The sequence below is a fragment of the Triturus cristatus genome, chromosome 1_1 (assembly GCF_964204655.1).
Source record: "Triturus cristatus chromosome 1_1, aTriCri1.1, whole genome shotgun sequence".
In the NCBI taxonomy this organism is placed as follows: domain Eukaryota; kingdom Metazoa; phylum Chordata; class Amphibia; order Caudata; family Salamandridae; genus Triturus; species Triturus cristatus.
In genome coordinates this window covers 486,686,649-486,757,015 of record NC_140579.1, presented here as the reverse complement: position 1 = coordinate 486,757,015, position 70,367 = coordinate 486,686,649, and positions in this window count along the sequence as shown.

Genomic DNA, 70,367 nt, shown 5'->3' with positions numbered 1-70,367 from the left:
CCAGGAAGGGGGGTGGTTACACCCCCAATCCTTTGTCCAGCTCGCCCCAGGCCCGGGACTGGTGTGCCCCAGGACCGGTTTGAACTGGCATATGCACCGAGGCTCCTTGTGAGCCACAGGCATGTCTGGTTTCTTTCAAGCCCTACCTGACCAATACACAAAATCCTGTCTGGGGTGGTGCATGCACCTCCCCTGGCAGGAAACCCTTTGTCCACCCCTCCCAAGCTGGAAGGACTCCCAGCAGCAGGAGGGCAGACTTGTGTCTGTGGTGGCAGCATCCATTTTGTGGAGCTGAGGCTATGTCTGATTTTACCCGGGTTTCAGGTACTGTACATGTCGTGTCCCTCTAGAAGGGTGGAATGCTAACCCCGTCGCCAGAATTGGAGAGGGGTTAGTATTCCAATTCGTATGACACCTTACTCGACATGTTTTGATAAAGCCAAACCAAAGATAGCATTTAACCGCGAGGTTCATAATGCACTTAAGAGTATATGGTATGACGATATCTGGAAACAGTAGAAGGAAGTTGTTCCGACCACTGCAGACAGGCTCAGCTCATGCCAGAGCACCATCTCACATGGAACCAAGCACTCTGCCTTCAGGATTGTTAAGGCCTGCCATAGGAGTGACTTATAGGTTACCAGGTGTCCCATTTAAGGTTAGGTATAGGTATACTACACCTAAGTAACAGGTGATTACACCAACTTACCCCAGCTGAGTGATCAGCCAGTTGTGTCAGATTGTTAGGCCAAGCCTGGGGTGGCATAATACATGCTTCAGCCCCTGGCAGGCCTTGGGTACACCAATGCCCTGGGTACCTAGTGTACACTGGTACAGGGGCTGACAGGGTGATCCACTTCCAATTGGTTATGCACCTAGGGTGCATAGTTTTAATTTAGTAGAGAGAACAGCAGGCTGGGGGTCTGATTGGCAGGCCCACAGCCTCAATATGTCAAAAACCAGTGAAGCAAAAAGCAAAAATTTGGGGTGACCATAGGATAGCAGACCCTACTCTCCTACAGGTGGTGCATGCACCTCCCCTGGCAGGAAACCCTTTGTCCACACCTCCCAAGCTGGAAGGACTCCCAGCAGCAGGAGGGCAGACTTGTGTCTGTGGTGGCAGCATCCATTTTGTGGAGCTGAGGCTATGTCTGATTTTACCCGGGTTTCAGGTACTGTACATGTCGTGTCCCTCTAGAAGGGTGGAATGCTAACCCCGTCGCCAGAATTGGCGAGGGGTTAGTATTCCAATTCGTATGACACCTAACTCGACATGTTTTGATAAAGCCAAACCAAAGATAGCATTTAACCGCGAGGTTCATAATGCACTTAAGAGTATATGGTATGACGATATCTGGAAACAGTAGAAGGAAGTTGTTCCGACCACTGCAGACAGGCTCAGCTCATGCCAGAGCACCATCTCACATGGAACCAAGCACTCTGCCTTCAGGATTGTTAAGGCCTGCCATAGGAGTGACTTATAGGTTACCAGGTGTCTCATTTAAGGTTAGGTATAGGTATACTACACCTAAGTAAGAGGTGATTACACCAACTTACCCCAGCTGAGTGATCAGCCAGTTGTGTCAAATCGTTAGGCCAAGCCTGGGGTGGCATAATACATGCTTCAGCCCCTGGCAGGCCTTGGGTACACCAATGCCCTGGGTACCTAGTGTACACTGGTACAGGGGCTGACAGGGTGATCCACTTCCAATTGGTTATGCACCTAGGGTGCATAGTTTTAATTTAGTAGAGAGAACAGCAGGCTGGGGGTCTGATTGGCAGGCCCACAGCCTCAATATGTCAAAAACCAGTGAAGCAAAAAGCAAAAATTTGGGGTGACCATAGGATAGCAGACCCTACTCTCCTACACAACCCCCCCCCCCAAACGCTGGGACATTAAACTAGCCTTGACCAGTCTCGTCTTCATGTCCTAAGTGGAAGTACCTGGAGAGACCATCTGCATTCCCATGGTCAGTACCTGGCCGGTGCTCCACTGTAAAGTCCATCCCCTGTAGGGAAATGGACCACCTAAGCAGTTTGGGGTTTTCACCCTTCATCTGATTTAGCCACAAGAGGGGCTTATGGTCGGTCTGAATCTTGAAGTGAGTGCCAAACAAGTATGGCCTCAGCTTCTTCAGGGCCCACACCACAGCAAAGGCCTCCCTCTCAATAGCTGACCAATTCTACTCTCTGGGGGTCAACCTTCTGCTAATAAAAGCAATGGGTTGGTCTTGACCATCTACATTAAGTTGTGACAGCACAGCTCCCACACCCAACTCAGAAGCATCTGTTTGGACAATAAACTCTTTGGAGTAGTCAGGACTTTTCAGGATAGGTGCAGAGCACATGGCCTCCTTCAGGTCATCAAATGCCTTTTGACAGCTTACTGTCCACTGAACCTTTTTGGGCATCTTCTTGGATGTCAGATCATTAAGAGGAGTCACAATGGACCCATAGTTCTTAACAAACTTCCTGTAGTACCCAGTCAAGCCCAGGAAAGCTCGAACTTGAGTCTGGGTGGTTGGAGGAGACCAGTCCTTGATGGATTGTATCTTACTCTCCAGTGGTTGAACTTGGCCTCCACCTACAAGGTGGCCCAAATATACAACCTTACTCTGCCCTATCTGGCACTTAGTAGCCTTGATAGTGAGGCCTGCCCTTTGCAGAGCCTCAAGAGCCTTCTTCAGGTGGATCAGGTGATCCTCCCAGGTGGAGCTAAAGACAGCAATGTCATCAAGATATGCTGCGCAAAAGTCATCCAACCCAGTAAGGACTTGGTTCACCAGCCTTTGGAAGGTGGCAGGTGCATTCTTCAGACCAAAGGGTATCACCACAAACTGGTAGTGCCCACCTGGGGTTGAGAATGCTGTTTTGGCCTTAGACTCCTCAGCTAATCTGATTTTCCAATAGCCAGCTGTTAAGTCAAATGTGCTCAAAAACTTAGCAGAAGCTAGTTTGTCTATGAGCTCATCTGCCCTTGGAATAGGGTGTGCATCTGTCCTGGTGACAGCATTGAGACCCCTGTAGTGCACACAGAACCTCATCTCTCTCTTGCCATCTTTGGTGTGAGGTTTGGGGACCAGAACCACTGGGCTAGCCCAGGGGCTCTCTGAGGGTTCAATGACACCTAATTCCAGCATTTTATGTACCTCAGCCTTTATACAGTCCCTGACGTGGTCAGGTTGTCTGTAAAGCTTGTTCTTTACAGGCAGACTGTCACCAGTGTCCACCACATGGGTACACCAGTCAGTTTGACTAGGTATCAAGGAAAACATATGTGAAAATGATTGTAGAACCTGTCTACATTCAGTCTGCTGATGGGCAGTGAGGTTGCCTCCAAGGGTCACTCCTTCAACTGAGCCATCTTCAGGGTTCTGAGACAACAGGTCTGGGAGAGGGTCACTCTCTTCCTCCTGTCCCTCATCTGTAGCCATGAGCAAGCCCATGTCTGCCCTGTCAACATATGCTTTAAGCCTGTTAACATGGAGTACCCTGTGGGGACTCCTGGGAGTTCCTAGGTCTACCAAGTAGGTGACCTCTCCCTTCTTTTCCAGGATTGTATGGGGTACAGACCATTTGTCTTGGAGTGCTGCTGGGGCCACTGGCTCCAACACCCATACCTTCTGTCCTGGCTGAAACTCAACCAAGACAGCCTTTTGGTCATGCCAAGCTTTCTGTAAGGCCTGGCTTGCCTCAAGGTTTTTGGATGCTCCCATCCTTCCTTCACTAAACACAGTGGGCCTCTTACAGGGTGCCCAAACAACAATTCAAAGGGGCTGTAGCCAACCCCCTTTTGTGGGACCTCTCTGTAAGCAAACAGAAGGCAGGGTAGAAGGATGTCCCATCTTCGCCTGAGCTTTTCAGGTAATCCTTTGATCATACCCTTTAGGGTCTTGTTGAATCTCTCAACAAGCCCATTGCATTGTGGGTGATAAGGGGTGGTGAACTTGTAGTTGACACCACATTCCTTCCACATAGCTGTCAAGTATCCTGACATAAAGTTGGTACCTCTGTCAGATACTACCTCCTTAAGAAACCCCACTCTGGAGAATACTCCCAGCAGGGCCCTGGCCACAACAGGTGCTGTAGTGGTCCTAAGGGGAATTGCCTCTGGATACCTGGTGGCATGATCCACTACCACCAGTATAAATCTGTGCCCAGATGCAGTGGGAGGATCCATGGGACCCACTATATCTATTCCCACTCTTTCAAAGGGGACCCCCACCACAGGTAGTGGTATTAGGGGGGCCTTTGTTGTGCCACCTGATTTGCCACTGGCTTGGCAGGTCACACAGGAGCGACAAAACTCCTTTGTATCTTCATTCATATGAGGCCAGTGAAAGTGAGGGACAAGCCTGTCCCAAGTCTTGTTCTGGCCTAAGTGTCCTGCTAAAGGAATATCATGGGCCAAGGTAAGAAGGAAGCCTCTAAATTGCAGAGGTATAACCAACCTCCTGGTAGCACCAGGCTTGGGGTCTCTAGCCTCTGAATAAAGGAGCCCTTCATCCCAATACACTTTATGGGTACCTTGAGCATTCCCAGCAGCCTCAGCAGCAGCCAGCTGTCTGAGGGGTTCAAGAGAGGGACAGGATAACTGAGCCTGCCTCAAGTCAGCCCTTGAAGGTCCCCCTGTCCCCAGAAACTCAACCTGATCAGGTTCAAGCTCTTCAGGGACAGTTCCTTCAGGGTCCTCTAGATCAGCTTCCTGGGAAGGCTGATCATCACTCTGAGGCAGGGGGGAAGGCACAGCCTTGACCCTCCTGTTCTTCTTCTTGGTAGGTGCTTGGTCCATTGTTCCAGGATCCAAGACCTGAGGTTCAGTGAGGCACTTTTTGGCCTGTGACCTGGTCACAGCAAGGACATGTGATGATATACCTAACATCTCTGCATGAGTCCTGTACTCTACTTCTGACCATAGAGAACTCTCTAGGTCATTGCCCAACAAACATTCTACTGGGAGGTCTGCACTAACCACAACCCTTTTGAGGCCAGTTACCCCTCCCCATGAGAAGTTAACAACTGCCACACTATGTGAAGTAGTGGCATTGCTGGCATTGGTCACCAGGTAATTCTCACCTGGTATGTACTGTCCAGGGTCCACAAAGCCTGGTGTCACCATAGTGACACTGGCACATGTGTCCCTGTAGGCTTGAGCCACTTTTTCGTTAATTGAAGGAGTCTGTCTGTACTTGCCCAGGTTACTGGGGCTCACAGTCAGGGACAAATCAATGTCCCCATCACAGATCAAGACTGCCTGTGTCAGGGTTCTGTCTAAGTCAGAATCTCCTTCAGTTCCCATAGTGATTCCCACTACACCCTTTGTCTGGGGACCAACACTGCTAACAGTAGTACTGGGAGCAGGTGCCTTAGGGGCAACAGTGTTGGGGGCTCCACCCTTCTTACAATCACTGGTCCAGTGAGTTGTATTCTTGCAATAATTGCACCAGGGTTTCTTTTGACCTTCTTTCTTCTTTCCCTTGGATTGTTGTTGGGACCCACCCTCCTTAGCAGTAGTTTGGGGCCCTGTTGAAGACTTCTGGTCTTTAGATTTCTGATCTCCACCCTTTTGGTCTGTTTTCTTCTGATCACCCCCTTGGCCCTGGTTCTGGTTCTTTTGCTTAACCCTGGTTCTGACCCATTTGTCTGCCTTCTTTCCCAATTCTTGGGGAGAGGTCAGATCAGAGTCAACCAAGTGTTGATGCAGTTGCTGGTTTTGACAGTTATTTAAAATCTGTTCTCTCATCATCAAATTATACAATCCTGTAAAATCAGATACCTTACTTCCCAGCATCCAACCATCCAAAGCCTTAGTGGCACATTCAATGTATTCAGACCAGTCCTGAGTCTGTGTCTTCTGGGTGTCTCTGAACATTAACTTGTACTGTTCAGTGGTTAAGCCTAACCCATCAACTAGGACACTCTTCAGGACTCTGTAGTTTCTAACATCCTCCTCCCTAACAGTGAGGAGTCTGTCTCTGCCTCTTCCTTCAAAGGAGAGCCAGAGGATTGCTGCCCACTGGTCTTCAGGAACCTGCTGCACTTTGCAGGCTCTCTCAAGAGCAGTCATCCATTTGTGGATGTCATCCCCACTTTTGTAGGGGGGCACAACCTTAGACAGGTTCCTATTATCAAAGACCCTATCTTTGTCCTTTGGGACAATGCTGCCACCAGTGGGTATAGACCCACTCTCTTTAGGTCGCCTAGCCTTACTCAGTTTCTCTTCCATCAGAGCTACTTCTAGCTCCTGTTTCCTGATTCTCAGCTGAGATTCCTGCATTCTGGCCTCATGTTCCCTCCTCTGATTGGTGGTCATCCTTCTCCTGGAGTGAGCTTGAGAGCCTCTAGAGGCATGAGAAGCATTAGATTCACCTGAGTGATTCCTTTGCCTCCCAAGCCCCTGGTTAAGTCCACTAGGGAGATCCAATGGGGTGATCCCATTGTCAGTCCCCAGTAGCCTTAAGTTAGCTGGGCCACGTATAACACTTGGCACTGGGCTAGTTCTCCCTTCATCCTCACTACCTTCTGTATCAGTACCCTTCTCACTTTCATCCTCTGTAGTATGAATCTCATCTAAGGGGTGACTATTGGAAAGGGGTACCTCAGTAGCATTTTCAGAAGGGGGGCCTCCTGTTCCAGTCCCTAAGGGGCCTAACTGGGATGCTTTCCTGAGAGCTTTCTGATCTTCATCAGCCTGTAAAAGCTCTCTGAGTTCAGCAGAAGTAGGATTCTTGGGCTGTTTAAGGCCCCTGATATTTGCCAACTACCTGAGCTCATTTTGATTTAGGGTAGCAAAGATGGATGGTGCCCTCTGGGGGTCACTCTCAACAGAGATGGGTACATTGAACCCCTCTGCCCCAGCCATTGCTCTTAAGTGTGGGTGGATGTGTTGCAATCTACCTACACTTGGGTTTTCCTACTAAACCTATCTAGTAGTTGTAGTCAGGGTGTGCTACTCCCTTTGCTCTACAACAACTAAGTTCAGTAGAACTTAAGTATATCTATTCTTGTTTTATATGTACCTAAAGGTACCTGTATGATCTTTCAATTGGTAACAAAGAGATTACAGAGGTAAAACACAGCAAGCTCAAATCCAACCGCTGCTCACCAATGTGGGAAGTTGGCCTGGTATATGATGTTCACTAGTTAAAGTGACCACCTTGTACCATGCCAAGCAACCCTTATGGTGTGGTTGTAAGTCAACCTTTTCGGACTAGCTGCCCTAGTGGTAGCGTAGGCTAAGCAGTCTTTGAGGCTAAACTCGTGATGCGTGTTAAGCAAGCTGTTTTACCAAATGTAACCCCCCTTTATACCAATGAAAGGACACCACACAGATATATATTGAAAATATATATGTATTTATTTCTCAAAGTATCCCCTAGACTCTTTATGAGCACAGGAGCACAAATCGTTAAACAAGAATACGTTAGAATACACAGAAGTTGCACTTTATATGGATAGGCCCTGGTGGCCACTCAAACCATATACTAAAATAGTGGTATAAGTACCACAAACAGAAAAGGGAAAAGGCCTAGGGCCTCTAGAATCGCTGGGCCTACAAGGAGCTAACTTTAGTTAGTGACCAGGAGGTCCACGGGTTGCGTGTGCAGAGCAAATAGTCACACGCGAGCTCGCATAGGTTTTCAATGGGTGCGTAAAAGTTACAAAGTTACTGCAAAAAGGATCTTCCGGATGGACTATGAACTCGAGATTGGAAACACAGACACTAGAGATGATACTCTACACTTGGGCACCGGAGTGCCAGCTTTACCTCACCCACAGGAAGCGGGTGCATAGGTCTCGAAGTGCGTCGGGTTTCTTCTATATGTTCAATGGAGCCTGAAGACAAAGATGCTGCAGGCGGTCGGTCCGGAAGGTATGCGGTGGATCCAAGGGTGGATCGGAGTTGTAGAAGACCTGTAAGCAGAGGGGACAGTGTTCACAGTCACTAGCCAGTGACCAGCGTGGCACCAGGTGGGTACCAGGCGATGTCGGTTGCAAACAGGAGGAAAGGTGCAGCTTGTCTCTGCAGCCACGTGGTCCCTGAAGGTCGACGACGTCCAGGAGTCGGTTCACGAGCTGTCCCACGCAGGCTCTCGCTGTCGGCGTTGTCGGCGACTTGGTCGAAGCAAACAAGCCTTGGCAAAAGCAATTGTTGGGGAAAACGAAATAAGCTGATGGTTCTGACCAGCAAGGTCAGAGGGACTGCTCCTTTGGAGGGGAGCAAGGGCCAGTCTGGAGCAACCAGACCAGTGGTGGAGTTCTTGAAGTTCGTCGCCAGGATGGCCACTAGCCAGCGGGCCAGCAACCGGTTAGGCGCGTCGAGTGGCAAAATGCAGAAGGGCCCCACGCAGACCGTGGAGATGCTGGAGGGCTCACCTTTGGTGCAGATGCTGCTCGAGGGTTGGGCTTCTCAGATCGCAAAGCACACCTTGGAGGGAGCCTCGGTTGTTGCGTTTGCAGCTTGTCGTGGTCTTTTCAAGATGGCTGGCTCCACGTGTCTCGGTGCCTCCACGGGTTCCTTCTTTTCAGGGACTGTGGATCGGGCGGTGAGAGGTCTGGAGGTCCAGGTCTTGTCAGTCTCTGGGCTCGGGCTCCGGCGGGAGGCGGCGGCAAAGCAGACGGTGATTCGCTGGATGGTGCTTGCGTCAGCAAGGTGGTCACTCCCTGACCACAGGGGAGATTGGCTTCAGTCCTCTGTGCGGCAGAGCGTCGAAGTTCCCGTCTTCTTCTTGTAGTTAAGTTGATTCCAGGATGTCTAAAGTCTTAGGACACAGCTCCTACCTTTATTCGGATTCTAGGGGCCGGACTACCTGCTAGGTCCCTCCCTAAGGGTGGGACCAGGAAGGGGGGTGGTTACACCCCCAATCCTTTGTCCAGCTCGCCCCAGGTCCAGGGCTGGTGTGCCCCAGGACCGGTTTGAACTGGCATATGCACCGAGGCTCCTTGTGAGCCTCAGGCATGTCTGGTTTCTTTCAAGCCCTACCTGACCAATACACAAAATCCTGTCTGGGGTGGTGCACGCACCTCCCCTGGCAGGAAACCCTTTGTCCACACCTCCCAAGCTGGAAGGACTCCCAGCAGCAGGAGGGCAGACTTGTGTCTGTGGTGGCAGCATCCATTTTGTGGAGCTGAGGCTATGTCTGATTTTACCCGGGTTTCAGGTACTGTACATGTCGTGTCCCTCTAGAAGGGTAGAATGCTAACCCCGTCGCCAGAATTGGCGAGGGGTTAGTATTCCAATTCGTATGACACCTTACTCGACATGTTTTGATAAAGCCAAACCAAAGATAGCATTTAACCGCGAGGTTCATAATGCACTTAAGAGTATATGGTATGACGATATCTGGAAACAGTAGAAAGAAGTGGTTCCGACCACTGCAGACAGGCTCAGCTCATGCCAGAGCACCATCTCACATGGAACCAAGCACTCTGCCTTCAGGATTGTCAAGGCCTGCCATTGGAGTGACTTATAGGTTAACATGTGTCCCATTCAAGGTTAGGTATAGGTATACTACACCTAAGTAAGAGGTGGTTACACCAACTTACCCCAGCTGAGTGATCAGCCAGTTGTGTCAAATTTGTTAGGCCAAGCCTGGGGTGGCATAATACATGCTTCAGCCCCTGGTAGGCCTTAGATACACCAATGCCCTGGGTACCTAGTGTACACTGGTACAAGGGGCTCACAGGGTGATCTAGTTCCAATTGGTTATGCACCTAGAGTGCATAGTGTTAATTTAGTAGAGAGAACAGCAGGCTGGGGGTCTGATTGGCAGGCCCACAGCCTCAATATGTCAAAAACCAGTGAAGCAAAAAGCAAACATTTGGGGTGACCATAGGATAGCAGACCCTACTCTCCTACAACCATCTACATTAAGTTGTGACAGCACAGCTCCCACACCCAACTCAGAAGCATCTGTTTGGTCAATAAACTCTTTGGAGTAGTCAGGACTTTTCAGGATAGGTGCAGAGCACATGGCCTCCTTCAGGTCATCAAATGCCTTTTGACAGCTTACTGTCCACTGAACCTTTTTGGGCATCTTCTTGGATGTCAGATCATTAAGAGGAGTCAAAATGGACCCATAGTTCTTAACAAACTTCCTGTAGTACCCAGTCAAGCCCAAGAAAGCTCAAACTTGAGTCTGGGTGGTTGGAGGAGACCAGTCCTTGATGGATTGTATCTTACTCTCCAGTGGTTGAACTTGGCCTCCACCTACAAGGTGGCCCAAATACACAACCTTACTCTGCCCTATCTGGCACTTAGTGGCCTTGATAGTGAGGCCTGCCCTTTGCAGAGCCTCAAGAGCCTTCTTCAGGTGGATCAGGTGATCCTCCCAGGTGGAGCTAAAGACAGCAATGTCATCAAGATATGCTGCACAAAAGTCATCCAACCCAGTAAGGACTTGATTCACCAACCTTTGGAAGGTGGCAGGTGCATTCTTCAGACCAAAGGGCATCACCACAAATTGGTAGTGCCCACCTGGGGTTGAGAATGCTGTTTTGGCCTTAGACTCCTCAGCTAATCTGATTTGCCAATAGCCAGCTGTCAAGTCAAATGTGCTCAAAAACTTAGCAGAAGCCAGTTTATCTCTGAGCTCATCTGCCCTTGGAATAGGATGTGCATCTGTCCTAGTGACAGCATTGAGTCCTCTGTAATCCACACAGAACCTCATCTCTCTCTTGCCATCTTTGGTGTGAGGTTTGGGGACCAGAACCACTGGGCTAGCCCAGGGGCTCTCTGAAGGTTCAATGACACCCAATTCCAGCATTTTGTGTACCTCAGCATTTATACAGTCCCTGACGTGGTCAGGTTGTCTGTAGAGCTTGTTCTTTACAGGCAGACTGTCACCAGTGTCCACCACATGGGTACACCAGTCAGTTTGGCTAGGTATCAAGGAAAACATGTGTTGAAATGATTGTAGAACTTGTCTACATTCAGTCTGCTGATGATCAGTGAGGTTGCCTCCAAGGGTCACTCCTTCAACTGAACCATCCTCAGGGTTCTGAGACAACAGGTCTGGGAGAGGGTCACTCTCTTCCTCCTGTCCCTCATCTGTAGCCATGAGCAAGCCCATGTCTGCCCTGTCAACATATGCTTTTAACCTGTTAACATGGAGTACCCTGTGGGGACTCCTGGGAGTTCCTAGGTCCACCAAGTAGGTAACCTCTCCCTTCTTTTCCAGGATTGTATGGGGTCCAGACCATTTGTCTTGGAGTGCTGCTGGGGCCACTGGCTCCAACACCCATACCTTCTGTCCTGGCTGAAACTCAACCAAGACAGCCTTTTGGTCATGCCAAGCTTTCTGTAAGGCCTGGCTTGCCTCAAGGTTTTTGGATGCCTTCTCCATATACTCAGCCATCCTGGAGCGGAGACCAAGTACATAGTCCACTATGTCTTGCTTAGGCTTTTTGAGAGGTAACTCCCATCCTTCCTTCACCAAACACAGTGGGCCTCTTACAGGGTGCCCAAACAACAATTCAAAGGGGCTGTAGCCAACCCCCTTTTGTGGGACCTCTCTGTAAGCAAACAGAAGGCAGGGTAGAAGGATGTCCCATCTTCGCCTGAGCTTTTCAGGTAATCCTTTGATCATACCCTTTAGGGTCTTGTTGAATCTCTCAACAAGCCCATTGCATTGTGGGTGATAAGGGGTGGTGAACTTGTAGTTGACACCACATTCCTTCCACATAGCTGTCAAGTATCCTGACATGAAGTTGGTACCTCTTTCAGAAACCACCTCCTTAGGAAACCCCACTCTGGAGAATACTCCCAGCAAGGCCCGGGCCACAACAGGTGCTGTAGTGGTCCTAAGGGGAAATGCCTCTGGATACCTGGTGGCATGATCCACTACCACCAGTATAAATCTGTGCCCAGATGCAGTGGGAGGATCCATGGGACCCACTATGTCTATTCCCACTCTTTCAAAGGGGACCCCCACCACAGGTAGTGGTATTAGGGGGGCCTTTGTTGTGCCACCTGATTTGCCACTGGCTTAGCAGGTCACACAGGAGCGACAAAACTCCTTGGTATCTTCATTCATGTGAGGCCAGTGAAAGTGAGGGACAAGCCTGTCCCAAGTCTTGTTCTGGCCTAAGTGTCCTGCTAAAGGAATATCATGGGCCAAGGTAAGCAGGAAGCCCCTAAATTGCAGAGGTATAACCAACCTCCTGGTTGCACCAGGCTTGGGGTCTCTAGCCTCTGAATAAAGGAGCCCATCATCCCAATACACTTTATGGGTACCTTGAGCATTCCCAGCAGCCTCAGCAGCAGCCAGCTGTCTGAGGGCTTCAAGAGAGGGACAGGATAACTGAGCCTGCCTCAAGTCAGCCGTTGAAGGTCCCCCTGTCCCCAGAAACTCAACCTGATCAGGTTCAAGCTCTTCAGGGACAGTTCCTTCAGGGTTCTCTAGATCAGCTTCCTGGGAAGGTTGATCATCACTCTGAGGCAGGGGGGAAGGCACAGCCTTGACCCTCCTGTTCTTCTTCTTGGTAGGTGCTTGGTCCATTGTTCCAGGATCCAAGACCTGAGGTTCAGTAAGGCACTTTTTGGCCTGTGACCTGGTCACAGCAAGGACATGTGGTGATATACCTAACATCTCTGCATGTGTCCTGTACTCCACTTCAGACCATAGAGAACTCTCTAGGTCATTGCCCAACAAACATTCTACTGGGAGGTCTGCACTAACCACAACCCTTTTGAGGCCAGTTACCCCTCCCCATGAGAAGTTAACAACTGCCACACTATGTGAAGTAGTGGCATTGCTGGCATTGGTCACCAGGTAATTCTCACCTGGTATGTACTGTCCAGGGTCCACAAAGCCTGGTGTCACAATAGTGACACTGGCACATGTGTCCCTGTAGGCTTGAGCCACTTTTTCATTAATTAAAGGAGTCTGTCTGTACTTGCCCAGGTTACTGGGGCTCACAGTCAGGGACAAATCTATGTCCCCATCACAGATCAGGACTGCCTGGGTCAGGGTTCTGTCTAAGTCAGAATCTCCTTCAGTTCCCATAGTGATTCCCACTACACCCTTTGTCTGGGGACCAACACTGCTAACAGTAGTACTGGGAGCAGGTGCCTTAGGGGCAACAGTGTTGGGGGCTCCACCCTTTTTACAATCACTAGTCCAGTGAGTTGTATTCGTGCAAGAATTGCACCAGGGTTTCTTTTGACCTTCTTTCTTCTTCCCTTTAGGCTGGGACCCACCCTCTTTAGTACTAGTTTGGGGCCCTGTTGAAGACTTCTGGTCTTTAGATTTCTGATCTCCACCCTTTTGGTCTGTTTTCTTCTGATCACCCCCTTGGCCCTGGTTCTGGTTCTTTTGCTTAACCCTGGTTCTGACCCATTTGTCTGCCTTCTTTCCCAATTCTTGGGGAGAGGTCAGATCAGAGTCAACCAAGTGTTGATGCAGTTGCTGGTTTTGACAGTTATTTAAAATCTGTTCTCTCATCATCAAATTGTACAATCCTGTATAATCAGATACCTTACTTCCCAGCAACCAACCCTCCAAAGCCTTAGTGGCACATTCAATGTATTCAGACCAGTCCTGAGTCTGTCTTCTGGGTGTCTCTGAACATTAACCTGTACTGTTCAGTGGTTAAGCCTAACCCATCAACTAGGACACTCTTCAGGACTCTGTAGTTTCTGACATCCTCCTCCCTAACAGTGAGGAGTCTGTCGCTGCCTCTTCCTTCAAAGGAGAGCCAGAGGATTGCTGCTCACTGGTCTTCAGGAACCTGCTGCACTTTGCAGGCTCTCTCAAGAGCAGTCATCCATTTGTGGATGTCATCCCCACTTTTGTAGGGGGGCACAACCTTAAACAGGTTCCTATTATCAAAGACCCTATCTTTGTCCTTAGGGACAATGCTGCCACCAGTGGGTATAGACCCACTCTCTTTAGGTCGCCTAGCCTTACTCAGTTTCTCTTCCATCAGAGCTACTTCTAGCTCCTGTTTCCTGATTCTCAGCTGAGCTTCCTGCATTCTGGCCTCATGTTCCCTCCTCTGAGGGGTGGTCATCCTTCTCCTGGAGTGACCTTGAGAGCCTCTAGAGGCATGAGAAGCATTAGATTTACCTGAGTGATTCCTTTGCCTCCCAAGCCCCTGGTTAAGTCCACTAGGGAGATCTAATGGGGTGATCCCATTGTCAGTCCCCAGTAGCCTTAAGTTAGCTGGGCCACGTATAACACTTGGCACTGGGCTAGTTCTCCCTTCATCCTCACTACCTTCTGTATCCCCATCACTTTCCTCCTCTTTTGTATGATTCTCATCTAAGGGATGACTATTGGAAAGGGGTACTTCAGTAGCATTTTCAGAAGGGTGGCCTCCTGTTCCTGTCCCTAAGGGGCCTAACTGGGAGGCTTTCCTGAGAGCTTTCTGATCTTCATCAGCCTGTAAAAGCTCTCTGAGTTCAGCAGAAGTAGGATTCTTGGGCTGTTTAAGGCCCCTGATATTTGACAACTGCCTGAGCTCATTTTGATTTAGGGTAGCAAAGATGGATGGTGCCCTCTGGGGGTCACTCTCATCAGAGATGGGTACCTTGGACCCCTCTGCCCCAGCCATTGCTCTTAAGTGTGGTTGGATGTGTTGCAATCTACCTACACTTGGGTTTTCCTACTAAACCTATCTAGTAGTTGTAGTCAGGGTGTGCTACTCCCTTTGCTCTACAACAACTAAGTTCAGTAGAACTTAAGTATATCTATTCTTGTTTTATATATACCTAAAGGTACCTGTATGATCTTTCAATTGGTAACAAAGAGATTACAGAGGTAAAACACAGCAAGCTCAAATCCCACCGCTGCTCACCAATGTGAGAAGTTGGCCTGGTATATGATGTTCACTAGTTAAAGTGACCACCTTGTACCATGCCAAGCAACCCTTATGGCGTGGTTGTAAGTCAACCTTTTCGGACCAGCTGCCCTAGTGGTAGCGTAGGCTAAGCGGTCTTTGAGGCTAAACTCGTGAAGCGTGTTAAGCAGGCTGTTTTACCAAATGTAACCCCCCTTTATACCAATGAAAGGACACCACACAGATATATATTGAAAATATATATGTATTTATTTCTCAAAGTGTCCCCTAGACTCTTTATGAGCACAGGAGCACAAATCGTTAAACAAGAATACGTTAGAATACACAGAAGTTGCACTTTATATGGATAGGCCCTGGTGGCCACTCGAACCATATACTAAAATAGTGGTACAAGACCACAAACAGAAAAGGGAAAAGGCCTAGGGCCTCTAGAATCGCTGGGCCCACAAGGAGCTAACTTTAGTTAGTGACCAGGAGGTCCACGGGTTGCGTGTGCAGAGCAAATAGTCACACGCGAGCTCCCATAGGTTTTCAATGGGTGCGTAAAAGTTACAAAGTTACTGCAAAAAGGATCTTCCGGATGGACTATGAACTCAAGATTGGAAACACAGACACTAGAGATGATACTCTACACTTGGGCACCAGAGTGCCAGCTTTACCTCACCCACAGGAAGCGGGTGCATAGGTCTCGAAGTGCGTCGGGTTTCTTCTATATGTTCAATGGAGCCTGAAGACAAAGATGCTGCAGGCGGTCGGTCCGGAAGGGATGCGGTGGATCCAAGGGTGGATCGGAGTTGTAGAAGACCTGTAAGCAGAGGGGACAGTGTTCACAGTCACTAGCCAGTGACCAGCGTGGCACCAGATGGGTACCAGGCGATGTCGGGTGCAAACAGGAGGAAAGGTGCAGCTTGTCTCTGCAGCCACGTGGTCCCTGAAGGTTGACGACATCCAGGAGTCGGTTCACGAGCTGTCCCACGCAGGCTCTCGCTGTCAGCGGTGTCGGCTACTTGGTCGAAGCAAACAAGCCTTGGCAAAAGCAATTGTTGTGGAGAACGAAATAAGCTGATGGTTCTGACCAGCACGGTCAGAAGGACTGCTCCTTTGGAGGGGAGCAAGGGCCAGTCTGGAGCAACCAGACCAGTGGTGTAGTTCTTGAAGTTCGTCGCCAAGATGGCCACTAGCCAACGGGCCAGCAACCGGTTAGGCGCGTCGAGTGGCAAAATGCAGAAGGGCCCCACGCAGATCGTGGAGATGCTGGAGGGCTCACCTTTGGTGCAGATGCTGCTCGAGGGTTGGGCTTCTCAGATCCCAAAGCACAACTTGGAGGGGGCCTCGGTTGTCGCCCTTGCAGCTTGTCGTGGTCTTTTCAAGATGGCTGGCTCCACGTGTCTCGGTGCCTCCACGGGTTCCTTCTTTTCAGGGACTGTGGATCGGGCGGTGAGAGGTCTGGAGGTCCAGGTCTTGTCAGTCTCTGGGCTCGGGCTCTGGCGTGAGGCGGCGGCAAAGTAGATGTTGATTCGCTGGATGGTGCTTGCGTTAGCAAGGTGGTCACTCCCTGACCACAGGGGAGATTGGCTTCAGTCCTCTGTGCGGCAGAGCGCCGAAGTTCCCGTCTTCTTCTTGTAGTTAAGTTGATTCCAGGATGTCTAAAGTCTTAGGACACAGCTCCTACCTTTATTCGGATTCTATGGGCCGGACTACCTGCTAGGTCCCTCCCTAAGGGTGGGACCAGGAAGGGGGGTGGTTACACCCCCAATCCTTTGTCCAGCTCGCCCCAGGTCCAGGGCTGGTGTGCCCCAGGACCGGTTTGAACTGGCATATGCACCGAGGCTCCTTGTGAGCCTCAGGCATGTCTGGTTTCTTTCAAGCCCTACCTGACCAATACACAAAATCCTGTCTGGGGTGGTGCACGCACCTCCCCTGGCAGGAAACCCTTTGTCCACACCTCCCAAGCTGGAAGGACTCCCAGCAGCAGGAGGGCAGACTTGTGTCTGTGGTGGCAGCATCCATTTTGTGGAGCTGAGGCTATGTCTGATTTTACCCGGGTTTCAGGTACTGTACATGTCGTGTCCCTCTAGAAGGGTGGAATGCTAACCCCGTCGCCAGAATTGGCGAGGGGTTAGTATTCCAATTCGTATGACACCTTACTCAACATGTTTTGATAAAGCCAAACCAAAGATAGCATTTAACCGCGAGGTTCATAATGCACTTAAGAGTATATGGTATGACGATATCTGGAAACAGTAGAAGGAAGTTGTTCCGACCACTGCAGACAGGCTCAGCTCATGCCAGAGCACCATCTCACATGGAACCAAGCACTCTGCCTTCAGGATTGTTAAGGCCTGCCATAGGAGTGACTTATAGGTTAACATGTGTCCCATTTAAGGTTAGGTGTAGGTATACTACACCTAAGTAAGAGGTGGTTACACCAACTTACCCCAGCTGAAGGATCAGCCAGTTGTGTCAAATTTGTTAGGCCAGGCCAGGGGTGGCACAATACATGCTTCGGCCCCTGGTAGGCCTTAGATACACCAATGCCCTGGGTACCTAGTGTACACTGGTACAGGGGCTCACAGGGTGATCCACTTCCAATTGGTTATGCACCTAGGGTGCATAGTGTAAATTTAGTAGAGAGAACAGCAGGCTGGGGGTCCGATTGGCAGGCCCACAGCCTCAATATGTCAAAAACCAGTGAAGCAAAAATTTGGGGTGACCATAGGATAGCAGACCCTACTCTCCTACAGTGACGTGCAGCAGTGTGTGGAGTGCAGCAGTGTGAGGCGTGTAGCAGTGTGCGGCGTGCAGCAGTGTGCGGCGTGCAGCAGTATGTGCCGAGCAGCAGTGTTTCGTGTAGCATTGTGCGGCGTGTAGCAGTGTGCGGTGTGCAGCAGTGTGTAGCGTGCAGCAGTGTGTGGCATGCAGCAGTGTGCGGCGTGCAGCAGTGTGCGGCATGCAGCAGTGTGCCGCGTGCAGCAGTGTGAGGCGTGCAGCAGTGTTTCGTGTAGCAGTGTGAGGCGTGCAGCAGTGTGCAGCGTGCAGTAGTGTGTAATGCAGCAGTGTGTAATGCAGCAGTGTGTGGCGTGCGGTAGTGTGTGGCGTGCAGCAGTGTGCAGCATGCAGCAGTGTGTGGCGTGCAGCAGTGTGTGGCGTGCAGCAGTTTGTGGCATGCAGCAGTGTTTCGTGTAGCAGTGTGAGGCATGCAACACTGTGTGGTGTGCAGCTGCGTGCAGCAGTGTGTTGCGTGCAGCAGTGTGCAGCGTGCAGCAGTGTGTGCCATGCAGCAGAGTGTGGCGTGCCGCAGTGTTTTGTGTAGCATTGTGCGGCGTGCAGCAGTGTGTGGCGCGCAGCAGTGTGTGGCATGCAGCAGTGTGTGGCATGCAGCAGTGTGTGGCGTGCAGCAGTGTTTCGTGTAGCAGTGTGCGGCGTGCAGCAGGGTGCTGCGTGCAGCACTGTGTGGCATGCAGCAGTGTGTTGCATGCAGCGGCATGCAGCAGTGTGTGGCATGCAGCAGTGTGTGGCGTGCAGCAGTGTTTCGTGTAACATTGTGCGGCGTGCAGCAGTGTGTGGCGTGCAGCCGTGTGCGGCATGCAGCAGTGTGCGGCGTGCAGCAGTGCAACTCGTGCAGCAGTGTGCGGCATGCAGCAGTGTGCGGCATGCAGCAGTGTGAGGCGTGCAGCAGTGTGCGGCGTGCAGCAGTGTGAGGTGTGGAGCAGTGTGAGGCGTGCAGCAATGTTTTGTGTAGCAGTGTGAGGCATGCAGTAGTGTGCGGCGTGCAGCAGTGTGTAATGCAGCAGTGTGTAATGCAGCAGTGTGTGGCATGTGGTATTATGCGGCGTGCGGCAGTGTGAGGCATGCAGCAGTGTGTGGCGTGCAGCAGTGTGCGGCATGCAGCAGTGTTTAGTGTAGCAGTGTGAGGCATGCAGCACTGTGTGCCATGCAGCGGTGTGCAGCAGTGTGCGGCGTGCTGCAGTGTGCGGCGTGCAGCAGTGTGCGGCGTGCAGCAGTATGTGCCGAGCAGCAGTGTTTCGTGTAGCATTGTGCGGCGTGTAGCAGTGTGCGGTGTGCAGCAGTGTGTAGCGTGCAGCAGTGTGTGGCATGCAGCAGTGTGCGGCGTGCAGCAGTGTGCGGCATGCAGCAGTGTGCCGCGTGCAGCAGTGTGAGGCGTGCAGCAGTGTTTCGTGTAGCAGTGTGAGGCGTGCAGCAGTGTGCAGCGTGCAGTAGTGTGTAATGCAGCAGTGTGTAATGCAGCAGTGTGTGGCGTGTGGTAGTGTGTGGCGTGCAGCAGTGTGCAGCATGCAGCAGTGTGTGGCGTGCAGCAGTGTGTGGCGTGCAGCAGTTTGTGGCATGCAGCAGTGTTTCGTGTAGCAGTGTGAGGCATGCAACACTGTGTGGTGTGCAGCTGCGTGCAGCAGTGTGTTGCGTGCAGCAGTGTGCAGCGTGCAGCAGTGTGTGCCATGCAGCAGAGTGTGGCGTGCCGCAGTGTTTTGTGTAGCATTGTGCGGCGTGCAGCAGTGTGTGGCGCGCAGCAGTGTGTGGCATGCAGCAGTGTGTGGCATGCAGCAGTGTGTGGCGTGCAGCAGTGTTTCGTGTAGCAGTGTGCGGCGTGCAGCATGGTGCTGCGTGCAGCACTGTGTGGCATGCAGCAGTGTGTTGCATGCAGCGGCATGCAGCAGTGTGTGGCATGCAGCAGTGTGAGGCGTGCAGCAGTGTTTCGTGTAGCAGTGTGAGGCGTGCAGCAGTGTGCAGCGTGCAGTAGTGTGTAATGCAGCAGTGTGTAATGCAGCAGTGTGTGGCGTGCGGTAGTGTGTGGCGTGCAGCAGTGTGCAGCATGCAGCAGTGTGTGGCGTGCAGCAGTGTGTGGCGTGCAGCAGTTTGTGGCATGCAGCAGTGTTTCGTGTAGCAGTGTGAGGCATGCAACACTGTGTGGTGTGCAGCTGCGTGCAGCAGTGTGTTGCGTGCAGCAGTGTGCAGCGTGCAGCAGTGTGTGCCATGCAGCAGAGTGTGGCGTGCCGCAGTGTTTTGTGTAGCATTGTGTGGCGTGCAGCAGTGTGTGGCGCGCAGCAGTGTGTGGCATGCAGCAGTGTGTGGCATGCAGCAGTGTGTGGCGTGCAGCAGTGTTTCGTGTAGCAGTGTGCGGCGTGCAGCAGGGTGCTGCGTGCAGCACTGTGTGGCATGCAGCAGTGTGTTGCATGCAGCGGCATGCAGCAGTGTGTGGCATGCAGCAGTGTGTGGCGTGCAGCCGTGTGCGGCATGCAGCAGTGTGCGGCGTGCAGCAGTGCAACTCGTGCAGCAGTGTGCGGCATGCAGCAGTGTGCGGCATGCAGCAGTGTGAGGCGTGCAGCAGTGTGCGGCGTGCAGCAGTGTGAGGTGTGGAGCAGTGTGAGGCGTGCAGCAATGTTTTGTGTAGCAGTGTGAGGCATGCAGTAGTGTGCGGCGTGCAGCAGTGTGTAATGCAGCAGTGTGTAATGCAGCAGTGTGTGGCATGTGGTATTATGCGGCGTGCGGCAGTGTGAGGCATGCAGCAGTGTGTGGCGTGCAGCAGTGTGCGGCATGCAGCAGTGTTTAGTGTAGCAGTGTGAGGCATGCAGCACTGTGTGCCATGCAGCGGTGTGCAGCAGTGTGCAGCGTGCTGCAGTGTGCGGCGTGCAGCAGTGTGTGGCGTGCAGCAGTGTGCGGCGTGCAGCAGTTTGTGGCATGCAGCATTGTTTTGTGTAGCAGTGTGAGGCATGCAGCACTGTGTGGTGTGCAGTGGCATGCAGCAGTGTGTGGCATGCAGCAGTGTGCTGCGTGCAGCAGTGTCATGCAGCATGCAGCAGTGAGTAATGCAGCAGTGTGCAGCAGTGTGCGGCGTGCAGCAGTGTGTGCGGTGCAGCAGTGTGTGGTGTGCAGCAGTTTGTGGCGTGCAGCAGTGTTTCGTGTAGCAGTGTGAGGCATGCAGCACTGTGTGGTGTGCAGCTGCGTGCAGCAGTGTGTTGCGTGCAGCAGTGTGCAGCGTGCAGCAGTGTGTGCCATGCAGCAGAGTGTGGCGTGCCGCAGTGTTTTGTGTACCATTGTGCGGCGTGCAGCAGTGTGTGGCACGCAGCAGTGTGTGGCATGCAGCAGTGTGTGGCATGCAGCAGTGTGTGGCGTGCAGCAGTGTTTCGTGTAGCAGTGTGCGGCGTGCAGCAGTGTGCGGCATGCAGCAGGGTGCTGCGTGCAGCACTGTGTGGCATGCAGCAGTGTGTTGCATGCAGCGGCATGCAGCAGTGTGTGGCATGCAGCAGTGTGTGGCGTGCAGCAGTGTTTCGTGTAACATTGTGCGGCGTGCAGCATGTGTGGCGTGCAGCCGTGTGCGGCATGCAGCAGTGTGCGGCGTGCAGCAGTGCAACTCGTGCAGCAGTGTGCGGCATGCAGCAGTGTGCGGCATGCAGCAGTGTGAGGCGTGCAGCAGTGTGCGGAGTGCAGCAGTGTGAGGTGTGGAGCAGTGTGAGGCGTGCAGCAGTGTTTTGTGTAGCAGTGTGAGGCATGCAGTAGTGTGCGGCGTGCAGAAGTGTGTAATGCAGCAGTGTGTAATGCAGCAGTGTGTGGCATGTGGTATTGTGCGGCGTGCGGCAGTGTGAGGCATGCAGCAGTGTGTGGCGTGCAGCAGTGTGCGGCATGCAGCAGTGTTTAGTGTAGCAGTGTGAGGCATGCAGCACTGTGTGGCATGCAGCGGTGTGCAGCAGTGTGCGGCGTGCTGCAGTGTGCGGCGTGCAGCAGTGTGTGGCGTGCAGCAGTGTGCGGCGTGCAGCAGTTTGTGGCATGCAGCAGTGTTTTGTGTAGCAGTGTGAGGCATGCAGCACTGTGTGGTGTGCAGCGGCATGCAGCAGTGTGTGGCATGCAGCAGTGTGCTGCGTGCAGCAGTGTCATGCAGCATGCAGCAGTGAGTAATGCAGCAGTGTGCAGCAGTGTGCGGCGTGCAGCAGTGTGTGCCGTGCAGCAGTGTGTGGTGTGCAGCAGTGTGTGGCGTGCAGCAGTGTGCGGCATGCAGCAGTGTGCGGCATGCAGCAGTGTGTGGCATGCAGCAGTGTATGGCGTGCAACTGCATGCAGCAGTGTGTGGCGTGCAGAATTGTGCGGCATGCAGCAGTGTGAGCCATGCAGCAGTGTGAGGTGTGCAGCAGTGTGTGGCATGCAGCAGTGTTTCGTGTAGCAGTGTGCGGCATGCAGCAGTGTGCGGCGTGCAGCAGTGTGCGGCGTGCAGCAGTGTGTAATGCAGCAGTGTGTAATGCAGCAGTGTGTGGCGTGCGGTAGTGTGCGGCGTGCAGCAGTGTGCGGCGTGCGGTAGTGTGCGGCATGCAGCAGTGTGCGGTGTGCAGCAGTGTGCGGTGTGCAGCAGTGTGTGCCGTGCAGCAGTGTTTCGTGTAGCATTGTGCGGCGTGTAGCAGTGTGCGGTGTGCAGCAGTGTGTAGCGTGCAGCAGTGTGTGGCATGCAGCAGTGTGTGGCGTGCAGCAGTGTGCGGCATGCAGCAGTGTGCCGCGTGCAGCAGTGTGAGGCGTGCAGCAGTGTTTCGTGTAGCAGTGTGAGGCGTGCAGTAGTGTGCGGCGTGCAGTAGTGTGTAATGCAGCAGTGTGTAATGCAGCTGTCAAGAATTCCTGTCATGCGAGGGGAGGAAAACGGTAACCAGCGTAAACGGACTACATCTCCCAGGATGCTTAGCGGTTGAGAGGTTATGTAAACAGGAGAGCTGTTACATAACTCAAGGAAAACACGCCCTTATGTAAACAGGAGAGCTGTTACATAACTCAAGGGAAAACACGCCCTTATGGAAACAGGAGAGCTGTTACATAACTCAAGGGAAAACACGCCCTTATGTAAACAGGAGAGCTGTTACATAACTCAAGGAAAACACGCCCTATAAAGGGAGGAACCGGGAGGTACAAGGCTGTCGGATATTGTGTTTACACCGACGTACCTGCTTCGTGAAGAGCAGTGTTCCGGAGTGGTGCTCCAGTAAGGCAAGAACGGAGGTAGGTCGAGTCGTTACTCCCTGGGCCGTGTCTTGCCCCATCGTCACCTGTGAAGGACCCGGAAGCTCTACCGGTCAACCATTGAGCTTCGCTTTTTGACTCGGCTGAGTCAAAGCGCAGTGGCGCTTTTGCTGGTTGGAGTCGTAACTCCCAGCCCGACCAGAGATACAGGGACTGCCAGCTGTAACGCACACCAGGAGGTGTTTGCCGCGTTACAGACTCGGAAGTCCACAGGATCGATCGAGCGGCTGCTCTCGGTTCAGTCTTCTTGCTTTTGATTGGGGTATCGGTGACGCATCACCAGGAGGTGACTCCGCGTCCCGGTGCAGTCGGAGGAAGAGGTTGAGCGGCTGCTCCCTTCAGGTAGAGACCCCGGCTGGGTGTTTCCCTGACTCCTCGATTCTCCCCAACACTCGTCGTGCCCCTCACAGCCTACCGATTGGCATTGTCGGCCATTTCATTTCTGCCCTCTGTTGGCATACGCCGGGATCGGCGTATATGCAGAGGACGGTTAGGACCATCCGTGCTGTGGGCTGGTAACGTACTTAGCCTGGAGGATTCCAGTGACTATAACTTTTGTTTATTCGTTGTATTGTTTTTGCCTTCATTAAAATAACTAACCCTTCACAAGTGGTTGCGTCCTCATTATCGTGTCTGTTAAACGATCCTGAGACGTTCAGGGCGTTACAGCAGCAGTGTGTGGTGTGCGGTAGTGTGTGGTGTGCAGCAGTGTGCAGCATGCAGCAGTGTGTGGCGTGCAGCAGTGTGTGGCGTGCAGCAGTTTGTGGCGTGCAGCAGTGTTTCGTGTAGCAGTGTGAGGCATGCAGCACTGTGTGGTGTGCAGCGGCGTGCAGCAGTGTGTGGCGTGCAGCAGTGTGGGGCGTGCAGCAGTGTGTGCCATGCAGCAGAGTGTGGTGTGCAGCAGTGTTTCGTGTAGCATTGTGCGGCGTGCAGCAGTGTGTGGCGCGCAGCAGTGTGTGGCGTGCAGCAGTGTGTGGCGTGCAGCAGTGTTTTGTGTGGCAGTGTGCGGCATGCAGCAGTGTGCGGCGTGCAGCAGGGTGCTGCGTGCAGCACTGTGTGGCACACAGCAGTGTGTTGCATGCAGCAGTGTGTTGCATGCAGCGGCATGCAGCAGTGTGTGGCATGCAGCAGTGTGTGGCATGCAGCAGTGTTACGTGTAACATTGTGCGGCGTGCAGCAGTGTGTGGCGTGCAGCAGTGTGCGGCGTGCAGCAGTGCGACTCGTGCAGCAGTGTGCGTCATGCAGCAGTGTGTGGCATGCAGCAGTTTGAGGCGTGCAGCAGTGTGCAGCGTGCAGCAGTGTGAGGCGTGGAGCAGTGTGAGGCATGCAGCAGTGTTTTGTGTAGCAGTGTGAGGCATGCAGTAGTGTGCGGCATGCAGCAGTGTGTAATGCAGCAGTGTGTAATGCAGCAGTGTGTGGCGTGTGGTAGTGTGCGGCGTGCGGCAGTGTGCGGCATGCAGCAGTGTGTGGCGTGCAGCAGTGTGCGGCGTGCAGCAGTGTTTCGAGTAGCAGTGTGAGGCATGCAGCACTGTGTGGCATGCAGCGGTGTGCAGCAGTGTGCGGCGTGCTGCAGTGTGCGGCGTGCAGCAGTGTGCTGTGTGCAGCAGTGTCATGCAGCATGCAGCAGTGAGTAATGCAGCAGTGTGCAGCAGTGTGTGGCATGCAGCAGTGTGTGGCGTGCAGCAGTGTGTGCCGTGCCGCAGTGTGTGGCATGCAGCAGTGTTTCGTGTAGCATTGTGCGGCGTGCAGCAGTGTGTGGTGTGCAGCAGTATGTGGCGTGCAGCAGTGTTTCGTGTAGCAGTGTGCAGCGTGCAGCAGTGTGCGCCGTTCAACAGTGTGCTGCGTGCAGCAGTGTGTGGCGTGTAGCAGTGTGCGGCGTGCAGCAGTGTGCGGCGTGCAGCAGTGTGTGCCGTGCAGCAGTGTGTGCCGTGCAGCGGTATGCAGCAGTTTGTGGCGTGCAGCAGTGTGTGGTGTGCAGCAGTGTGTGGCGTGCAGCAGTGTGCGGCATGCAGCAGTGTGTGGCGTGCAGCAGTGTGAGGCGTGCAGCAGTGTGCGGCGTGCAGCAGTGTGTGGCGTGCAGCAGTCTTTCATGTAGCATTGTGCGGCGTGCAGCAGTGTGTGGCGTGCAGCAGTATGTGGCGTGCAGCAGTGTTTCATGTAGCAGTGTGCAGCGTGCAGCAGTGTGCGCCGTTCAGCAGTGTGCTGCATGCAGCAGTGTGTGGCGTGTAGCAGTGTGCGGCGTGCAGCAGTGTGCGGCGTGCAGCAGTGTGTGCCGTGCAGCAGTGTGTGCCGTGCAGCAGTGTTTCGTGTAGCATTGTGCGGTGTGTAGCAGTGTGTGGTATGCAGCAGTGTGTGGCGTGCAGCAGTGTGTGGCGTGCAGCAGTGTTTCGTGTAGCAGTATGTGGCGTGCAGCAGTGTGCGGCGTGCAACAGTGTGCGGTGAGCAGCAGTGTGCTGCGTGCAGCAGTGTGTGGCGTGCAGCAGTGTGTGGCGTGCAGCGGCATGCAGCACTTTGTGGCGTGCAGCAGTGTGTGGTGTGCAGCAGTGTGTGGCATGTAGCAGTGTGTGGCGTGCAGCAGTGTGTGGCGTGCAGCAATGTGTGGCGTGCAGCAGTGTGAGGTGTGCAGCAGTGTGCGGCGTGCAGCAGTGTGCTGCATGCAGCAGTGTGTGGTGTGCAGCAGTGTGTGGCGTGTAGCGGCATGCAGCAGTTTGTGGCGTGCAGCAGTGTGTGGCATGCAGCAGTGTGTAGCATGTAGCAGTGTGCGGCGTGTAGCAGTCTGCGGCGTGCAGCAGTGTGAGGCGTGCAGCAATGTGCGGTGTGCAGCAGTCTGCTGTGTGCAGCAGTGTGAGGCGTGCAGCAGTGTGAGGCGTGCAGCAGTGTGTGGCTTGCAGCAGTGTGTGGCATGCAGCAGTGTGTGGCGTGCAGCAGTGGGAGGCGTGCAGCAGTGTGAGGCGTGCAGCAGTGTTTTGTGTAGCAGTGTGAGGCATACAGCAGTGTGCTGCGTGCAGCAGTGTTCGTGTAGCAGTGTGAGGTGTGCAGCAGTGTGCGGCATGCAGCAGTGTGTGGCGTGCAGCAGTGTGTGGCGTGCAGCAGTGTTTGGCGTGCAGCAGTGTGTGGCGTGCAGCGGCATGCAGCAGTGTGCGGCGTGCAGCAGTGTGCGGCATGCAGCAGTGTGTGGCGTGCAGCAGTGTGAGGCGTGCAGCAGTGTGCAGCGTGCAGCAGTGTGTGGCGTGCAGCAGTGTGTGGCGTGCAGCAGTGTTTGGCATGCAGCAGTGTGTGGCGTGCAGCGGCATGCAGCAGTGTGTGGCGTGCAGCAGTGTGCGGCGTGCAGCAGTGTGCGGCATGAAGCAGTGTGCGGCGTGCAGCAGTGTGAGGTGTGCAGCAGTGTGCGGCGTGCAGCAGTGTGTGGCATGCAGCAGTGTTTCGTGTAGCATTGTGCGGCGTGCAGCAGTGTGTGGCGTGCAGCAGTGTGTGGCGTGCAGCAGTGTTTCGTGTAGCAGTGTGTGGAGTGCAGCAGTGTGCGGCATGCAACAGTGTGCAGTGAGCAGCAGTGTGCTGCGTGCAGCAGTGTGTGGTGTGCAGCAGTGTGTGGCGTGCAGCAGTGTGTGGCGTGCAGCGGCATGCAGCAGTGTGTGGCGTGCAGCAGTGTGTGGCATGCAGCATTGTGTGGTGTGCAGCAATGTTTCGTGTAGCAGTGTGTGGCGTGCAGCAGTGTGCGGCGTGCAGCAGTGTGCGGCATGCAGCAGTGTGTGGTGTGCAGCAATGTGTGGCTTGCAGCGGCATGCAGCAGTGTGTGGCATGCAGCAGTGTGTGGCATGCAGCAGTGTGTGGCGTGCAGCAGTGTTTGGCGTGCAGCAGTGTGTGGCGTGCAGCGGCATGCAGCAGTGTGCGGCATGCAGCAGTGTGCGGCATGCAGCAGTGTGTGGCGTGCAGCAGTGTGTGGCATGCAGCAGTGTGTGGCGTGCAGCAGTGTTTCGTGTAGCATTGTGCGGCGTTGTAGGAGAGTAGGGTCTGCTATCCTATGGTCACCCCAAATTTTTGCTTTTTGCTTCACTGGTTTTTGACATATTGAGGCTGTGGGCCTGCCAATCAGACCCCCAGCCTGCTGTTCTCTCTACTAAATTTACACTATGCACCCTAGGTGCACAACCAATTGGAAGTGGATCACCCTGTGAGCCCCTGTACCAGTGTACACTAGGTACCCAGGGCATTGGTGTATCTAAGGCCTACCAGGGGCTGAAGCATGTATTGTGCCACCCCTGGCCTGGCCTAACAAATTTGACACAACTGGCTGATCACTCAGCTGGGGTAAGTTGGTGTAACCACCTCTTACTTAGGTGTAGTATACCTATACCTAACCTTAAATGGGACACATGTTAACCTATAAGTCACTCCTATGGCAGGCCTTAACAATCCTGAAGGCAGAGTGCTTGGTTCCATGTGAGATGGTGCTCTGGCATGAGCTGAGCCTGTCTGCAGTGGTCGGAACCACTTCCTTCTACTGTTTCCAGATATCGTCATACCATATACTCTTAAGTGCATTATGAACCTCGCGGTTAAATGCTATCTTTGGTTTGGCTTTATCAAAACATGTCGAGTAAGGTGTCTCATACGAATTGGAATACTAACCCCTCGCCAATTCTGGCGACGGGGTTAGCATTCCACCCTTCTAGAGGGACACGACATGTACAGTACCTGAAACCCGGGTAAAATCAGACATAGCCTCAGCTCCACAAAATGGATGCTGCCACCACAGACACAAGTCTGCCCTCCTGCTGCTGGGAGTCCTTCCAGCTTGGGAGGTGTGGACAAAGGGTTTCCTGCCAGGGGAGGTGCGTGCACCACCCCAGACAGGATTTTGTGTATTGGTCAGGTAGGGCTTGAAAGAAACCAGACATGCCTGAGGCTCACAAGGAGCCTCGGTGCATATGCCAGTTCAAACCGGTCCTGGGGCACACCAGCCCTGGACCTGGGGCGAGCTGGACAAAGGATTGGGGGTGTAACCACCCCCCTTCCTGGTCCCACCCTTAGGGAGGGACCTAGCAGGTAGTCCGGCCCCTAGAATCCGAATAAAGGTAGGAGCTGTGTCCTAAGACTTTAGACATCCTGGAATCAACTTAACTACAAGAAGAAGACGGGAACTTCGACGCTCTGCCGCACAGAGGACTGAAGCCAATCTCCCCTGTGGTCAGGGAGTGACCACCTTGCTAACGCAAGCACCATCCAGCGAATCAACGTCTGCTTTGCCGCCGCCTCCCGCCGGAGCCCGAGCCCAGAGACTGACAAGCCCTGGACCTCCAGACCTCTCACCGCCCGATCCACAGTCCCTGAAAAGAAGGAACCCGTGGAGGCACCGAGACACGTGGAGCCAGCCATCTTGAAAAGACCACGACAAGCTGCAAGCGCAACAACCGAGGCTCCCTCCAAGTTGTGCTTTGGTCGGAACCACTTCCTTCTACTGTTTCCAGATATCGTCATACCATATACTCTTAGGTGCATTATGAACCTCGCGGTTAAATGCTATCTTTGGTTTGGCTTTATCAAAACATGTCGAGTAAGGTGTCATACGGATTGGAATACTAACCCCTCGCCAATTCTGGCGACGGGGTTAGCATTCCACCCTTCTAGAGGGACACAACATGTACAGTACCTGAAACCCGGGTAAAACCAGACATGCCTGTGGCTCACAAGGAGCCTCAGTGCATATGCCAGTTCAATCCGGTCCTGGGGCACACCAGTCCCGGGCCTGGGGCGAGCTGGACAAAGGATTGGGGGTGTAACCACCCCCCTTCCTGGTCCCACCCTTAGGGAGGGACCTAGCAGGTAGTCCGGCCCCTAGAATCCGCTTAAAGGTAGGAGCTGTGTCCTAAGACTTTAGACATCCTGGAATCAACTTGAAACTAAGAAGAAGACGGGAACTTCGACATTCTGCTGCACAGAAGACTGAAGGAAATCTCCCCTGTGGTCAGGGAGTGACCACCTTGCCAACGCAAGCACCATCCAGCAAATCAACGTCTGCTTTGCCGCCGCCTCCCGCCGGAGCCCGAGCCCAGAGACTGACAAGACCTGGACCTCCAGACCTCTCACCGCCCGATCCACAGTCCCTGAAAAAGAGAGACCCGTGGAGGCAACGAGACACGTGGAGCCAGCCATCTTGAAACGACCACGACAAGCTGCAAGTGCAACAACCGAGGCTCCCTCCAAGTTGTGCTTTGGGATCTGAGAAGCCCAACCCTCGAGCAGCATCTGCACCAAAGGTGAGCCCTCCAGCATCTCCACGATCTGCGTGGGGCCCTTCTGCATTTTGCCACTCGATGCGCCTCACCGGTTGCTGGCCCGCTGGCTAGTGGCCATCTTGGGAAAAGGCCTAGGGCCTCTAGAATCGCTGGGCCTACAAGGAGCTAACTTTAGTTAGTGACCAGGAGGTTCACGGGTTGCATGTGCAGAGTAAATAGTCACACGCGTGCTCCCATAGGTTTTCAATGGGTGCGTAAAAAGTACAAAGTTACTGCAAAAAGGATCTTCCGGGTGGACTATGAACTCAAGATCGGAAACACAGACACTAGAGATGATACTCTACACTGGGGCACCGGAGTGCCAGCTTTACCTCACCCACAGGAAGCGGGTGCGTAGGTGTCGAAGTGCGTCGGGTTTCTTCTATCTGTTCAATGGAGCCTGTGGACAAAGATGCTGCAGGCGGTCGGTCCGGAAGGGATGCGGTGGATCCAAGGGTGGATCGGAGTTGTAGAAGACCTGTAAGCAGAGGGGACAGTGTTCACAGTCACTAGCCAGTGACCAGCGTGGCACCAGGTGGGTACCAGGCGATGTCGGGTGCAAACAGGAAGAAAGGTGTAGCTTGTCTCTGCAGCCACGTAGTCCCTGAAGGTCGACGACGTCCAGGAGTCGGTTCACGAGCTGTCCCACGCAGGCTCTCGCTGTCGGCGGTGTCGGCGACTTGATCGAAGCAAACAAGCCTTGGCAAAAGCAATTGTTGTGGAAAACAAAATAAGCTGATGGTTCTGACCAGCAAGGTCAGAGGGACTGCTCCTTTGGAGGGGAGCAAGGGCCAGTCTGGGGCAACCAGACCAGCGGTGTATTTCTTGAAGTTCGTCACCAAGATGGCCACTAGCCAGCGGGCCAGCAACCGGTTAGGCGCGTCGAGTGGCAAAATGCAGAAGGGCCCCACGCAGATCGTGGAGATGCTGGAGGGCTCACCTTTGGTGCAGATGCTACTCGAGGGTTGGGCTTCTCAGATCCCAAAGCACAACTTGGAGGGAGCCTCGGTTGTTGCGCTTGCAGCTTGTCGTGGTCGTTTCAAGATGGCTGGCTCCACGTGTCTCGTTGCCTCCACGGGTCTCTCTTTTTCAGGGACTGTGGATCGGGCGGTGAGAGGTCTGGAGGTCCAAGTCTTGTCAGTCTCTGGGCTCGGGCTCCGGCGGGAGGCGGCGGCAAAGCAGACGTTGATTCGCTGGATGGTGCTTGCGTTAGCAAGGTGGTCACTCCCTGACCACAGGGGAGATTTCCTTCAGTCTTCTGTGCAGCAGAATGTCGAAGTTCCCGTCTTCTTCTTAGTTTCAAGTTGATTCCAGGATGTCTAAATTCTTAGGACACAGCTCCTACCTTTAAGCGGATTCTAGGGGCCGGACTACCTGCTAGGTCCCTCCCTAAGGGTGGGACCAGGAAGGGGGGTGGTTACACCCCCAATCCTTTGTCCAGCTCGCCCCAGGCCCGGGACTGGTGTGCCCCAGGACCGGATTGAACTGGCATATGCACCGAGGCTCCTTGTGAGCCACAGGCATGTCTGGTTTTACCCGGGTTTCAGGTACTGTACATGTCGTGTCCCTCTAGAAGGGTGGAATGCTAACCCCGTCGCCAGAATTGGCGAGGGGTTAGTATTCCAATTCGTATGACACCTTACTCGACATGTTTTGATAAAGCCAAACCAAAGATAGCATTTAACCGCGAGGTTCATAATGCACTTAAGAGTATATGGTATGACGATATCTGGAAACAGTAGAAGGAAGTGGTTCCGACCACTGCAGACAGGCTCAGCTCATGCCAGAGCACCATCTCACATGGAACCAAGCACTCTGCCTTCAGGATGGTTAAGGCCTGCCGTAGGAGTGACTTATAGGTTAACATGTGTCCCATTTAAGGTTAGGTATAGGTATACTACACCTAAGTAAGTGGTGGTTACACCAACTTACCCCAGCTGAGTGATCAGCCAGTTGTGTCAAATTTGTTAGGCCAGGCCAGGGGTGGCACAATACATGCTTCAGCCCCTGGTAGGCCTTAGATACACCAATGCCCTGGGTACCTAGTGTACACTGGTACAGGGGCTCACAGGGTGATCCACTTCCAATTGGTTATGCACCTAGGGTGCATAGTGTAAATTTAGTAGAGAGAACAGCAGGCTGGGGGTCTGATTGGCAGGCCCACAGCCTCAATATGTCAAAAACCAGTGAAGCAAAAAGCAAAAATTTGGGGTGACCATAGGACAGCAGACCCTACTCTCCTACACAACCCCCCCCCCAAACGCAGGGACATTAAACTAGCCTTGACCAGTCTCGTCTTCATGTCCTAAGTGGAAGTACCTGGAGAGACCATCTGCATTCCCATGGTCAGTACCTGGCCGGTGCTCCACTGTAAAGTCCATCCCCTGTAGTGAAATGGACCACCTAAGCAGTTTGGGGTTTTCACCCTTCATCTGATTTAGCCACAAGAGGGGCTTATGGTCGGTCTGAATCTTGAAGTGAGTGCCAAACAAGTATGGCCTCAGCTTCTTCAGGGCCCACACCACAGCAAAGTCCTCCCTCTCAATAGCTGACCAATTCTTCTCTCTGGGGGTCAACCTTCTGCTAATAAAAGCAATGGGTTGGTCTTGACCATCTACATTAAGTTGTGACAGCACAGCTCCCACACCCAACTCAGAAGCATCTGTTTGGACAATAAACTCTTTGGAGTAGTCAGGACTTTTCAGGATAGGTGCAGAGCACATGGCCTCCTTCAGGTCATCAAATGCCTTTTGACAGCTTACTGTCCACTGAACCTTTTTGGGTATCTTCTTGGATGTCAGATCATTAAGAGGAGTCACAATGGACCCATAGTTCTTAACAAACTTCCTGCAGTACCCAGTCAAGCCCAAGAAAGCTCGAACTTGAGTCTGGGTGGTTGGAGGGGACCAGTCCTTGATGGATTGTAACTTGCTCTCCAGTGGTTGAACTTGGCCTCCACCTACAAGGTGGCCCAAATACACAACCTTACTCTGCCCTATCTGGCACTTAGTAGCCTTGATAGTGAGGCCTGCCCTTTGCAGAGCCTCAAGAGCCTTCTTCAGGTGATCCTCCCAGGTGGAGCTAAAGACAGCAATGTCATCAAGATATGCTGCACAAAAGTCATCCAACCCAGTAAGGACTCGATTCACCAACCTTTGGAAGGTGGCAGGTGCATTCTTCAGACCAAAGGGCATCACCACAAATTGGTAGTGCCCACCTGGGGTTGAGAATGCTGTTTTGGCCTTAGACTCCTCAGCTAATCTGATTTGCCAATAGCCAGCTGTCAAGTCAAATGTGCTCAAAAACTTAGCAGAAGCTAGTTTGTCTATGAGCTCATCTGCCCTTGGAATAGGGTGTGCATCTGTCCTCGTGACAGCATTGAGTCCTCTGTAATCCACACAGAACCTCATCTCTCTCTTGCCATCTTTGGTGTGAGGTTTGGGGACCAGAACCACAGGGCTAGCCCAGGGGCTCTCTGAGGGTTCAATGACACCCAATTCCAGCATTTTGTGTACCTCAGCCTTTATACAGTCCCTGACGTGGTCAGGTTGTCTGTAAAGCTTGTTCTTTACAGGCAGACTGTCACCAGTGTCCACCACATGGGTACACCAGTCAGTTTGGCTAGGTATTAGGGAAAACAGATGTTGAAATGATTGTAGAACTTGTCTACATTCAGTCTGCTGATGGGCAGTGAGGTTGCCTCCAAGGGTCACTCTTTCAACTGAGCCATCTTCAGGGTTCTGAGACAACAGGTCTGGGAGAGGGTCACTCTCTTCCTCCTGTCCCTTATCTGTAGCCATGAGCAAGCCCATGTCTGCCCTGTCAACATATGCTTTTAACCTGTTAACATGGAGTACCCTGTGGGGACTCCTGGGAGTTCCTAGGTCCACCAAGTAGGTGACCACTCCCTTCTTTTCCAGGATTGTATGGGGTCCAGACCATTTGTCTTGGAGTGCTGCTGGGGCCACTGGCTCCAACACCCATACCTTCTGTCCTGGCTGAAACTCAACCAAGACAGCCTTTTGGTCATGCCAAGCTTTCTGTAAGGCCTGGCTTGCCTCAAGGTTTTTGGATGCCTTCTCCATATACTCAGCCATCCTGGAGCGGAGACCAAGTACATAGTCCACTATGTCTTGTTTAGGCTTTTTGAGAGGTAACTCCCATCCTTCCTTCAGTAAACACAGTGGGCCTCTTACAGGGTGCCCAAACAACAATTCAAAGGGGCTGTAGCCAACCCCCTTTTGTGGGACCTCTCTGTAAGCAAACAGAAGGCAGGGTAGAAGGATGTCCCATCTTTTCCCACTCTTTCAAAGGGGACCCCCACCACAGGTAGTGGCATTAGGGGGGCCTTTGTTGTGCCACCTGATTTGCCACTGGCTTGGCAGGTCACACAGGAGCGACAAAACTCCTTTGTATCTTCATTCATGTGAGGCCAGTGAAAGTGAGGGACAAGCCTGTCCCAAGTCTTGTTCTGGCCTAAGTGTCCTGCTAAAGGAATATCATGGGCCAAGGTAAGAAGGAAGCCCCTAAATTGCAGCAGTGTTTCGAGTAGCAGTGTGAGGCATGCAGCACTGTGTGGCATGCAGCGGTGTGCAGCAGTGTGCGGCGTGCTGCAGTGTGCGGCGTGCAGCAGTGTGCTGTGTGCAGCAGTGTCATGCAGCATGCAGCAGTGAGTAATGCAGCAGTGTGCAGCAGTGTGTGGCATGCAGCAGTGTGTGGCGTGCAGCAGTGTGTGCCGTGCCGCAGTGTGTGGCATGCAGCAGTGTTTCGTGTAGCATTGTGCGGCGTGCAGCAGTGTGTGGTGTGCAGCAGTATGTGGCGTGCAGCAGTGTTTCGTGTAGCAGTGTGCAGCGTGCAGCAGTGTGCGCCGTTCAACAGTGTGCTGCGTGCAGCAGTGTGTGGCGTGTAGCAGTGTGCGGCGTGCAGCAGTGTGCGGCGTGCAGCAGTGTGTGCCGTGCAGCAGTGTGTGCCGTGCAGCGGTATGCAGCAGTTTGTGGCGTGCAGCAGTGTGTGGTGTGCAGCAGTGTGTGGCGTGCAGCAGTGTGCGGCATGCAGCAGTGTGTGGCGTGCAGCAGTGTGAGGCGTGCAGCAGTGTGCGGCGTGCAGCAGTGTGTGGCGTGCAGCAGTCTTTCATGTAGCATTGTGCGGCGTGCAGCAGTGTGTGGCGTGCAGCAGTATGTGGCGTGCAGCAGTGTTTCATGTAGCAGTGTGCAGCGTGCAGCAGTGTGCGCCGTTCAGCAGTGTGCTGCATGCAGCAGTGTGTGGCGTGTAGCAGTGTGCGGCGTGCAGCAGTGTGCGGCGTGCAGCAGTGTGTGCCGTGCAGCAGTGTGTGCCGTGCAGCAGTGTTTCGTGTAGCATTGTGCGGTGTGTAGCAGTGTATGGTATGCAGCAGTGTGTGGCGTGCAGCAGTGTGTGGCGTGCAGCAGTGTTTCGTGTAGCAGTATGTGGCGTGCAGCAGTGTGCGGCGTGCAACAGTGTGCGGTGAGCAGCAGTGTGCTGCGTGCAGCAGTGTGTGGCGTGCAGCAGTGTGTGGCGTGCAGCGGCATGCAGCACTTTGTGGCGTGCAGCAGTGTGTGGTGTGCAGCAGTGTGTGGCATGTAGAAGTGTGTGGCGTGCAGCAGTGTGTGGCGTGCAGCAATGTGTGGCGTGCAGCAGTGTGAGGTGTGCAGCAGTGTGCGGCGTGCAGCAGTGTGCTGCATGCAGCAGTGTGTGGTGTGCAGCAGTGTGTGGCGTGCAGCGGCATGCAGCAGTTTGTGGCGTGCAGCAGTGTGTGGCATGCAGCAGTGTGTAGCATGTAGCAGTGTGCGGCGTGTAGCAGTCTGCGGCGTGCAGCAGTGTGAGGCGTGCAGCAATGTGCGGTGTGCAGCAGTCTGCTGTGTGCAGCAGTGTGAGGCGTGCAGCAGTGTGAGGCGTGCAGCAGTGTGTGGCTTGCAGCAGTGTGTGGCATGCAGCAGTGTGTGGCGTGCAGCAGTGGGAGGCGTGCAGCAGTGTGAGGCGTGCAGCAGTGTTTTGTGTAGCAGTGTGAGGCATACAGCAGTGTGCTGCGTGCAGCAGTGTTCGTGTAGCAGTGTGAGGTGTGCAGCAGTGTGCGGCATGCAGCAGTGTGTGGCGTGCAGCAGTGTGTGGCGTGCAGCAGTGTTTGGCGTGCAGCAGTGTGTGGCGTGCAGCGGCATGCAGCAGTGTGCGGCGTGCAGCAGTGTGCGGCATGCAGCAGTGTGTGGCGTGCAGCAGTGTGAGGCGTGCAGCAGTGTGCAGCGTGCAGCAGTGTGTGGCGTGCAGCAGTGTGTGGCGTGCAGCAGTGTTTGGCGTGCAGCAGTGTGTGGCGTGCAGCGGCATGCAGCAGTGTGTGGCGTGCAGCAGTGTGCGGCGTGCAGCAGTGTGCGGCATGAAGCAGTGTGCGGCGTGCAGCAGTGTGAGGTGTGCAGCAGTGTGCGGCGTGCAGCAGTGTGTGGCATGCAGCAGTGTTTCGTGTAGCATTGTGCGGCGTGCAGCAGTGTGTGGCGTGCAGCAGTGTGTGGCATGCAGCAGTGTTTCGTGTAGCAGTGTGTGGAGTGCAGCAGTGTGCGGCATGCAACAGTGTGCAGTGAGCAGCAGTGTGCTGCGTGCAGCAGTGTGTGGTGTGCAGCAGTGTGTGGCGTGCAGCAGTGTGTGGCGTGCAGCGGCATGCAGCAGTGTGTGGCGTGCAGCAGTGTGTGGCATGCAGCATTGTGTGGTGTGCAGCAATGTTTCGTGTAGCAGTGTGTGGCGTGCAGCAGTGTGCGGCGTGCAGCAGTGTGCGGCATGCAGCAGTGTGTGGTGTGCAGCAATGTGTGGCTTGCAGCGGCATGCAGCAGTGTGTGGCATGCAGCAGTGTGTGGCATGCAGCAGTGTGTGGCGTGCAGCAGTGTTTGGCGTGCAGCAGTGTGTGGCGTGCAGCGGCATGCAGCAGTGTGCGGCATGCAGCAGTGTGCGGCATGCAGCAGTGTGTGGCGTGCAGCAGTGTGTGGCATGCAGCAGTGTGTGGCATGCAGCAGTGTTTCGTGTAGCATTGTGCGGCGTTGTAGGAGAGTAGGGTCTGCTATCCTATGGTCACCCCAAATTTTTGCTTTTTGCTTCACTGGTTTTTGACATATTGAGGCTGTGGGCCTGCCAATCAGACCCCCAGCCTGCTGTTCTCTCTACTAAATTTACACTATGCACCCTAGGTGCACAACCAATTGGAAGTGGATCACCCTGTGAGCCCCTGTACCAGTGTACACTAGGTACCCAGGGCATTGGTGTATCTAAGGCCTACCAGGGGCTGAAGCATGTATTGTGCCACCCCTGGCCTGGCCTAACAAATTTGACACAACTGGCTGATCACTCAGCTGGGGTAAGTTGGTGTAACCACCTCTTACTTAGGTGTAGTATACCTATACCTAACCTTAAATGGGACACATGTTAACCTATAAGTCACTCCTATGGCAGGCCTTAACAATCCTGAAGGCAGAGTGCTTGGTTCCATGTGAGATGGTGCTCTGGCATGAGCTGAGCCTGTCTGCAGTGGTCGGAACCACTTCCTTCTACTGTTTCCAGATATCGTCATACCATATACTCTTAAGTGCATTATGAACCTCGCGGTTAAATGCTATCTTTGGTTTGGCTTTATCAAAACATGTCGAGTAAGGTGTCTCATACGAATTGGAATACTAACCCCTCGCCAATTCTGGCGACGGGGTTAGCATTCCACCCTTCTAGAGGGACACGACATGTACAGTACCTGAAACCCGGGTAAAATCAGACATAGCCTCAGCTCCACAAAATGGATGCTGCCACCACAGACACAAGTCTGCCCTCCTGCTGCTGGGAGTCCTTCCAGCTTGGGAGGTGTGGACAAAGGGTTTCCTGCCAGGGGAGGTGCGTGCACCACCCCAGACAGGATTTTGTGTATTGGTCAGGTAGGGCTTGAAAGAAACCAGACATGCCTGAGGCTCACAAGGAGCCTCGGTGCATATGCCAGTTCAAACCGGTCCTGGGGCACACCAGCCCTGGACCTGGGGCGAGCTGGACAAAGGATTGGGGGTGTAACCACCCCCCTTCCTGGTCCCACCCTTAGGGAGGGACCTAGCAGGTAGTCCGGCCCCTAGAATCCGAATAAAGGTAGGAGCTGTGTCCTAAGACTTTAGACATCCTGGAATCAACTTAACTACAAGAAGAAGACGGGAACTTCGACGCTCTGCCGCACAGAGGACTGAAGCCAATCTCCCCTGTGGTCAGGGAGTGACCACCTTGCTAACGCAAGCACCATCCAGCGAATCAACGTCTGCTTTGCCGCCGCCTCCCGCCGGAGCCCGAGCCCAGAGACTGACAAGCCCTGGACCTCCAGACCTCTCACCGCCCGATCCACAGTCCCTGAAAAGAAGGAACCCGTGGAGGCACCGAGACACGTGGAGCCAGCCATCTTGAAAAGACCACGACAAGCTGCAAGCGCAACAACCGAGGCTCCCTCCAAGTTGTGCTTTGGTCGGAACCACTTCCTTCTACTGTTTCCAGATATCGTCATACCATATACTCTTAGGTGCATTATGAACCTCGCGGTTAAATGCTATCTTTGGTTTGGCTTTATCAAAACATGTCGAGTAAGGTGTCATACGGATTGGAATACTAACCCCTCGCCAATTCTGGCGACGGGGTTAGCATTCCACCCTTCTAGAGGGACACAACATGTACAGTACCTGAAACCCGGGTAAAACCAGACATGCCTGTGGCTCACAAGGAGCCTCAGTGCATATGCCAGTTCAATCCGGTCCTGGGGCACACCAGTCCCGGGCCTGGGGCGAGCTGGACAAAGGATTGGGGGTGTAACCACCCCCCTTCCTGGTCCCACCCTTAGGGAGGGACCTAGCAGGTAGTCCGGCCCCTAGAATCCGCTTAAAGGTAGGAGCTGTGTCCTAAGACTTTAGACATCCTGGAATCAACTTGAAACTAAGAAGAAGACGGGAACTTCGACATTCTGCTGCACAGAAGACTGAAGGAAATCTCCCCTGTGGTCAGGGAGTGACCACCTTGCCAACGCAAGCACCATCCAGCAAATCAACGTCTGCTTTGCCGCCGCCTCCCGCCGGAGCCCGAGCCCAGAGACTGACAAGACCTGGACCTCCAGACCTCTCACCGCCCGATCCACAGTCCCTGAAAAAGAGAGACCCGTGGAGGCAACGAGACACGTGGAGCCAGCCATCTTGAAACGACCACGACAAGCTGCAAGTGCAACAACCGAGGCTCCCTCCAAGTTGTGCTTTGGGATCTGAGAAGCCCAACCCTCGAGCAGCATCTGCACCAAAGGTGAGCCCTCCAGCATCTCCACGATCTGCGTGGGGCCCTTCTGCATTTTGCCACTCGATGCGCCTCACCGGTTGCTGGCCCGCTGGCTAGTGGCCATCTTGGGAAAAGGCCTAGGGCCTCTAGAATCGCTGGGCCTACAAGGAGCTAACTTTAGTTAGTGACCAGGAGGTTCACGGGTTGCGTGTGCAGAGCAAATAGTCACACGCGTGCTCCCATAGGTTTTCAATGGGTGCGTAAAAAGTACAAAGTTACTGCAAAAAGGATCTTCCGGGTGGACTATGAACTCAAGATCGGAAACACAGACACTAGAGATGATACTCTACACTGGGGCACCGGAGTGCCAGCTTTACCTCACCCACAGGAAGCGGGTGCGTAGGTGTCGAAGTGCGTCGGGTTTCTTCTATCTGTTCAATGGAGCCTGTGGACAAAGATGCTGCAGGCGGTCGGTCCGGAAGGGATGCGGTGGATCCAAGGGTGGATCGGAGTTGTAGAAGACCTGTAAGCAGAGGGGACAGTGTTCACAGTCACTAGCCAGTGACCAGCGTGGCACCAGGTGGGTACCAGGCGATGTCGGGTGCAAACAGGAAGAAAGGTGTAGCTTGTCTCTGCAGCCACGTAGTCCCTGAAGGTCGACGACGTCCAGGAGTCGGTTCACGAGCTGTCCCACGCAGGCTCTCGCTGTCGGCGGTGTCGGCGACTTGATCGAAGCAAACAAGCCTTGGCAAAAGCAATTGTTGTGGAAAACAAAATAAGCTGATGGTTCTGACCAGCAAGGTCAGAGGGACTGCTCCTTTGGAGGGGAGCAAGGGCCAGTCTAGGGCAACCAGACCAGCGGTGTATTTCTTGAAGTTCGTCACCAAGATGGCCACTAGCCAGCGGGCCAGCAACCGGTTAGGCGCGTCGAGTGGCAAAATGCAGAAGGGCCCCACGCAGATCGTGGAGATGCTGGAGGGCTCACCTTTGGTGCAGATGCTACTCGAGGGTTGGGCTTCTCAGATCCCAAAGCACAACTTGGAGGGAGCCTCGGTTGTTGCGCTTGCAGCTTGTCGTGGTCGTTTCAAGATGGCTGGCTCCACGTGTCTCGTTGCCTCCACGGGTCTCTCTTTTTCAGGGACTGTGGATCGGGCGGTGAGAGGTCTGGAGGTCCAAGTCTTGTCAGTCTCTGGGCTCGGGCTCCGGCGGGAGGCGGCGGCAAAGCAGACGTTGATTCGCTGGATGGTGCTTGTGTTAGCAAGGTGGTCACTCCCTGACCACAGGGGAGATTTCCTTCAGTCTTCTGTGCAGCAGAATGTCGAAGTTCCCGTCTTCTTCTTAGTTTCAAGTTGATTCCAGGATGTCTAAATTCTTAGGACACAGCTCCTACCTTTAAGCGGATTCTAGGGGCCGGACTACCTGCTAGGTCCCTCCCTAAGGGTGGGACCAGGAAGGGGGGTGGTTACACCCCCAATCCTTTGTCCAGCTCGCCCCAGGCCCGGGACTGGTGTGCCCCAGGGCCGGATTGAACTGGCATATGCACCGAGGCTCCTTGTGAGCCACAGGCATGTCTGGTTTTACCCGGGTTTCAGGTACTGTACATGTCGTGTCCCTCTAGAAGGGTGGAATGCTAACCCCGTCGCCAGAATTGGCGAGGGGTTAGTATTCCAATTCGTATGACACCTTACTCGACATGTTTTGATAAAGCCAAACCAAAGATAGCATTTAACCGCGAGGTTCATAATGCACTTAAGAGTATATGGTATGACGATATCTGGAAACAGTAGAAGGAAGTGGTTCCGACCACTGCAGACAGGCTCAGCTCATGCCAGAGCACCATTTCACATGGAACCAAGCACTCTGCCTTCAGGATGGTTAAGGCCTGCCGTAGGAGTGACTTATAGGTTAACATGTGTCCCATTTAAGGTTAGGTATAGGTATACTACACCTAAGTAAGTGGTGGTTACACCAACTTACCCCAGCTGAGTGATCAGCCAGTTGTGTCAAATTTGTTAGGCCAGGCCAGGGGTGGCACAATACATGCTTCAGCCCCTGGTAGGCCTTAGATACACCAATGCTCTGGGTACCTAGTGTACACTGGTACAGGGGCTCACAGGGTGATCCACTTCCAATTGGTTATGCACCTAGGGTGCATAGTGTAAATTTAGTAGAGAGAACAGCAGGCTGGGGGTCTGATTGGCAGGCCCACAGCCTCAATATGTCAAAAACCAGTGAAGCAAAAAGCAAAAATTTGGGGTGACCATAGGACAGCAGACCCTACTCTCCTACACAACCCCCCCCCAAACGCAGGGACATTAAACTAGCCTTGACCAGTCTCGTCTTCATGTCCTAAGTGGAAGTACCTGGAGAGACCATCTGCATTCCCATGGTCAGTACCTGGCCGGTGCTCCACTGTAAAGTCCATCCCCTGTAGTGAAATGGACCACCTAAGCAGTTTGGGGTTTTCACCCTTCATCTGATTTAGCCACAAGAGGGGCTTATGGTCGGTCTGAATCTTGAAGTGAGTGCCAAACAAGTATGGCCTCAGCTTCTTCAGGGCCCACACCACAGCAAAGTCCTCCCTCTCAATAGCTGACCAATTCTTCTCTCTGGGGGTCAACCTTCTGCTAATAAAAGCAATGGGTTGGTCTTGACCATCTACATTAAGTTGTGACAGCACAGCTCCCACACCCAACTCAGAAGCATCTGTTTGGACAATAAACTCTTTGGAGTAGTCAGGACTTTTCAGGATAGGTGCAGAGCACATGGCCTCCTTCAGGTCATCAAATGCCTTTTGACAGCTTACTGTCCACTGAACCTTTTTGGGTATCTTCTTGGATGTCAGATCATTAAGAGGAGTCACAATGGACCCATAGTTCTTAACAAACTTCCTGCAGTACCCAGTCAAGCCCAAGAAAGCTCGTACTTGAGTCTGGGTGGTTGGAGGGGACCAGTCCTTGATGGATTGTATCTTGCTCTCCAGTGGTTGAACTTGGCCTCCACCTACAAGGTGGCCCAAATACACAACCTTACTCTGCCCTATCTGGCACTTAGTAGCCTTGATAGTGAGGCCCGCCCTTTGCAGAGCCTCAAGAGCCTTCTTCAGGTGATCCTCCCAGGTGGAGCTAAAGACAGCAATGTCATCAAGATATGCTGCACAAAAGTCATCCAACCCAGTAAGGACTCGATTCACCAACCTTTGGAAGGTGGCAGGTGCATTCTTCAGACCAAAGGGCATCACCACAAATTGGTAGTGCCCACCTGGGGTTGAGAATGCTGTTTTGGCCTTAGACTCCTCAGCTAATCTGATTTGCCAATAGCCAGCTGTCAAGTCAAATGTGCTAAAAACTTAGCAGAAGCTAGTTTGTCTATGAGCTCATCTGCCCTTGGAATAGGGTGTGCATCTGTCCTGGTGACAGCATTGAGTCCTCTGTAATCCACACAGAACCTCATCTCTCTCTTGCCATCTTTGGTGTGAGGTTTGGGGACCAGAACCACAGGGCTAGCCCAGGGGCTCTCTGAGGGTTCAATGACACCCAATTCCAGCATTTTGTAAACCTCAGCCTTTATACAGTCCCTGACGTGGTCAGGTTGTCTGTAAAGCTTGTTCTTTACAGGCAGACTGTCACCAGTGTCCACCACATGGGTACACCAGTCAGTTTGGCTAGGTATTAGGGAAAACAGATGTTGAAATGATTGTAGAACTTGTCTACATTCAGTCTGCTGATGGGCAGTGAGGTTGCCTCCAAGGGTCACTCTTTCAACTGAGCCATCTTCAGGGTTCTGAGACAACAGGTCTGGGAGAGGGTCACTCTCTTCCTCCTGTCCCTCATCTGTAGCCATGAGCAAGCCCATGTCTGCCCTGTCAACATATGCTTTTAACCTGTTAACATGGAGTACCCTGTGGGGACTCCTGGGAGTTCCTAGGTCCACCAAGTAGGTGACCACTCCCTTCTTTTCCAGGATTGTATGGGGTCCAGACCATTTGTCTTGGAGTGCTGCTGGGGCCACTGGCTCCAACACCCATACCTTCTGTCCTGGCTGAAACTCAACCAAGACAGCCTTTTGGTCATGCCAAGCTTTCTGTAAGGCCTGGCTTGCCTCAAGGTTTTTGGATGCCTTCTCCATATACTCAGCCATCCTGGAGCGGAGACCAAGTACATAGTCCACTATGTCTTGTTTAGGCTTTTTGAGAGGTAACTCCCATCCTTCCTTCAGTAAACACAGTGGGCCTCTTACAGGGTGCCCAAACAACAATTCAAAGGGGCTGTAGCCAACCCCCTTTTGTGGGACCTCTCTGTAAGCAAACAGAAGGCAGGGTAGAAGGATGTCCCATCTTCGCCTGAGCTTTTCAGGTAATCCTTTGATCATACCCTTTAGGGTCTTGTTGAATCTCTCAACAAGCCCATTGCATTGTGGGTGATAAGGGGTGGTGAACTTGTAGTTGACACCACATTCCTTCCACATAGCTGTCAAGTATCCTGACATGAAGTTGGTACCTCTGTCAGAAACTACCTCCTTAGGAAACCCCACTCTGGAGAATACTCCCAGCAGGGCCCTGGCCACAACAGGAGCTGTAGTGGTCCTAAGGGGAATTGCCTCTGGATACCTGGTGGCATGATCCACTACCGCCAGTATAAATCTCTGCCCAGATGCAGTGGGAGGATCCATGGGACCCACTATATCTATTCCCACTCTTTCAAAGGGGACCCCCACCACAGGTAGTGGCATTAGGGGGGCCTTTGTTGTGCCACCTGATTTGCCACTGGCTTGGCAGGTCACACAGGAGCGACAAAACTCCTTTGTATCTTCATTCATGTGAGGCCAGTGAAAGTGAGGGACAAGCCTGTCCCAAGTCTTGTTCTGGCCTAAGTGTCCTGCTAAAGGAATATCATGGGCCAAGGTAAGAAGGAAGCCCCTAAATTGCAGAGGTATAACCAACCTCCTGGTAGCACCAGGCTTGGGGTCTCTAGCCTCTGAATAAAGGAGCCCTTCATCCCAATACACTTTATTGGTACCTTGAGCATTCCCAGCAGCCTCAGCAGCAGCCAGCTGTCTGAGGGGTTCAAGAGAGGGACAGGATAACTGAGCCTGCCTCAAGTCAGCCCTTGAAGGTCCCCCTGTCCCCAGAAACTCAACCTGATCAGGTTCAAGCTCTTCAGGGACAGTTCCTTCAGGGTCCTCTAGATCAGCTTCCTGGGAAGGTTGATCATCACTCTGAGGCAGGGGGGAATGCACAGCCTTGACCCTCCTGTTCTTCTTCTTGGTGGGTGCTTGGTCCATTGTTCCAGGATCCAAGACCTGTCGTTCAGTAAGGCACTTTTTGGCCTGTGACCTGGTCACAGCAAGGACATGTGGTGATATACCTAACATCTCTGCATGTGTCCTGTACTCCACTTCAGACCATAGAGAACTCTCTAGGTCATTGCCCAACAAACATTCTACTGGGAGGTCTGCACTAACCACAACCCTTTTGAGGCCAGTTACCCCTCCCCATGAGAAGTTAACAATTGCCACACTATGTGAAGTAGTGGCATTGCTGGCATTGGTCACCAGGTAGTTCTCACCTGGTATGTACTGTCCAGGGTCCACAAAGCCTGGTGTCACCATAGTGACACTGGCACATGTGTCCCTGTAGGCGTGAGCCACTTTTTCATTAATTAAAGGAGTCTGGCTGTACTTGCCCAGGTTACTGGGGCTCACAGTCAGGGACAAATCTATGTCCCCATCACAGATCAGGACTGCCTGTGTCAGGGTTCTGTCTAAGTCAGAATCTCCTTCAGTTCCCATAGTGATTCCCACTACACCCTTTGTCTGGGGACCAACACTGCTAACAGTAGTACTGGGAGCAGGTCCCTTAGGGGCAACAGTGTTGGGGGCTCCACCCTTCTTACAATCAATAGTCCAGTGAGTTGTATTCTTGCAATGATTGCACCAGGGTTTCTTTTGACCTTCTTTCTTCTTCCCTTTAGGCTGGGACCCACCCTCTTTAGCAGTAGTTTGGGGCCCTGTTGAAGACTTCTGGTCTTTAGATTTCTGATCTCCACCCTTTTGGTCTGTTTTCTTCTGATCACCCCCTTGGCCCTGGTTCTGGTTCTTTTGCTTAACCCTGGTTCTGACCCATTTGTCTGCCTTCTTTCCCAATTCTTGGGGAGAGGTCAGATCAGAGTCAACCAAGTGTTGATGCAGTTGCTGGTTTTGACAGTTATTTAAAATCTGTTCTCTCATCATCAAATTGTACAATCCTGTATAATCAGATACCTTACTTCCCAGCAACCAACCCTCCAAAGCCTTAGTGGCACATTCAATGTATTCAGACCAGTCCTGAGTCTGTGTCTTCTGGGTGTCTCTGAACATTAACCTGTACTGTTCAGTGGTTAAGCCTAACCCATCAACTAGGACACTCTTCAGGACTCTGTAATTTCTGACATCCTCTTCTCTAGTAGTGAGGAGTCTGTCTCTGCCTCTTCCTTCAAAGGAGAGCCAGGGGATTGCTGCCCACTGGTCTTCAGGAACCTGCTGTACTTTGCAGGCTCTCTCAAGAGCAGTCATCCATTTGTGGATGTCATCCCCACTTTTGTAGGGGGGCACAACCTTAGACAGGTTCCTATTATCAAAGACCCTATCTTTGTCCCTAGGGACAATGCTGCCACCAGTGGGTATAGACCCACTCTCTTTATGCTGCCTAGCCTTGCTCAGTTTCTCTTCCATCAGAGCTACTTCTAGCTCCTGCTTCCTGATCCTCAGCTGGGCTTCTTGCATTCTGGCCTCATGCTCCCTCCTCTGAGGGGTGGTCATCCTTCTCCTGGAGTGACCTTGAGAGCCTCTAGAGGTATGAGAAGCATTAGATTAACCTGAGTGATTCCTTTGCCTCCCAGACCCCTGGTTAAGTCCACTAGGGAGATCCAATGGGGTGATCCCATTGTCAGTCCCCAGTAGCCTTAAGTTAGCTGGGCCACGTATAACACTTGGCACTGGGCTAGTTCTCCCTTCATCCTCACTACTTTCTGTATCCTCACCACTTTCCTCCTCTGTAGTATGATTCTCATCTAAGGGATGGCTATTGGAAAGGGGTACTTCAGTAGCATCTTCAGAAGGGGGGCCTCCTGTTCCTGTCCCCAAGGGGCCTAACTGGGAGGCTTTCCTGAGAGCTTTCTGATCTTCATCAGCCTGTAAAAGCTCCCTGAGTTCAGCAGAAGTAGGATTCTTGGGCTGTTTAAGGCCCCTGATATTTGCCAAGTGCCTGAGCTCAGTTTGATTAAGGGTAGCAAAGATGGATGGTGCCCTCTGGGGGTCACTCTCAACAGAGATGGGTACAGTGGACCCCTCTGCCCCAGCCATTGCTCTTAAGTGTGGGTGGATGTGTTGCAATCTACCTACACTTGGGTTTACCTACTAAACCTATCTAGTAGTTGTAGTCAGGGTGTGCTACTCCCTTTGCTCTACAACACTAAGTTCAGTAGAACTTAAGTATATCTAATCTTGTTTTATATGTACCTATAGGTACCTATGTGATCTTTCAATTGGTAACCAAGAGATTACAATGGTAAAACACAGCAAGCTCAAATCCAACCGCTGCTCACCAATGTGAGAAGTTGGCCTGGTATATGATGTTCACTAGTTAAAGTGACCACCTTGTACCATGCCAAGCAACCCTTATGGTGTGGTTGTAAGTCAACCTTTTCGGACTAGCTGCCCTAGTGGTAGCGTAGGCTAAGCAGTCTTTGAGGCTAAACTCGTGAAGCGTGTTAAGTAGGCTGTTTTACCAAATGCAACCCCCTTTTATGCCAATGAAAGGACACCACACAGATATATATTGAAAATATATATGTATTTATTTCTCAAAGTATCCCCTAGACTCTTTATGAGCACAGGAGCACAAATCGTCAAACAAGATTACAGTAGAATACACAGAAGTTGCACTTTATATGGATAGGCCCTGGTGGCCGCTCAAACCATATACTAAAATAGTGGTATAAGTACCACAAACAGAAAAGGGAAAAGGCCTAGGGCCTCTAGAATCGCTGGGCCTACAAGGAGCTAACTTTAGTTAGTGACCAGGAGGTCCACGGGTTGCGTGTGCAGAGCAAATAGTCACACGCGTGCTCCCATAGGTTTTCAATGGGTGCGTAAAAAGTACAAAGTTACTGCAAAAAGGATCTTCCGGGTGGACTATGAACTCAAGATCGGAAACACAGACACTAGAGATGATACTCTACACTGGGGCACCGGAGTGCCAGCTTTACCTCACCCACAGGAAGCGGGTGCGTAGGTGTCGAAGTGCGTCGGGTTTCTTCTATCTGTTCAATGGAGCCTGTGGACAAAGATGCTGCAGGCGGTCGGTCCGGAAGGGATGCGGTGGATCCAAGGGTGGATCGGAGTTGTAGAAGACCTGTAAGCAGAGGGGACAGTGTTCACAGTCACTAGCCAGTGACCAGCGTGGCACCAGGTGGGTACCAGGCAATGTCGGGTGCAAACAGGAAGAAAGGTGTAGCTTGTCTCTGCAGCCACGTGGTCCCTGAAGGTCGACGACGTCCAGGAGTCGGTTCACGAGCTGTCCCATGCAGGCTCTCGCTGTCGGCAGTGTCGGCAACTTGATCGAAGCAAACAAGCCTTGGCAAAAGCAATTGTTGTGGAAAACAAAATAAGCTGATGGTTCTGACCAGCAAGGTCAGAGGGACTGCTCCTTTGGAGGGGAGCAAGGGCCAGTCTGGGGCAACCAGACCAGTGGTGTATTTCTTGAAGTCCATTGCCAAGATGGCCACTAGCCAGCGGGCCAGCATCCGGTTAGGCGCGTCGAGTGGCAAAATGCAGAAGGGCCCCACGCAGATCGTGGAGATGCTGGAGGGCTCAACTTTTTGGTGCAGATGCTGCTCGAGGGTTGGGCTTCTCAGATCCCAAAGCACAACTTGGAGGGAGCCTCGGTTGTTGCGCTTGCAGCTTGTCGTGGTCGTTTCAAGATGGCTGGCTCCACGTGTCTCGTTGCCTCCACGGGTCTCTCTTTTTCAGGGACTGTGGATCGGGCGGTGAGAGGTCTGGAGGTCCAGGTCTTGTCAGTCTCTGGGCTCGGGCTCCGGCGAGAGGCGGCGGCAAAGCAGACGTTGATTCGCTGGATGGTGCTTGCGTTGGCAAGGTGGTCACTCCCTGACCACAGGGGAGATTTCCTTCAGTCTTCTGTGCAGCAGAATGTCGAAGTTCCCGTCTTCTTCTTAGTTTCAAGTTGATTCCAGGATGTCTAAAGTCTTAGGACACAGCTCCTACCTTTAAGCGGATTCTAGGGGCCGGACTACCTGCTAGGTCCCTCCCTAAGGGTGGGACCAGGAAGGGGGGGTGGTTACACCCCCAATCCTTTGTCCAGCTCGCCCCAGGCCCGGGACTGGTGTGCCCCAGGACCGGATTGAACTGGCATATGCACCGAGGCTCCTTGTGAGCCACAGGCATGTCTGGTTTTACCCGGGTTTCAGGTACTGTACATGTTGTGTCCCTCTAGAAGGGTGGAATGCTAACCCCGTCGCCAGAATTGGCGAGGGGTTAGTATTCCAATCCGTATGACACCTTACTCGACATGTTTTGATAAAGCCAAACCAAAGATAGCATTTAACCGCGAGGTTCATAATGCACTTAAGAGTATATGGTATGACGATATCTGGAAACAGTAGAAGGAAGTGGTTCCGACCACTGCAGACAGGCTGAGCTCATGCCAGAGCACCATCTCACATGGAACCAAGCACTCTGCCTTCAGGATGGTTAAGGCCTGCCGTAGGAGTGACTTATAGGTTAACATGTGTCCCATTTAAGGTGAGGTATAGGTATATTACACCTAAGTAAGAGGTGGTTACACCAACTTACCCCAGCTGAGTGATCAGCCAGTTGTGTCAAATTTGTTAGGCCAGGCCAGGGGTGGCACAATACATGCTTCAGCCCCTGGTAGGCCTTAGATACACCAATGCCCTGGGTACCTAGTGTACACTGGTACAGGGGCTCACAGGGTGATCCACTTTCAATTGGTTATGCACCTAGGCTGCATAGTGTAAATTTAGTAGAGAGAACAGCAGGCTGGGGGTCTGATTGGCAGGCCCACAGCCTCAATATGTCAAAAACCAGTGAAGCAAAAAGCCAAAATTTGGGGTGACCATAGGATAGCAGACCCTACTCTCCTACAATCATGCCACCAGGTATCCAGAGGCAATTCCCCTTAGGACCACTACAGCACCTGTTGTGGCCAGGGCCCTGCTGGGAGTATTCTCCAGAGTGGGGTTTCCTAAGGAGGTGATTTCTAACAGAGGTACCAACTTCATGTCAGGATACTTGACAGCTATGTGGAAGTAATGTGGTGTCAACTACAAGTTCACCACCCCTTATCACCCACAATGCAATGGGCTTGTTGAGAGATTCAACAAGACCCTAAAGGGTATGATCAAAGGATTACCTGAAAAGCTCAGGCGAAGATGGGACATCCTTCTACCCTGCCTTCTGTATGCTTACAGAGAGGTCCCACAAAAGGGGGTTGGCTACAGCCCCTTTGAATTGTTGTTTGGGCACCCTGTAAGAGGCCCACTGTGTTTGGTGAAGGAAGGATGGGAGTTACCTCTCAAAAAGCCTAAGCAAGACATAGTGGACTATGTACTTGGTCTCCGCTCCAGGATGGCTGAGTATATGGAGAAGGCATCCAAAAACCTTGAGGCAAGCCAGGCCTTACAGAAAGCTTGGCATGACCAAAAGGCTGTCTTGGTTGAGTTTCAGCCAGGACAGAAGGTATGGGTGTTGGAGCCAGTGGCCCCAGCAGCACTCCAAGACAAATGGTCTGGACCCCATACAATCCTGGAAAAGAAGGGAGAGGTTACCTACTTGGTGGACCTAGGAACTCCCAGGAGTCCCCACAGGGTACTCCATGTTAACAGGTTAAAAGCATATGTTGACAGGGCAGACATGGGCTTGCTCATGGCTACAGATGAGGGACAGGAGGAAGAGAGTGACCCTCTCCCAGACCTGTTGTCTCAGAACCCTGAGGATGGTTCAGTTGAAGGAGTGACCCTTGGAGGCAACCTCACTGATCATCAGCAGACTAAATGTAGACAAGTTCTACAATCATTTCAACACATGTTTTCCTTGATACCTAGCCAAACTGACTGGTGTACCCATGTGGTGGACACTGGTGACAGTCTGCCTGTAAAGAACAAGCTTTACAGACAACCTGATCACGTCAGGGACTGTATAAAGGCTGAGGTACACAAAATGCTGGAATTGGGTGTCATTGAACCCTCAGAGAGCCCCTGGGCTAGCCCAGTGGTTCTGGTCCCCAAACCTCACACCAAAGATGGCAAGAGAGAGATGAGGTTCTGTGTGGATTACAGAGGACTCAATGCTGTCACTAGGACAGATGCACATCCTATTCCAAGGGCAGATGAGCTCATAGATAAACTGGCTTCTGCTAAGTTTTTGAGCACATTTGACTTAACAGCTGGCTATTGGCAAATCAGATTAGCTGAGGAGCCTAAGGCCAAAACAGCATTCTCAACCCCAGGTGGGCACTACCAATTTGTGGTGATGCCCTTTGGTCTGAAGAATGCACCTGCCACCTTCCAAAGGTTGGTGAATCAAGTCCTTACTGGGTTGGATGACTTTTGTGCAGCATCTCTTGATGACATTGCTGTCTTTAGCTCCACCTGGGAGGATCACCTGATCCACCTGAAGAAGGCTCTTGAGGCTCTGCAAAGGGCAGGCCTCACTATCAAGGCCAATAAGTGCCAGATAGGGCAGAGAAAGGTTGTGTATTTGGGCCACCTTGTAGGTGGAGGCCAAGTTCAACCACTGGAGAGTAAGATACAATCCATCAAGGACTGGTCTCCTCCAACCACCCAGACTCAAGTTCGAGCTTTCTTGGGCTTGACTGGGTACTACAGGAAGTTTGTTAAGAACTATGGGTCCATGGTGACTCCTCTTAATGATCTGACATCCAAGAAGATGCCCAAAAAGGTTCAGAAGACAGTAAGCTGTCAAAAGGCATTTGATGACCTGAAGGAGGCCATGTGCTCTGCACCTATCCTGAAAAGTCCTGACTACTCCAAAGAGTTTATTGTCTAAACAGATGCTTCTGAGTTGGGTGTGGGAGCTGTGCTGTCAAAACTTAATGTAGATGGTCAAGACCAACCCATTGCTTTTATTAGCAGAAGGTTGACCCCCAGAGAGAAGAATTGGTCAGCTATTGAGAGGGAGGCCTTTGCTGTGGTGTGGGCCCTGAAGAAGCTGAGGCCATACTTGTTTGGCACTCACTTCAAGATTCAGACCGACCATAAGCCCCTCATGTGGCTAAATCAGATGAAGGGTGAAAACTCCAAACTGCTTAGGTGGTCCATTTCCCTACAGGGGATGGACTTTACAGTGGAGCACCGGCCAGGTACTGACCATGGGAATGCAGATGGTCTCTCCAGGTACTTCCACTTAGGACATGAAGACGAGACTGGTCAAGGCTAGTTTAATGTCCCTGCGTGTGGGGGGGGGGTTGTGTAGGAGAGTAGGGTCTGCTATCCTATGGTCACCCCAAATTTTTGCTTTTTGGTTCACTGGTTTTTGACATAATGAGGCTGTGGGCCTGCTAATCAGACCCCCAGCCTGCTGTTCTCTCTACTAAATTTACACTATGCACCCTAGGTGCACAACCAATTGGAAGTGGATCACCCTGTGAGCCCCTGTACCAGTGTACACTAGGTACCCAGGGCATTGGTGTATCTAAGGCCTACCAGGGGCTGAAGCATGTATTGTGCCACCCCTGGCCTGGCCTAACAAATTTGACACAACTGGCTGATCACTCAGCTGGGGTAAGTTGGTGTAACCACCTCTTACTTAGGTGTAGTATACCTATACCTAACCTTAAATGGGACGCATGTTAACCTATAAGTCACTCCTATGGCAGGCCTTAACAATCCTGAAGGCAGAGTGCTTGGTTCCATGTGAGATGGTGCTCTGGCATGAGCTGAGCCTGTCTGCAGTGGTCGGAACCACTTCCTTCTACTGTTTCCAGATATCGTCATACCATATACTCTTAAGTGCATTATGAACCTCGCGGTTAAATGCTATCTTTGGTTTGGCTTTATCAAAACATGTCGAGTAAGGTGTCATATGAATTGGAATACTAACCCCTCGCCAATTCTGGCGACGGGGTTAGCATTCCACCCTTCTAGAGGGACACGACATGTACAGTACCTGAAACCCGGGTAAAATCAGACATAGCCTCAGCTCCACAAAATGGATGCTGCCACCACAGACACAAGTCTGCCCTCCTGCTGCTGGGAGTCCTTCCAGCTTGGGAGGTGTGGACAAAGGGTTTCCTGCCAGGGGAGGTGTGTGCACCACCCCAGACAGGATTTTGTGTATTGGTCAGGTAGGGCTTGAAAGAAACCAGACATGCCTGAGGCTCACAAGGAGCCTCAGTGCATATGCCAGTTCAAACCGGTCCTGGGGCACACCAGCCCTGGACCTGGGGCGAGCTGGACAAAGGATTGGGGGTGTAACCACCCCCCTTCCTGGTCCCACCCTTAGGGAGGGACGTAGCAGGTAGTCCGGCCCCTAGAATCCGAAAAAAGGTAGGAGCTGTGTCCTAAGACTTTAGACATCCTGGAATCAACTTAACTACAAGAAGAAGACGGGAACTTCGACGCTCTGCCGCACAGAGGACTGAAGCCAATCTCCCCTGTGGTCAGGGAGTGACCACCTTGCTAACGCAAGCACCATCCAGCGAATCAACGTCTGCTTTGCCGCCGCCTCCCGCCGGAGCCCGAGCCCAGAGACTGACAAGACCTGGACCTCCAGACCTCTCACCGCCCGATCCACAGTCCCTGAAAAGAAGGAACCCGTGGAGGCACCGAGACACGTGGAGCCAGCCATCTTGAAAAGACCACGACAAGCTGCAAGCGCAACAACCGAGGCTCCCTCCAAGTTGTGCTTTGGGATCTGAGAAGCCCAACATCCGAGCAGCATCTGCACCAAAGGTGAGCCCTCCAGCATCTCCACGATCTGCGTGGGGCCCCTCTGCATTTTGCCACTCGACGCGCCTAACCGGTTGCTGGCCCGTTGGCTAGTGGCCATCTTGGCAACGAACTTCAAGAACTACACCGCTGGTCTGGTTGCTCCAGACTGGCCCTTGCTCCCCTCCAAAGGAGCAGTCCCTCTGACCTTGCTGGTCAGAACCATCAGCTTATTTTGTTTTCCACAACAATTGCTTTTGCCAAGGCTTGTTTGCTTCGACCAAGTCGCCGACACCGCCGACAGCGAGAGCCTGCGTGGGACAGCTCGTGAACCGAAGCCTGGACGTTGTCGACCTTCAGGGACCACGTGGCTGCAGAGACAAGCTGCACCTCTCCTCCTGTTTGCACCCGACATCGCCTGGTACCCACCTGGTGCCACGCTGGTCACTGGCTAGTGACTGTGAACACTGTCCCCTCTGCTTACAGGTCTTCTACAACTCTGATCCACCCTTGGATCCACCGCATCCCTTCCGGACCGACCGCCTGCAGCATCTTTGTCTTCAGGCTCCATTGAACATATAGAAGAAACCCGACGCACTTCGAGACCTATGCACCCGCTTCCTGTGGGTGAGGTAAAGCTGGCACTCCGGTGCCCAAGTGTAGAGTATCATCTCTAGTGTCTGTGTTTCCAATCTTGAGTTTATAGTCCATCCGGAAGATCCTTTTTGCAGTAACTTTGTAACTTTTACGCACCCATTGAAAACCTATGGGAGCCCGCGTGTGACTATTTGCTCTGCACACGCAACCCGTGGATCTCCTGGTCACTAACTAAAGTTAGCTCCTTGTAGGCCCAGCGATTCTAGAGGCCCTAGGCCTTTTCCCTTTTCTGTTCGTGGTACTTATACCACTATTTTAGTATATGGTTCGAGTGGCCACCAGGGCCTATCCATATAAAGTGCAACTTCTGTGTATTCTAACGTATTCTTGTTTAACGATTTGTGCTCCTGTGCTCATAAAGAGTCTAGGGGATACTTTGAGAAATAAATACATATATATTTTCAATATATATCTGTGTGGTGTCCTTTCATTGGTATAAAGGGGGGTTACATTTGGTAAAACAGCCTGCTTAACACGCTTTGACGAGTTTAGCCTCAAAGACTGCTTAGCCTACGCTACCACTAGGGCAGCTAGTCCGAAAAGGTTGACTTACAACCACAGCATAAGGGTTGCTTGGCATGGTACAAGGTGGTCACTTTAACTAGTGAACATCATATACCAGGCCAACTTCTCACAGGCGTGCAGCAGTGTGTGGCGTGCAGCAGTGTGTGGCGTGCAGCAGTGTTTCGTGTAGCAGTGTGCGGCATGCAGCAGTGTGCGGCGTGCAGCAGTGTGCGGTGAGCAGCAGTGTGTGGCGTGCAGCAGTGTGTGGCGTGCAGCAGTGTGTGGATTGCAGCGGCATGCAACAGTTTGTGGCGTGCAGCAGTGTGTGGCGTGCAGTGGCATGCAGCAGTTTGTGGCGTGCAGCAGTGTGTGGTGTGCAGCAGTGTGTGGCGTGTAGCAGTGTGTGGCGTGCAGCAGTGTGTGGCGTGCAGCAGTGTGTGGCGTGCAGCGGCATGCAGCAGTTTGTGGCATGCAGCAGTGTGTGGCTGCAGCAGTGTGTGGCGAGCAGCAGTTTGCGGCATGCAGCAGTGTGAGGCGTGCAGCAGTGTGCGGTGTGCAGCAGTCTGCTGTGTGCAGCAGTGTGAGGCATGCAGCAGTGTGAGGCGTGCAGCAGTGTGTGGCGTGCAGCAGTGTGTGGCGTGCAGCGGCATGCAGCAGTTTGTGGCATGCAGCAGTGTGTGGTGTGCAGCAGTGTGTGGCGTGTAGCAGTGTGTGGCGTGCAGCAGTGTGTGGCGTGCAGCAGTGTGTGGCGTGCAGCAGTGTGTGGTGTGCAGCAGTGTGTGGTGTGCAGCAGTGTGCGGCGTGTAGCAGTGTGTGGTGTGCAGCAGTGTGCGGCGTGTAGCAGTGTGCAGCTTGCAGCAGTGTGCGGTGTGCAGCAGTGTGCGGTGTGCAGCAGTGTGAGGCGTGTAGCAGTGTGAAGCATGCAGCAGTGTGCGGCGTGCAGCAGTGTGCGGCGTGCAGCAGTGTTCGTGTAGCAGTGTGCGGTGTGCAGCAGTGTGAGGCGTGTAGCAGTGTGCAGCTTGCAGCAGTGTGCGGTGTGCAGCAGTGTGCGGCGTGCAGCAGTGTATGGCATGCAGCAGTGTGTGGCATGCAGCAGTGCGTGGCGTGCAGCAGTGTTTCGTGTAGCAGTGTGTGGCGTGCAGCAGTGTGCCGCGTGCAGCAGTATGTGGCGTGCAGCAGTGTGTAGCATGCATCAATGTGTGGCGTGCAGAGGCGTGCAGCAGTGTGAGGCGTGCAGCAGTGTTTCGTGTAGCAGTGTGAGGCGTGCAGCAGTGTGCGGCATGCAGCAGTGTGTAATGCAGCAGTGTGTAATGCAGCAGTGTGTAATGCAACAGTGTGTGTGTGCGGTAGTGTGCGGCGTGCAGCAGTGTGTGGTGTGCAGCAGTGTGCTGCGTGCAGCAGTGTGCTGTGTGCAGCAGTGTCATGCAGCATGCAGCAGTGAGTAATGCAGCAGTGTGCAGCAGTGTGTGGCATGCAGCAGTGTGTGCCGTGCAGCAGTGTGTGGCGTGCAGCAGTGTTTCGTGTAGCATTGTGCGGCGTGCAGCAGTGTGTGGCGTGCAGCAGTGTGCGGCATGCAGCAGTTTGTGGCATGCAGCAGTGTTTTGTGTAGCAGTGTGAGGCATGCAGCACTGTGTGGTGTGCAGTGGCGTGCAGCAGTGTGTGGCGTGCAGCAGTGTGTGCCGTGCAGCAGTGTGTGGTGTGCAGCGGCGTGCAGCAGTGTGTGGCATGCAGCAGTGTGTGGCGTGCAGCAGTGTTTCGTGTAGCATTGTGCGGCGTGCTGCAATGTGTGGCACGCAGCAGTGTGTGGCGTGCAGCAGTGTTTGGCGTGCAGCAGTGTGTGGCGTGCAGCAGCATACAGCAGTGTGTGGCGTGCAGCACTGTGCGGCATGCAGCAGTGTGCGGCATGAAGCAGTGTGCGGCGTGCAGCAGTGTGAGGTGTGCAGCAGTGTGCGGCGTGCAGCAGTGTGTGGCGTGCAGCAGTGTTTCGTGTAGCATTGTGCGGCGTGCATCAGTGTGTGGCGTGCAGCAGTGTGTGGCGTGCAGCAGTGTTTCGTGTAGCAGTGTGTGGCGTGCAGCAGTGTTAGGCGTGCAGCAGTGTGCGGAGAGCAGCAGTGTGCTGCGTGCAGCAGTGTGTGGCGTGCAGCAGCGTGTGGCGTGCAGCAGTGTGTGGCGTGCAGCAGCATGCAGCAGTGTGTGGCGTGCAGCAGTGTGTGGCATGCAGCAGTGTGTGGTGTGCAGCAGTGTTTCGTGTAGCAGTGTGTGGCGTGCAGCAGTGTGTGGCGTGCAGCAGTGTGCGGCATGCAGCAGTGTGTGGTGTGCAGCAGTGTGTGGCTTGCAGCGGCATGCAGCAGTGTGTGGCATGCAGCAGTGTGTGGCATGCAGCAGTGTGTGGCGTGCAGCAGTGTGTGGCGTGCAGCAGTGTTTGGCGTGCAGCAGTGTGTGGCATGCAGCGGCATGCAGCAGTGTGCAGCATGCAGCAGTGAACAGCATGCAGCAGTGTGCGGCGTGCAGCAGTGTGAGGCGTGCAGCAGTGTGAGGCCTGCAGCAGTGTGCGGCGTGCAGCAGTGTGTGGCGTGCAGCAGTGTTTCGTGTAGCATTGTGCGGCATGCAGCAGTGTGTGGCGTGCAGCAGTGTTTGGCGTGCAGCAGTGTTTCGTGTAGCAGTGTGCGGCATGCAGCAGTGTGCGGCGTGCAGCAGTGTGCGGTGAGCAGCAGTGTGTGGCGTGCAGCAGTGTGTGGCGTGCAGCAGTTTGTGGCGTGCAGCGGCATGCAGCAGTTTGTGGCGTGCAGCAGTGTGTGGTGTGCAGCGGCATGCAGCAGTTTGTGGCATGCAGCAGTGTGTGGTGTGCAGCAGTGTGTGGCATGCAGCAGTGTGTGGCGTGCAGCGGCATGCAACAGTTTGTGGCATGCAGCAGTGTGTGGCGTGCAGCAGTGTGTGGCGTGCAGCAGTCTGCGGCGTGCAGCAGTGTGAGGCGTGCAGCAGTGTGCGGTGTGCAGCAGTCTGCTGTGTGCAGCAGTGTGAGGTGTGCAGCAGTGTGAGGAGTGCAGCAGTGTGTGGCGTGCAGCAGTGTGTGGCGTGCAGCGGCATGCAGCAGTTTGTGGCGTGCAGCAGTGTGTGGTGTGCAGCAGTGTGTGGCGTGTAGCAGTGTGCGGCGTGCAGCAGTGTGTGGCGTGCAGCAGTGTGTGGTGTGCAGCAGTGTGCGGCATGTAGCAGTGTGCGGCATGCAGCAGTGTGCGGCGTGCAGCAGTGTGCGGCATGCAGCAGTGTGCGATGTGCAGCAGTGTGCGGTGTGCAGCAGTGTGAGGCGTGTAGCAGTGTGAGGCATGCAGCAGTGTGCGGCGTGCAGCAGTGTGCGGTGTGCAGCAGTGTTTGTGTAGCAGTGTGAGGCGTGCAGCAGTGTGCCCGCGTACAGCAGTGTGTAATGCAGCAGTGTGTAATGCAGCAGTGTGTAATGCAGCAGTGTGTGGTGTGCGGTAGTGTGCGGTGTGCAGAAGTGTGTGGCGTGCAGCAGTGTGCTGCGTGCAGCAGTGTCGTGCAACATGCAGCAGTGAGTAATGCAGCAGTGTGCAGCAGTGTGTGGCATGCAGCAGTGTGTGGCGTGCAGCAGTGTGTGGCGTGCAGCAGTGTTTCGTGTAGCATTGTGCAGCGTGCAGCAGTGTGTGGCGTGCAGCAGTGTGCGGCGTGCAGCAGTGTTTTATGTAGCAGTGTGAGGCATGCAGCACTGTGTGGTGTGCAGCGGCGTGCAGTTGTGTGTGGTGTGCAGCAGTGTGTGGCGTGCAGCAGTGTGCTGCGTGCAGCAGTGTCGTGCAGCATGCAGCAGTGAGTAATGCAGCAGTGTGCGGCGTGCAGCAGTGTGTGCCGTGCAGCAGTGTGTGGTGTGCAGCAGTGTTTCATGTAGCATTGTGCGGCATGCAGCAATGTGTGGCGTGCAGCAGTGTGTGGTGTGCAGCAGTGTGTGGCATGCAGCAGTGTGTGGTGTGCAGCAGTGTTTCGTGTAGCAGTGTGCGGCATGCAGCAGTGTGTGGCATGCAGCAGTGTGCAGCGTGCTGCAGTGTGCGCCATGCAGCCGTGTGTGGTGTGCAGTAGTGTGTGGCTTGCAGCGGCATGCAGCAGTGTGTGACGTGCAGCAGTGTGTGGCGTGCAGCAGTGTGAGGCATGTAGCAGTGTGCGGCATGCAGCAGTGTGCGGCGTGCAGCAGTGTGTGCCGTGCAGCAGTGTGTGTCGTGCAGTAGTGTTTCGTGTAGCATTGTGCGGCGTGTAGCAGTGTGCGGTGTGCAGCAGTGTGTAGCGTGCAGCAGTGTGCGGCGTGCAGCAGTGTGCGGCATTCAGCACTGTGCCGTGTGCAGCAGTGTGACGCGTGCAGCAGTGTTTCATGTAGCAGTGTGAGGCGTGCAGCAATGTGCGGCGTGCAGTAGTGTGTAATGCAGCAGTGTGTAATGCAGCAGTGTGTGGCGTGTGGTAGTGTGCGGAGTGCAGCAGTGTGCAGCATGCAGCAGTGTGTGGCGTGCAGCAGTGTGCGGCGTGCAGCAGTTTGTGGTGTGCAGCAGTGTTTCGTGTAGCAGTGTGAGGCATGCAGCACTGTGTGGTGTGCAGCGGCGTGCAGCAGTGTGTGGCGGGCAGCAGTGTGCGGCGTGCAGCAGTGTGTGCCATGCAGCAGAGTGTGGTGTGCAGCAGTGTTTCATGTAGCATTGTGCGGCGTGCAGCAGTGTGTGGCGCGCAGCAGTGTGTGGCATGCAGCAGTGTGTGGCATGCAGCAGTGTGTGGCGTGCAGCAGTGTTTCGTGTAGCAGTGTGCGGCATGCAGCAGGGTGCGCTGTGCAGCAGGGTGCTGCATGCAGCACTGTGTGGCACGCAGCAGTGTGTTGCATGCAGCGGCATGGAGCAGTGTGTGGCATGCAGCAGTGTGCGGCGTGCAGCAGTGTGAGGCATGGAGCAGTGTGAGGCGTGCAGCAGTGTTTTGTGTAGCAGTGTGAGGCATGCAGTAGTGTGCGGCGTGCAGCAGTGTGTAATGCAGCAGTGTGTAATGTAGCAGTGTGTGGCATGTGGTAGTGTGCGGCGTGCGGCAGTGTGCGGCATGCAGCAGTGTGTGGCGTGCAGCAGTGTGCGGCGTGCAGCAGTGTTTCGTGTAGCAGTGTGAGGCATGCAGCACTGTGTGGCATGCAGCGGTGTGCAGCAGTGTGCGGCGTGCTGCAATGTGCGGCGTGCAGCAGTGTGTGGCTTGCAGCAGTGTGCAGCGTGCAGCAGTTTGTGGCATGCAGCAGTGTTTTGTGTAGCAGTGTGAGGCATGCAGCACTGTGTGGTGTGCAGCGGCGTGCAGCAGTGTATGGCGTGCAGCATTGTGCGGCATGCAGCAGTGTGTGGCGTGCAGCATTGTGCGGCGTGCAGCAGTGTGTGGCGTGCAGCAGTGTGCGGCATGCAGCAGTGTGCGGTGTGCAGCAGTGTGACTCGTGCAGCAGTGTGCGGCATGCAGCAGTGTGAGGCGTGCAGCAGCGTGCGGCGTGCAGCAGTGTGAGGCGTGGAGCAGTGTGAGGCGTGCAGCAGTGTTTCGTGTAGCAGTGTGAGGCATGCAGTAGTGTGCGGCGTGCAGCAGTGTGTAATGCAGCAGTGTGTAATGGAGCAGTGTGTGGGGTGTGGTAGTGTGCGGCGTGCGGCAGTGTGCGGCATGCAGCAGTGTGTGGCGTGCAGCAGTGTGCGGCGTGCAGCAGTGTTTCGTGTAGCAGTGTGAGGCATGCAGCACTGTGTGGCATGCAGCGGTGTACAGCAGTGTGTGGCGTGCTGCAGTGTGCGGCGTGCAGCAGTGAGTGGCATGCAGCAGTGTGCGGCGTGCAGCAGTTTGTGGCATGCAGCAGTGTTTTGTGTAGCAGAGTGAGGCATGCAGCACTGTGTGGTGTGCAGTGGCATGCAGCAGTTTGTGGTGTGCAGCAGTGAATGGCGTGCAGCAGTGTGCTGCGTGCAGCAGTGTTGTGCAGCATGCAGCAGTGAGTAATGCAGCAGTGTGCAGCAGTGTGCGGCATGCAGCAGTGTGTGCCGTGCAGCAGTGTGTGGCGTGCAGCAGTGTTTCATGTAGCATTGTGCAGCGTGCAGCAATGTGTGGTGCGCAGCAGTGTGTGGCGTGCAGCAGTGTGTGGCATGCAGCAGTGTGTGGTGTGCAGCAGTGTTTTGTGTAGCAGTGTGCGGCATGCAGCAGTGTGTGGCGTGCAGCAGTGTGCGGCGTGCTGCAGTGTGCGCCATGCAGCCGTGTGTGGTGTGCAGCAGTGTGTGGCTTGCAGCGGCATGCAGCAGTGTGTGACGTGCAGCAGTGTGTGGCGTGCAGAAGTGTGAGGCGTGTAGCAGTGTGCGGCGTGCAGCAGTGTGCGGCGTGCAGCAGTGTGTGCCGTGCAGCAGTGTGTGTCGTGCAGCAGTGTTTTGTGTAGCATTGTGCAGCGTGTAGAAGTGTGCGGTGTGCAGCAGTGTGTAGCGTGCAGAAGTGTGTGGCATGCAGCAGTGTGCGGCGTGCAGCAGTGTGTGGCATGCAGCAGTGTGCCGCGTGCAGCAGTGTGAGGCGTGCAGCAGTGTTTCGTGTAGCAGTGTGAGGCTTGCAGCAGTGTGCGGCGTGCAGTAGTGTGTAATGCAGCAGTGTGTAATGCAGCAGTGTGTGGCGTGCGGTAGTGTGCGGCGTGCAGCAGTGTGCAGCATGCAGCAGTATGTGGCGTGCAGCAGTGTGCGGCGTGCAGCAGTTTGTGGCATGCAGCAGTTTTTCGTGTAGCAGTGTGAGGCATGCAGCACTGTGTGGTGTGCAGCGGCGTGCAGCAGTGTGTGGCATGCAGCAGTGTGCGGCGTGCAGCAGTGTGTGCCCTGCAGCAGAGTGTGGCGTGCAGCAGTGTTTCGTGTAGCATTGTGCGGCGTGCAGCAGTGTGTGGCGCGCAGCAGTGTGTGGCGTGCAGCAGTGTGTGGCATGCAGCAGTGTGTGGCGTGCAGCAGTGTTTCGTGTAGCAGTGTGCGGCGTGCAGCAGTGTGCGGCGTGCAGCAGGGTGCTACGTGCAGCACTGTGTGGCACGCAGCAGTGTGTTGCATGCAGCGGCATGCAGCAGTGTGTGGCATGCAGCAGTGTGTGGCGTGCAGCAGTGTTCGTGTAACATTGTGCGGCGTGCAGCAGTGTGTGGCGTGCAGCAGTGTGCGGCGTGCAGCAGTGTGCGGTGTGCAGCAGTATGACATGTGCAGCAGTGTGCAGCATGCAGCAGTGTGCGGCATGCAGCAGTGTGAGGCGTGCAGCAGTGTGCGGCGTGCAGCAGTGTGAGGCGTGGAGCAGTGTGAGGCGTGCAGCAGTGTTTTGTGTAGCAGTGTGAGGCATGCAGTAGTGTGCGGCGTGCAGCAGTGTGTAATGCAGCAGTGTGTAATGCAGCAGTGTGTGGCGTGTGGTAGTGTGCGGTGTGCGGCATGCAGCAGTGTGTGGCATGCAGCAGTGTGCGGCGTGCAGCAGTGTTTAGTGTAGCAGTGTGAGGCATGCAGCACTGTGTGGCATGCAGCGGTGTGCAGCAGTGTGCGGCGTGCTGCAGTGTGCGGCGTGCAGCAGTGTCATGCAGCATGCAGCAGTGAGTAATGCAGCAGTGTGCAGTAGTGTGTGGCATGCAGCAGTGTGTGGCGTGCAGCAGTGTGTGCCGTGCCGCAGTGTGTGGCGTGCAGCAGTGTTTCGTGTAGCATTGTGCGGCGTGTAGCATTGTGCGGTGTGTAGCAGTGTGTGGTGTGCAGCAGTGTGTGGCGTGCAGCAGTGTGTGGCATGCAGCAGTGTACGGCATGCAGCAGTGTGCTGCGTGCAGCAGTGTGTGGCGTGCAGCAGTGTGTTGCATGCAGCAGTGTGTGGTGTGCAGCAGTGTGTGGCGTGCAGCAGTGTGAGGTGTGCAGCAGTGTGCGGCATGCAGCAGTGTGCTGCGTGCAGCAGTGTGTGGCGTGCAGCATTGTGTGGCGTGCAGCGGCATGCAGCAGTTTGTGGCGTGCAGCAGTGTGTGGCGTGCAGCAGTGTGTGGCGTGCAGCAGTATGTGGCGTGTAGCAGTGTGCGGCGTGCAGCAGTCTGCGGCGCTCAGCAGTGTGAGGCGTGCAGCAGTGTGCGGTGTGCAGCAGTCTGCTGTGTGCAGCAGTGTGAGGCGTGCAGCAGTGTGAGGCGTGCAGCAGTGTGTGGCTTGCAGCAGTGTGTGGCATGCAGCAGTGTGTGGCGTGCAGCAGTGGGAGGCGTGCAGCAGTGTGAGGCATGCAGCAGTGTTTCGTGTAGCAGTGTGAGGCATACAGCAGTGTGCTGCGTGCAGCAGTGTTCGTGTAGCAGTGTGAGGTGTGCGGCATGCAGCAGTGTGTGGCGTGCCGCTGTGTGTGGCATGCAGCAGTGTGTGGCGTGCAGCAGTGTTTCATGTAGCAGTGTGTGGCGTGCAGCAGTGTGCTGCGTGCAGCAGTGTGTGGCGTGCACCAGTATGTGGCGTGCAGCAATGTGTGGCGTGCAGGGGCATGCAGCAGTGTGTGGCATGCAGCAGTGTGTTGTGTGCAGCGGCATGCAGCAGTGTGTGGAGTGCTGCAGTGTGTGGGGTGCAGCAGTATGTGGTGTGCAGCAGTGTGCGGCGTGCAGCAGTGTGCGGCATGCAGCAGTGTGAGGCATGCAGCAGTGTGTGGCATGCAGCAGTGTGTGGCGTGCAGCTGCATGCAGCAGTGTGTGGCATGCAGCAGTGTGCGGCGTGCAGAATTGTGCGGCATGCAGCAATGTGAGCCGTGCAGCAGTGTGAGGTGTGCAGCAGTGTGTGGCATGCAGCAGTGTTTCGTGTAGCAGTGTGAGGCATGCAGCAGTGTGCGGCGTGCAGCAGTGTGCGGTGTGCAGCAGTGTGTAATGCAGCAGTGTGTAATGCAGCAGTGTGTGGCGTGCGGTAGTGTGCGGCATGCAGCAGTGTGCGGCGAGCAGCAGTGTGCGGCGTGCAGCAGTGTTTCGTGTAGCAGTGTGAGGCATGCAGCACTGTGTGGCATGCAGCGGTGTGCAGCAGTGTGCGGCATGCTGCAGTGTGCGGCATGCAGCAGTGTGCTGCGTGCAGCAGTGTTGTGCAGCATGCAGCAGTGAGTAATGCAGCAGTGTGCAGCAGTGTGTGGCATGCAGCAGTGTGTGCTGTGCCGCAGTGTGTGGCGTGCAGCAGTGTTTCGTGTAGCATTGTGCGGCGTGCAGCAGTGTGTGGCGTGCAGCAGTATGTGGCGTGCAGCAGTGTTTCGTGTAGCAGTCTGCAGCGTGCAGCAGTGTGCACCGTTCAGCAGTGTGCTGCGTGCCGCAGTTTGTGGCGTGTAGCAGTGTGCGGCATGCAGCAGTGTGCGGCGTGCAGCAGTGTGTGCCGTGCAGCAGTGTGTGCCGTGCAGCAGTGTTTCGTGTAGCATTGTGCGGTGCGTAGCAGTGTGTGGTGTGCAGCAGTGTGTGGTGTGCAGCAGTGTGTGGCATGCAGCAGTGTGCGGCGTGCAGCAGTGTGCGGCGTGCAGCAGTGTGAGGCGTGCAGCAGTGTGCGGTGTGCAGCAGTCTGCTGTGTGCAGCAGTGTGAGGCGTGCAGCAGTGTGAGGCGTGCAGCAGTGTGTGGCGTGCAGCAGTGTGTGGCATGCAGCAGTGTGTGGCGTGCAGCAGTGAAAGGCGTGCAGCTGTGTGAGGCATGCAGCAGTGTTTTGTGTAGCAGTGTGAGGCATACAGCAGTGTGTGGCGTGCAGCAGTGTGCTGCGTGCAGCAGTGTTGTGCAGCATGCAGCAGTGAGTAATGCAGCAGTGTGCAGCAGTGTGCGGCATGCAGCAGTGTGTGCCGTGCAGCAGTGTGTGGCGTGCAGCAGTGTTTCATGTAGCATTGTGCAGCGTGCAGCAATGTGTGGCGCGCAGCAGTGTGTGGCGTGCAGCAGTGTGTGGCATGCAGCAGTGTGTGGTGTGCAGCAGTGTTTTGTGTAGCAGTGTGCGGCATGCAGCAGTGTGTGGCGTGCAGTAGTGTGCGGCGTGCTGCAGTGTGCGCCATGCAGCCGTGTGTGGTGTGCAGCAGTGTGTGGCTTGCAGCGGCATGCAGCAGTGTGTGACGTGCAGCAGTGTGTGGCGTGCAGCAGTGTGAGGCGTGTAGCAGTGTGCGGCGTGCAGCAGTGTGCGGCGTGCAGCAGTGTGTGCCGTGCAGCAGTGTGTGTTGTGCAGCAGTGTTTTGTGTAGCATTGTGCGGCATGTAGCAGTGTGCGGTGTGCAGCAGTGTGTGGCATGCAGCAGTGTGTGGCATGCAGCAGTGTGCCACTTGCAGCAGTGTGAGGCGTGCAGCAGTGTTTCGTGTAGCAGTGTGAGGCTTGCAGCAGTGTGCGGCGTGCAGTAGTGTGTAATGCAGCAGTGTGTAATGCAGCAGTGTGTGGCATGCGGTAGTGTGCGGCGTGCAGCCGTGTGCAGCATGCAGCAGTGTGTGGCGTGCAGCAGTGTGTGGCGTGCAGCAGTTTGTGGCGTGCAGCAGTTTTTCGTGTAGCAGTGTGAGGCATGCAGCACTGTGTGGTGTGCAGCGGCGTGCAGCAGTGTGTGGCATGCAGCAGTGTGCGGCGTGCAGCAGTGTGTGCCATGCAGCAGAGTGTGGCGTGCAGCAGTGTTTCGTGTAGCATTGTGCGGCGTGCAGCAGTGTGTGGCGCGCAGCAGTGTGTGGCGTGCAGCAGTGTGTGGCATGCAGCAGTGTGTGGCGTGCAGCAGTGTTTCGTGTAGCAGTGTGTGGCGTGCAGCAGGGTGCTGCGTGCAGCAGGGTGCTGCGTGCAGCACTGTGTGACACACAGCAGTGTGTTGCATGCAGCGGCATGCAGCAGTGTGTGGCATGCAGCAGTGTGTGGCGTGCAGCAGTGTTTCGTGTAACATTGTGCGGCGTGCAGCAGTGTGTGGCATGCAGCAGTGTGCGGCATGCAGCAGTGTGCTGCATGCAGCAGTGTGTGGTGTGCAGCAGTGTGTGGCATGCAGCAGTGTGTGGCGTGCAGCGGTGTAGGAGAGTAGGGTCTGCTATCCTATGGTCACCCCAAATTTTTGCTTTTTGCATCACTGGTTTTTGACATATTGAGGCTGTGGGCCTGCCAATCAGACCCCCAGCCTGCTGTTCTCTCTACTAAATTTACACTATGCACCCTAGGTGCATAACCAATTGGAAGTGGATCACCCTGTGAGCCCCTGTACCAGTGTACACTAGGTACCCAGGGCATTGGTGTATCTAAGGCCTGCCAGGGGCTGAAGCATGTATTATGCCACCCCAGGCTTGGCCTAACAAATTTGACACAACTGGCTGATCACTCAGCTGGGGTAAGTTGGTGTAACCACCTCTTACTTAGGTGTAGTATACCTATACCTAACCTTAAATGGGACACATGTTAACCTATAAGTCACTCCTATGGCAGGCCTTAACAATCCTGAAGGCAGAGTGCTTGGTTCCATGTGAGATGGTGCTCTGGCATGAGCTGAGCCTGTCTGCAGTGGTCGGAACAACTTCCTTCTACTGTTTCCAGATATCGTCATACCATATACTCTTAAGTGCATTATGAACCTCGCGGTTAAATGCTAACTTTGGTTTGGCTTTATCAAAACATGTCGAGTAAGGTGTCATACGAATTGGAATACTAACCCCTCGCCAATTCTGGCAACGGGGTTAGCATTCCACCCTTCTAGAGGGACACGACATGTACAGTACCTGAAACCCAGGTAAAATCAGACATAGCCTCAGCTCCACAAAATGGATGCTGCCACCACAGACACAAGTCTGCCCTCCTGCTGCTGGGAGTCCTTCCAGCTTGGGAGGTGTGGACAAAGGGTTTCCTGCCAGGGGAGGTGCGTGCACCAACCCAGACAGGATTTTGTGTATTGATCAGGTAGGGCTTGAAAGAAACCAGACATGCCTGAGGCTCACAAGGAGCCTCGGTGCATATGCCAGTTCAATCCGGTCCTGGGGCACACCAGTCCCGGGCCTGGGGCGAGCTGGACAAAGGATTGGGGGTGTAACCACCCCCCTTCCTGGTCCCACCCTTAGGGAGGGACCTAGCAGGTAGTCCGGCCCCTAGAATCCGCTTAAAGGTAGGAGCTGTGTCCTAAGACTTCAGACATCCTGGAATCAACTTAACTACAAGAAGAAGACAGGAACTTCGACGCTCTGCCGCACAGAGGACTGAAGCCAATCTCCCCTGTGGTCAGGGAGTGACCACCTTGCTAACGCAAGCACCATCCAGCGAATCAACGTCTGCTTTGCCGCCACCTCCCGCTGGAGCCCGAGCCCAGAGACTGACAAGACCTGGACCTCCAGACCTCTCACCGCCCGATCCACAGTCCCTGAAAAGAGGAGACCCGTGGAGGCACCGAGACACGTGGAGCCAGCCATCTTGTACAGACCACGACAAGCTGCAAGCGCAACAACCGAGGCTCCCTCCAAGTTGTGCTTTGGGATCTGAGAAGCCCAACACCCGAGCAGCATCTGCACCAAAGGTGAGCCCTCCAGCATCTCCACGATCTGTGTGGGGCCCTTCTGCATTTTGCCACTCGACGCGCCTAACAGGTTGCTGGCCCGCTGGCTAGTGGCCATCTTGGCGACGAACTTCAAGAACTACCCCACTGGTCTGGTTGCTCCAGACTGGCCCTTGCTCCCCTCCAAAGGAGCAGTCCCTCTGACCTTGCTGGTCAGAACCATCAGCTTATTTTGTTTCCCACAACAATTGCTTTTGCCAAGGCTTGTTTGCTTCGATCAAGTTGCCGACACCGCCGACAGCGAGAGCCTGCGTGGGACAGCTCGTGAACCAACTCCTGGACGTCGTCAACCTTCAGGGACCACGTGGCTGCAGAGACAAGCTAGACCTTCCTTCCTGTTTGCACCCGACATCGCCTGGTACCCACCTGGTGCCACGCTGGTCACTGGCTAGTGACTGTGAACACTGTCCCCTCTGCTTACAGGTCTTCTACAACTCCGATCCACCCTTGGATCCACTGCATCTCTTAAGGACCGATCGCCTGCAGCATCTTTGTCCACAGGCTCCATTGAACAGATAGAAGAAACCCGACGCACTTCGAGACCTATGCACCCGCTTCCTGTGGGTGAGGTAAAGCTGGCACTCCAGTGCCCAAGTGTAGAGTATCATCTCTAGTGTCTGTGTTTCGAATCTTAAGTTCATAGTCCATCCGGAAGGTCCTCTTTGCAGTAACTTTGTAACTTTTACGCACCCATTGAAAACCTATGGGAGCTCGCGTGTGACTATTTGCTCTGCACACGCAACCCGTGGACCTCCTGGTCACTAACTGAAGTTAGCTCCTTGTAGGCCCAGCGATTCTAGAGGCCCTAGGCCTTTTCCCTTTTCTGTTCGTGGTACTTATACCACTATTTTAGTATATGGTTTGAGCGGCCACCAGGGCCTATCCATATAAAGTGCAACTTCTGTGTATTCTAACGTATTCTTGTTTAACGATTTGTGCTCCTGTGCTCATAAAGAGTCTAGGGGTTACTTTGAGAAATAAATACATATATATTTTCAATATATATCTGTGTGGTGTCCTTTCATTGGTATAAAAGGGGGTTACATTTGGTAAAACAGCTGGCTTAACACGCTTCACGAGTTTAGCCTCAAAGACTGCATAGCCTACCCTACCACTAGGGCAGCTAGTCCGAAAAGGTTGACTTACAACCACACCATAAGGGTTGCTTGGCATGGTACAAGGTGGTCACTTTAACTAGTGAACATCAGATACCAGGCCAACTTCTCACATTGGTGAGCAGCGGTTGGATTTGAGCTTGCTGTGTTTTACCATTGTAATCTCTTGGTTACCAATTGAAAGATCACATAGGTACCTGTAGGTACATATAAAACAAGATTAGATATACTTAAGTTCTACTGAACTTAGTGTAGTAGAGCAAAGGGAATAGCACACCCTGACTACAACTACTAGATAGGTTTAGTAGGCAAACCCAAGTGTAGGTAGATTGCAACACATCCACCCACACTTAAGAGCAATGGCTGGGGCAGAGGGGTCCAATGTACCCATCTCTGTTGAGAGTGACCCCCAGAGGGCACCATCCATCTTTGCTACCCTTAATCAAAATGAGCTCAGGCAGTTGGCAAATATCAGGGGCCTTAAACAGCCCAAGAATCCTACTTCTGCTGAACTCATAGAGCTTTTACAGGCTGATGAAGATCAGAAAGCTCTCAGGAAAGCCTCCCAGTTAGGCCCCTTAGGGACAGGAACAGGAGGCCCCCCTTCTGAAGATGCTACTGAAGTACCCCTTTCCAATAGTCATCCCTTAGATGAGAATCATACTACAGAGGAGGAAAGTGATGGGGATACAGGAGGTAGTGAGGATGAAGGGAGAACTAGCCCAGTGCCAAGTGTTATACGTGGCCCAGCTAACTTAAGGCTACTGGGGACTGACAATGGGATCACCCCATTGGATCTCCCTAGTGGACTTAACCAGGGGCTTGGGAGGCAAAGGAATCACTCAGGTGAATCTAATGCTTCTCATGCCTCTAGAGGCTCTCAAGATCACTCCAGGAGAAGGATGACCACCCCTCAGAGGAGGGAGCATGAGGCCAGAATGCAAGAAGCCCAGCTGAGGATCAGGAGGCAGGAGCTAGAAGTAGCTCTGATGGAAGAGAAACTGAGCAAGGCTAGGCAGCATAAAGAGAGTGGGTCTATACCCACTGGTGGCAGCATTGTCCCTAAGGACAAAGATAGGGTCTTTGATAATAGGAACCTGTCTAAGGTTGTGCCCCCCTACAAAAGTGGGGATGACATCCACAAATGGATGACTGCTCTTGAGAGAGCCTGCAAAGTACAGCAGGTTCCTGAAGACCAGTGGGCAGCAATCCTCTGGCTCTCTTGTGAAGGAAGAGGCAGAGATAGACTCCTCACTGTTAGAGAAGAGGATGTCAGAAATTACAGAGCCCTGAAGAGTGTCCTAGTTGATGGGTTAGGCTTAACCACTGAACAGTACAGGTTAATGTTCAGAGACACCCAGAAGACACAGACTCAGGACTGGTCTGAATACATTGAATGTGCCACTAAGGCTTTAGAGGGTTGGTTGCTGGGAAGTAAGGTATCTGATTATACAGGATTGTACAATTTGATGATGAGAGAACAGATTTTAAATAACTGTCAAAACCAGCAACTGCATCAACACTTGGTTGACTCTGATCTGACCTCTCCCCAAGAATTGGGAAAGAAGGCAGACAAATGGGTCAGAACCAGGGTTAAGCAAAAGAACCAGAACCAGGGCCAAGGGGGTGATCAGAAGAAAACAGACCAAAAGGGTGGAGATCAGAAATCTAAAGACCAGAAGTCTTCAACAGGGCCCCAAACTAGTTGAAGTGACCTGGTTCCATAGGTTGATGTGACACAGCAGACGTTGCCAGTTTATATCTTTAGGTTATTTATTAAGATAGTAAAGTCCATAGAATAGCCCCACCAGGAGCAGCCTGCTAGCTGCTCAGCCCATCCTCTCAACTGTCTCTCTCACACACCAACATTCTAGTCAGGTCATCATTCCACATGGAACACTCACACTGGCTGAGCAGCTAGTTACAATATACAGGAGAACAGTAAACCTTATATGAAGATACTACAATATCTCCCTTCTTTCCAATTGACAATAAATAAAGAACACTAAAAGTAGATAGTAACTAAACACAAAATATAAACAAAAGATAAATAGTCCAAAACCCAAGGGTAAGATGAATTAAACATACCACAAAAGGGAACCAGACTATAAAACGAAAGGAAAAGGATAAGAAAAGGATGAATAATAAGAATGAACTATCACCATCCTCCTCTTATATTAAGAATAAAGAAAACATTAAACTCACACACAATCCCCAACCTCCTCCTTTAATGAGACACAAAAAAAACGTTAAACTACCAGACGGAGATTGGAAACCCCACACGAGATACTCATGAAAGAAAACACAGAGAATCAACATAGAGAACCAATACAAATACTCTAGACATTGAAAAAAAACCATACAGGAACAAAAATACTATGGGTGGATCTCACCCATCACTAAACGTAGGAGGGACTAAGACCCCCTTCACTCTGAGTATATGGGACTAACACCCAATACCAATAAACTAGGTGGGACTAACATCCCCTAACAACGAAATGTAAATGGGATTAACACCCATTAACCACAAGCTAGGTGGGACTAACACCCCCTAAACACTAGGTGGGACTATCACCCCCTAAACACTAAGTACATGGGACTAACACCCATTAACCAAAAACTAGGTGGGACTAACACCCCCTAAAACATTGAGTATAAGGGACTAACACCCATTACCCAATTTAATAGGTGGAACTAACACCCCCTATAGACCGACAAGTGAGTCACAGCATGACTAACACCCATTACTTATTGACAAAGGTGGGACAAAACCCCCTAAACACAAACAATATAAAAATAACACTCATTAAGAATGACCTAGATGGGACTGACACCCCCTAAACACAAAGTGTATGGGACTACCACCCATAACGCAGGTAGGACTAACACCCCTAAAAACTTAGTTAGGACTGAAAACCAATACTACTTACATGGGTGGGACTCGTACCCCCTATACACTGAGTGAAAATGTAGCTAATAAACAAACTCCAAAGTCACGTCTAAAATAACAGAAAAGTGACTTTAAGAAAAACAAATGCATAACATATTATCAAGATACACACCCGGTGTCCATAACAGATGATCAGTCCAATCACATAAAGATCAAGAAATGGCTCTAACACTGAACCACAAATGCTGTCGACTAATGACAACAAAAACACACAAACCATATGCACTTAAAGCAATTAAATGCGCACTCTGAGCTTATTATAACAAAAATGTCACAGGTGTGCCTGTGACCACAATAATAACAAAAACTAAGCATTGCGATGAACAAAATAGTACTTT